Source organism: Felis catus, chromosome X, assembly GCF_018350175.1.
Source record: "Felis catus isolate Fca126 chromosome X, F.catus_Fca126_mat1.0, whole genome shotgun sequence".
Taxonomy (NCBI): Eukaryota; Metazoa; Chordata; class Mammalia; order Carnivora; family Felidae; genus Felis; species Felis catus.
The window spans coordinates 83,729,348-83,801,436 of record NC_058386.1 but is presented as its reverse complement, the minus strand read 5'-3'; the positions used below and the strand labels follow the sequence as shown (position 1 = coordinate 83,801,436).

The 72,089-nt window shown below is 37.8% G+C and overlaps 1 protein-coding gene across 1 annotated transcript; it reads left to right on the top strand.

Annotated features, from left to right (window-relative positions):
* The first annotated feature begins 44,727 nt into the window (after positions 1 to 44,727).
* On the top strand, positions 44,728 to 54,053 carry RAB9B (RAB9B, member RAS oncogene family). Its single transcript, XM_004000747.6, has 3 exons — positions 44,728 to 44,924; positions 49,641 to 49,712; positions 50,833 to 54,053. The coding sequence occupies exon 3, from the start codon at positions 50,875 to 50,877 to the stop codon at positions 51,478 to 51,480; it is 606 nt and encodes a 201-aa protein (XP_004000796.1). The 5' UTR covers positions 44,728 to 44,924; positions 49,641 to 49,712; positions 50,833 to 50,874; the 3' UTR covers positions 51,481 to 54,053.
* Positions 54,054 to 72,089: the final 18,036 nt, after the last annotated feature.

Below are 72,089 nucleotides of genomic sequence, written 5' to 3'. Positions count from 1 at the left end.
TTCATCCTATTTCTCTCTTTATCTTACTAGGAGGTGTTCTGTATTATTTCTCTTACCTGTCTTCCATTTCACAATTCTCTATCCAACTGTGTCTCAACCGTCGTGTACAATTTCTTTAATCTTTTGTTCTAGTGGTTACAATGGTCAACTCTAGCAAACTCATTTAGCACTTTGATAATTAGCTATATATTTCCTATGTTTCATATGTCCTGTAATTTATATAAAAGTGTTAAACCCACTTATGTTTGGCATTTGGTAATAATTCTCTGGAGTTTTCCATTCTGGTCTCTTATTTGATTTTGCTGAGGGAGGCTTGCTTTTGGATGATGTGCATATATGAGAAGACTTTATCTGCAGGAATCTTGCAACAGCCTCCAAAAAGATTAAGCCCCTCCAGCTAAGGACTGGGAATAGAATTTCCCTTGGCATCTCCTTTTCCCAGTAGGAAAAAGTCCAGTTTTCATAAAGTTTGTAGTTATTCAGGCACCACTTCATGCAAAACCAAGTATTAAATGTGTTGGGTCTTATTTGGTCAGCCCCATGTGTCTCTAGGGAAAAACAAATGAACAAACACAAAATGTGGAATGTTCAAATATCCTGGGTTATAACACAAAGTCATGGTCGAGGGAAATCATTTTAGTACTATTATTTTGTACAAGTCTTCCCTTACTTGGTGAAAGTGGCAGGAGGTATGTCCGCTCACAGGTCTGGATTCGTATCCTCATTGTAATGAAAAGCATACAGCTGATCAAACAAAGAAGCAAAGAGCAAGTAAAGTATAATACCAGCTTCTCCCTCAATCTCAGAGGCTGATAGCCCAGTAAGACTCTTACTGATTCAGCCTGAAACACATGACTGCACATTGCGCCAATGGCTCTGAGTCAGCAGCTCCATGTCCCTGTTTGGTGAACTCACAATTGTGTGGGGCCTGTGCTGCTCTGACGGGATACTTCCATTATCCTCATGATGCTGATGTGCAAGTCATGAAGGTTTGAGTTTTCCATAAGAAAAGGTTATAGACTTCAAAGAAGTAGGATCAGATAAATCTGAGCAGCTTAAAATAGTAACTCCTGTTACTAGGGAGCCTTCTATACCTGTTCCTTCTTGAACTCTTTGTTTAGAGACTTCTGTACTGAGCCTGGGTTCTCCCTTCTTTTTTTAAAATGAATTCTACAACAAGGCTAATATTGAATAAGTTTGAATGGGGTACAATTGACTCATTAATAATATTTTCCCAGGGTTGTTGCTTATAACTTGTTACTTAAGCAAGAAAACTGTTTCCCTCAGTCAGCCTTACCATTAACCACATCTGTAGAGAACAAATGCTCACCAGATGCCCTTTTTCCTCAGTTCCCTTCTGAAGTGAACGATAAGATGTACTAACTTCCCCTTTCTGTCTTCAACATCAAAACCCATTTTTCCTCGGTCTACATTGGATTTCATATTGGTCATTCACCCTTTCACTCTATGTGGTGCACTTTCAATGTTGTTTTACTCATGCTCATATGTTATTTGTACCATTGTAAATGCAAAAAAAATTTTTTTTTGATTTTTGTAGATTATCCAGAATGGTCTCTTTCTTTGTATGAGAATGTTTTCACACACAGGGGTGTTTACAGATTATTTTAAATGCACAAATGCCATTCTTAATAGATTGCCCAGATATTGGCGCCTAAAGGTAATCTTAATTAATTTTTTTTCATAACTAATATGTATTTGACATAAAGACTACAATAACTTGAACTTTCTTTTTTTTTTTTAATTTTAAGGTTTATTTATTTTTGAGACAGAGACAGAGCATGAACGGGGGAGGGTCAGAGAGAGGGAGACACAGAATCTGAAACAGGCCCCAGGCTCTGAGCTGTCAGCACAGCGCCCGACACGGGGCTCGAACTCACAGACCGCGAGATCATGACCTGAGCCGAAGTCGGCCGCCCAACCGACTGAGCCAACCAGGCGCCCCAATAACTTGAACTTCCAGTCTCTCATCTGGTTAGTTTTCTTGCCCTTCATTTAATATGAACTACAGTTCATCATATATATATATATATATATATATATATATGAAATTTATTGTCAAATTGGTTTCCATACAACACCCAGTGTTCATCCCAACAGGTGCCCTCTTCAATGCCCATCACCTCCCCTCCCCTCCCTCCCACCCCCCCCTCCATCAACCCTCAGTTTGTTCTCAGTTTTTAAGAGTCTCTTATGCTTTGGCTCTCTCCCACTCTAACCTCTTTTTTTTTCCTTCCCCTCCCCCATGGGTTTCTGTTAAGTTTCTCAGGATCCACATAAGAGTGAAAACATATGGTATCTGTCTTTCTCTGTATGGCTTATTTCACTTAGCATAACACTCTCCAGTTCCATCCACGTTGCTACAAAGGGCTATATTTCATTCTTTCTCATTGCCACGTAGTACTCCATTGTGTATATAAACCACAATTTCTTTATCCATTCATCAGTTGATGGACATTTAGGCTCTTTCGATAATTTGGCTATTGTTGAGAGTGCTGCTATGAACATTGGGGTACAAGTGGCCCTATGCATCAGTACTCCTGTATCCCTTGGGTAAATTCCTAGCAGTGCTATTGCTGGGTAATAGGGTAGGTCTATTTTTAATTTTTTGAGGAACCTCCACACTGTTTTCCAGAGTGGCTGCACCAGTTTGCATTCCCACCAACAGTGCAAGAGGGTTCCCGTGTCTCCACATCCTCACCAGCATCTATAGTCTCCTGATTTGTTCATTTTGGCCACTCTGACTGGCGTGAGGTGATATCTGAATGTGGTTTTGATTTGTATTTCCCTGATGAGGAGCGACGTTGAGCATCTTTTCATGTGCCTGTTGGCCATCCGGATGTCTTCTTTAGAGAAGTGTCTATTCATGTTTTCTGCCCATTTCTTCACTGGGTTATTTGTTTTTCGGGTGTGGAGTTTGGTGAGTTCTTTATAGATTTTGGATATTAGCCCTTTGTCCAATATGTCATTTGCAAATATCTTTTCCCATTCCGTTGGTTGCCTTTTAGTTTTGTTGGTTGTTTCCTTTGCTGTGCAGAAGCTTTTTATCTTCATAAGGTCCCAGTAATTCATTTTTGCTTTTATTTCCGTTGCCTTTGGGGATGTGTTGATTAAGAGATTGCTACGGCTGAGGTCAGAGAGGTCTTTTCCTGCTTTCTCCTCTAGGGTTTTGATGGTTTCCTGTCTCACATTCAGGGTCTTTATCCATTTTGAGTTTGTTTTTGTGAATGGTGTGAGAAAGTGGTCTAGTTTCAACCTTCTGCATGTTGCTGTCCAGTTTTCCCAGCACCATTTGTTAAAGAGACCTTTTTCCACTGGATGTTCTTTCCTGCTTTGTCAAAGATGAGTTGGCCATACGTTTGTGGGTCTAGTTCTGGGGTTTCTATTCTATTGCATTGGTCTATGTGTCTGTTTTTGTGCCAATACCATGCTGTGTTGATGATTACAGCTTTGTAGTAGAGGCTGAAGTCTGGGATTGTGATGCCTCCTGCTTTGGTCTTCTTCTTCAGAATTACTTTGGCTAATCGGGGCCTTTTGTGGTTCCATATGAATTTTAGGATGGCTTGTTCTAGTTTCGAGAAGAATGCTGGTGAGAGTAAGGTAGTTTTTGACCCAGGCTAGGCCTCTTATTTTGGTCTCCTCTCCAACTTTCCCACTTTTCCTTTTTGACAGTTGTCCTTTTCCCCAGGTTACTTTGTCCAGAGGAGGGATCTGGGGTCATAGCCATCGTTGCTTTAATCCACATCCTATCACCCATAAATTACACTAAATCATATTCCTTCAGTGTTAAAAAAACAAACTGATTTTCTTATGCTTGATCCTGAAACACTACAGGAGACTAATATTAATGTGACTTTTGAAACAATAACAACTGATTGAAATATAATTCACATACCACATAATTCAACCTCGGAAAGTGTATAGTTCAGTTGTTTTTAATATATTCCCTGAGTTGTGCAACTACCACTACTATCTCATTTTAGAATATTTTCATCAACCTGAAAAGAAATTATGTACTCATTAGAAGTCACTCCTGATGTCCCCTCTTTGCAGCCAGGTCCCCTGGTGACCACTGATCTACTTTTGTCTCTGTATATTTATCTATTTTAGATATTTCATATAAATGGAATCATTTTGTCTGCCTTCTTTCATTTAGTATAATTTTCCAAGGTACATCCATATTATAGCATGTTTGGTACTTCATTACTTTTTATAGCTGAATATCATTCCATTGTATGAATATAATACATTTTGTTTATCCATTTGCCAATTAATGGGCAATTGGGTTTGTTTCTACCTTTTGGCTATTGTTAATAATGCTGCTATAGATATTTATACACAAATTTATGTGTGGATATATATTTTTTTTATTTCAGCATGGTTAACACAGTGTTACATTAGTTTCAGATGTACAACATAGCAATTCAGTATCTTTATATAAATCTGTTATGCTCACCACAAATGTAGCTAGCATCTGTCACCATACAACATTACTACAATATCATTGGCTGTATTCCCTATGCTATATCTCCTATTCCTGTGACTTATTCATTCCATAAAATGAAGCCTGTATCTTCCACTCCCTTTCACCCATTTTGCCCACCTACTACCCTCTCTCTGGCAACCATCAGTATATTCTCTGTATTTATAGGTCTGAGTCTGCTTTCTGTTTGTTTGTTTATTCATTGCTTTGTTATTTCAATTCCACATATGAGTGAAATCATATGATATTTGTCTTTTTCAGTCTGACATATTTCACTTAGCATAACACCCTCTACGTCTATCCATGTTGTCATAAATGACAAGATCTCATCCTTTTTATGGCGTGTAATATTCTGTTGTGTGTATGTATGTATATGTTATATGAGTGTGTGTACAATATGGTTTTTTCTTGGTGTTGAGCTGTAAAGGTTCTTCATATATTTTGAATATTAACCCCTTATGGGATATATTATTTGCAAATTTCTTCCATTTAGTAGGTTGCCTTTTGCTTTGTTGATGGTTTCCATCACTATTGTATGGACATGTTTTCACTTCTCTTGGCTATATAGCTAGGAATGGAATTCTTGGGTTACATTTTGAGGAGCACCCAAACTCTTTTCCAAAGTAACTGTACCATTTATAATCCTAACAGCAATGTTTAGGGTTCTAATTTCTTCACATCACTGTTAACACTTGTTGTTTTTTTTTCAGCCATCCTGTGGTGAGTAAAGCAGTATCTCATTGTGGTTTTGATTTCATTTTCCTGATGACAAATGAGGTTGAACATGTTTTTATATGCTTATAATCCATTTGTATAATCTTCCTTAGAGAAATGTCTATTCATATTCTTTTTTTTTTAATTAGGTCATTTGTCTTTTTGTTCTTTGTTTGTAAGTGTTCTTTATACACAATTTTTTTATGAGATATATGATTTGCAAGAAATTTTCAACCATTCTTCAAGCTGTCTTTTCATTTCCTTCATGGTATACTTTGAAGCACAAAATTTTAAATTTTGATGAAGTATGTTTAACTACTTTTTATTTTATTGTTTATGCTTTTAGTGTAATAGCTAAGAAGCCATTGTCTAATCTAAACAAAGATAAAGGAGGAGTTAAGATAACAGAGCAGCATGGAGAACCTGAGCTTGTATCATCCCTGAAACACAGCTAGATCAGCACTAAAACATTTTGAACACCTAGGAAATTAATCTGAGGAGTAACACATCAATATGCATAACTTGAGCTACAGAACTCAGCAGGTACACAGTGTGGAGAGGTGAACTGAGGGAGAGAAAGGCCACAGGGGGTAGGGAGTTGTTTTTGTAGGGAGAGGACAGAGAAAGAGAAAGGGGGAGAGTGTAGTGCATGGGGATCGTGCAAGAAAAGTACTCCCCTGAAAGTTGTTGGAGAGAAAGGGAAAGAAAGAGTGAAAACACTTGCAGAGGACTGAACAAGAAATCTGTTCCCAAAGCCATTGACAGGAAGACAGGAGAGGGTTTCGATACCACCAGGATTCCATAAACAATGGAGCACAGAGTCTGCAGTTCTGGAGCTCAGTGCCTGGCGGTGCTCTGGTGAGGAAGCAGGGCAAATCCCCAGGAGCAGGCAGTGGGGTCTAAGGGGTGTGTGTGCCACACGGGAGAAGCAGTTCCCCTGTTTGGAGTGCATCTGGTAGAGGCCATATAGCCTCCTCACAGGCAAAGGTCCCAGTGGACCCCGGAGAGCAGCCACATTTGCTGGTATTGTGACAGACTCCAGAGTGCTGTGAAACCTGGTACCAGCTGTGTGTTTGTGATTTGCCATTAATTTCTGAACCACTGCCACTGTGCAATCACACATTTGTTTTCTGGGGCAAGCTTGCACCCAGCCATTGCTCAGTGAGAGACCCTCCCCAAGACAGTTGATGCAGATCCAAGCCGTGAGAGTCTCTGAAGTATGGGGTTTTGAAACGCAACCCCATCTGAGATAAAACTATGGAGGGAGGTGCCCCCTGAAAGATGGACAGCTTGAACATGGACAGGATAGAGGTGAGGAGTGGACAGAAACCTGAGACAAAAGAGGGGTGCTTGATCACTGGTCGATGAGAGTGGGAAGTTCCTGTGCCAGAGACTAGGGTGCTGGGTGAAGCCATTTCTACCTCTCCCATACACAGGCCACAGTGATCCACTTCAGTAAGCTAGGCAGCGTCACCTAGTGGAGAATGGAGCCATTACACCATACCCTGCCCAGCTGCACCCTGCAAGCACATCCCCTGGAAGACCAGCATAAATCACTCCACCTGCTTAGTGTACAGACTATAGAGGACTTCATAGTTTCAGTTCTAGGGGAAACTGTATGTAACTTCATTTGGGTATCATTCTGTTTGCTGATTCATTTATTTGTTCATTCTCTTTGCTTCTGTTTTTGCTTAAGTTATTTTCTTTTTTCTTTATTTTCTTCCTCTTTCTTGGATACAGAAAAAAGTATTTTTCTTTTCTTTTTTTACTATATTTTTTACTTTTGTAAATTTTTTGTTCACTTTCATTTCCTTTATTTCATTTCATTCCATTTTATTATATAATTTTTAAATTTTTAAATTTTTTCTTACCTTTTTTTCCTTTCTTTCCCTTTTTTCTCTATTCTACCAAGCGTCTTCCAACAAGCATACCAAAACACACTTAGGAACTAGTTTCCTTTATTTGATTTTTTATTTAGTTTTTAGTTTTTGAACTTTTATTTTATTAATTTTTTCTTCCTCCAAAATGACAAAATGAAGGAATTCACCCCAAAATAAAGAATAGAAAGAAATGACAGCCAGGGGCTTAATCAACACAGATATTAGCAAGATGTCTGAACTACAATTTAGAACCAGGATAAGAATATTAGCTGGGGTTGAAAAAGCATAGAATCCCTTTCTGTGGAGATAAAATAAGTAAAATCTAGTCAGGACAAAATTAAAAATGCAATAACCAAGATGCAATCTTGAAAGGATGGCACGATGGCAAGGATGGACAAAGTAAAACACCTAATAGACAATATAGAAGATAAAATTATGGAGAATAATGAAGTGGAAAAAAGAGGGAAACAAAGGCAAAAGATACAAGACTTAGAGAACTCAGTGACCTATTAAGAAGGAATAACATTCGAATAGTAGGAGCCCCAGAAGATGAAGAGAGAGAAAAGGGGCAGAAGGTTTATGTGAGCAAATTATAGCAGAATGTATAAGAAAACAAGACCCATACATATGCTGCCTATAAGACACTCATTTTAGAACTAGAGACACCTGCAGATTGAAAGTAAGGGGATGGAGAACCATTTTTCATACTAATGGTCGTCAAGAGAAAGCTAGAGTAGCAATACTTATTAAATCAAACTAGATTTTAAAATAAGGACAGTAACAAAAGATGAGGAAGGGCATTATATCATAATTAAGGGGCCTATCCACCAAGAAGAGCTAACAATTGTAAATATTTATGCCCCCAACATGAAAGAACACACATATATAAATCAATTGATCACAAAAATAAAGTAACTTATTGATAATAATACCATTATAGTGGGGGACATCAGCACCCCACTTAGAGCAATGAACAGATCATGTAAGCAGAAAATCAACAAGGAAACAATGGCTTTGTTTTGTTTGCTGTTTGCTTGTTTTTAATATGAAATTTATTGTCAAATTGGTTCCCATAAAACACCCAGTGCTCATCCCAACAGGTGCCCTCCTCAATACCCATCACCCACTTTCCCTTCGCTCCCACCCCCCCATCAACCCTCAGTTTCTCTCAGTTTTTAAGAGTCTCTTATGGTTTTCCTCCTTCCCTCTGTAAGTTTTTTTCCCTTCCCCTTCCCCATGGTCATCTGTTAAGTTTCTCAGGATCCACATAAGAGTGAAAACATATGGTATCTGTCTTTCTCTGTATGACTTATTTCACTTAGCATAACACTCTCCAGTTCCATCCACGTTGCTACAAAAGGCCATGTTTCATTCTTTCTCATTGCCAAGTAGTATTCCATTGTGTATATAAACCACAACTTCTTTACCCATTCATCAGTTGATGGACATTTAGTCTCTTTCCGTAATTTGGCTATTGTTGAAAGTGCTGCTCTAAACATTGGGGTACAAGTGCCCCTATGCATCAGCACTCCTGTATCCTTTGGGTAAATTCCTAGCAGTGCTATTGATGGGTCATAGGGTAGATCTATTTTTAATTTTTTGAGGAACCTCCACACTTAAGGAAACAATGGCTTTGAATGACACACTGGACTGGAGGGACTTAGTGGATATATTAGCAGAACATTTCATCTAAAGCAGCAGAATACACATTCTTCTCAAATGCACATGGAAGATTCTCCAGAATAGATCACATACTAGGTCACAAATCAGCCCTTAACAAGTACAAAAAGATTGAGATCATACCTTGCATATTTTCAGACCACAACACTATAAACTTGAAATCAACCACATGAAAAAATTTGGAAAGACAACAAAACTAAGACTAAAGAACGTCTTACTAAAGAATGAGTGGGCTAACCATGAAATTAAAGAGGAAATTAAAAAGTACATGGAAGCCAATGAAAATGAAAACACAACAGTCCAAAACCTCTGGGCTGCAGCAAAGGCTGTCATAAGAAAGAAGTATGTAGCAATCCAGGCCTTCCTACAGCAGGAAGAAAGGTCTCAGATACACAACCAAATCTTACACCTAAAAGAGCTGGAAAAAGAATAGCAAATAAAGCCCAAAAACTAGCATAAGAGAAATAATAAAGATTAGAGTAGAAATCAATATCAAAATTTAAAAAAATCCAGTAGAACAGATCAATGAGCTAGTTCTTTGAAAGAATTAGCAATAATAATAAACCCCTGACCAGACTGATCAGAAAGAAAAAGGGAAGGGCCCAAATAAATAAAATCACAAATGAAAGAGAAGAGATCACAACCAACACCACAGAAATACAAACAATAATAAGAGAATATTATGAGAAATTATATGCCAACAAATTGGGCAATCTGGAAGAAATGGACAAATTCCTAGAAACATACAAATGACCAAAACTGAAATAGGAAGAAATAGAAAATTTATACAGACTCATAACCAATAAAGAAATTAAATCAGTAATCAAAAATCTCCCAACAAACTAGAGTCCAGGGCCAGATGGATTTCCAGAGAATTCTAGCAAACATTTAAAGCAGAGTTAACACCTATTCTTTTGAAACTGTTTCCAAAAACAGAAATGGAAGGAAAACTTCCAAACTCATTCTACGACTCCAGCATTGCCTTGATTCGAAAACCAGACAAAGACCCCACTAGAAAGGGGAACTACAGCCCAATTTCCCTGATGAACATGGATGCAAAAATCCTCAACAAGGTATTAGCCAACCGGATCCAACAATACATTAAAAAAAAATTATTCACCACGACCAAGTGGGATTTATATCATGGATGCAGGGCTGGTTCAATATCCACAAAACAATCAGTGTGATACATCACACTGATAAAAGCAAAGATAAGCAAGCACCACATGATCCTCTCAATAGACGCAGAAAAAGCATTTGACAAAACACAGCACCCTTTCATGATAAAAAAAAAAACACTCAAGAAAGTAGGGATAGAAGGATCATACCTCAAGATCATAAAGATCATAAAGGCCATATACGAAAGACTCACCACTAATATCATCCTCAATGGGGAATAACTGAGAGCTTTCCCCCTAAGGTCAGGAACAAGACATGGATGTCCTCTCACCACTGTTATTCAACATAATATTGGAAGTCTTAGCCTCAGCAATCAGACAACACAAAGAAATAAAAGGCATCCAAATCGGCCAGGAGGAGGTCAAACTTTGACTCTTCACAGATGACATGTTACTCTATATGGAAAACCCAAAAGATTCCACCAAACAACTGCTAGAATTGATACATGAATTCAGCAAAGTCGCAGGATATAAAATCAATATACAGCAATCATATGTGTTTCTACACACCAATAATGAAGCAGCAGAAGGAGACATCAAGGGATGGATCCCATTTACAATTGCACCAAAAACCATAAAATACCTAGGAATAAACCTAATCAAAGAATTTTTTTTCAGTGAAAAATCTATACACTGAAAACTATAGAAAGCTTATGAAAGAAATTTAAGAAGGCACAAAGAAATGGAAAAACATTTCATTCTCATGGATTGGAAGAACAAATATTATTAAAATTTTGATACTACCCAAAGCAATCTACATATTCAATGCAATCCCTATCAAAATAATACCAGCATTCTTCACATAGCTAGAACAAACAAGTATAAAATTTGTATGGAAACAGAAGAGACCCCAAATAGCCAAAGCAATCCTGAAAAAGAAAACTAAAGCTGAGACATCACAATTCCCGACTTCAAGCTGTATTACAAAGCTGTAATCAATAAGACTGTATGGTACTGGCGAAAAAATAGACACATAGATCAATGAAAGAGAATAGAAAACCCAGAAATGGACCCACAAGTGTATGGCCAACTAATCTGACAAAGCAGGAAAGAATACCCAGTGGGAAAAAGTCTTTTCAGTAAATGGTGTTGGGAAAACTGGAGAGCAATATGCCAAAGAATGAACCTGGACCACCTTCTTACAACCATACACAAAAATAAACTCAAAATGGATGAAAGACCTAAACATAAGACAGGAAGCCATCAAAATCCTAGAGGAGAAAATAGGCAACAACCTCTTTGACCTTGGCCACAGCAACTTCTTACTTGACATGCCTCCAGAGGCAAGGGAAACAAAAGCAAAAATGAACTGTTGGTACCTCATTAAGATAAAAAGTTTCTACACAGAGAAGGATACAATCAGCAAAACTAAAAGGCAACTTACAGAATGAGAGAAGATATTTGCAAATGACATATCAGATAAAGGGTTAGTATCCAAAGTCTATAAAGAGCTTATTAAACTCAACACCCAAAAAGACAAATAATCCAGTAAAGAAACGCAGAAGACATGAACAGACACTTTTCCAAAGAAGACATCCAGATGGCTAACAGACACATGAAAAAGTGCTCAACATCACTCATCATCAGGGAGCTACAAATCAAAACCACAATGAGATATCACCTCACACCTGTCAGAATGGCTAAAATTAACAACTCAGGCAATAACAGATGTTGGCAAGGATGCAGAGAAAGAGGAACCCTTTTGCACTGCTGGTGGGAATGTAAACTGGTGCAGCCACTCTGGAAAACAGTATGGTGGTTCCTCAAAAAACTAAAAACAGAACTACCCTATGACCCAGAAATTGCACTACTAGGTATTTATCCAAAGGATACAGGGGTGTTGATTCTAAGGGACACATGCACCCCAATGTTTATAGCAGCATTATCAACAATAGCCAAAGTATGGAAAGAGCCCAAATGTCCATCGAGTTATGAATGGATAAAGAATATGTGGTATATATACAAGAGAATATTACTCGGCAAAAAAAAGAATAAAATCTTGCCATTTACAACAATGTGGATGGAACTAGAGTGTATTATGCTAAGTGAAAAAAAGTCAGCCAGAGAAAGACAAATATCATATGATTTCACTCATATGTGCAATTTATGAAACAAAACAGATGAATATACAGGAAGGAAGTCAAAAGTAATATAAAAACAGAGAGGGAGACAAACCATAAGAGTCTCTTACGTACAGAGAACAAACTGAGGGTTGCTGGCAGGGTGCTGGGTGGGGGATGGGCTAAATGGGTGAGGGGCATTAAGGAGGGCACTTGTTGGGATGAGCACTCGGTGTTACATGTAAGTGATGAATTACTAAATTCTATTCCTGAAATCAGTATTACACTTTATGTTAACTAACTTGTATTTAAATTTTAAAAAATTAAAAATTAATAAAAATCAATCAATAAATATTTTTAAAAATGAAAATATAAAGTAAACAAAGACTGACTTCTGTGTTTTCTTCTAATACTTTTAAATTTTTAGGTCTTATATTGAGGTCTGTGATTCATTTTTAGCTAATTTTTTGTATATATTTTGTGTGAAGAAGAGGGTCCTCAAGTACTGGCTGCAAACCATTTTGCCCTATCTCTCAGTTTCAGGATTTCTTGCTTGTTCCATTCATGCCTCACAGGTTCTTACAGCACACAATAAGCTGCTTCTCACTATGAGCACTAAATCCCTTTCTCACCAGTTGCTTTGTCAAAATGTGGCTCTACCAAAATCTAGTGACCATAGTCTTTTGGGTTTTTTTTTAAAGGAAAAAAGAAAAGCCTCTGACGTCAACTGTTACTATAGTATCTCTCTCCTACTTACAAGAGAAAATGCAGTTAAATGGCTTAATGCTGCCATCTGCTGTCAGGCATAGTTCAGACAACAATTTGGTAGCTCCACAAGTTAGTTGGCAGGGTTAGCAAACTTAAATTACTTCAGTGGTTGGGTAGGCAGTACAAGTGCCTGCAAGATACTCACTAGGAACTATGAAAACTGCTAGCACAAGCCCATAAAAAAATAGGCAGCATCTCCTCACCTCCAGAGAAATATTGCCACAAGGGAACATTATTCTAGTAAGGCCAGATCTTTGTTTTTTTTTTTTTCCCCAAAAGAATCCAGAAATCTAGATATTTAAATGTTAACTCTTCAAATTTTTAACTGACAATTAAAGAAAATGTGTTATGCTGACCAAATAAAACAGGTCTCTAGGACAATATTTTGCAATCTCTTTTTCTCCTGTCACACTCCCAATAACTATTTTATTAAATACAGGAGTCAAAATTAAAAGCAATTTTCACTAATGAAGTTCAAGTGACATTAGTGATGTCCCAACCTTCTCAGACTGCCTGACTTATTTTGCCTACTTTGGAATATGAAGGACTGGTCTTCCTTGAGGACAGAGACCAAGTCTTCTGCATCTTTGTATCCCCATCAGTGAATGCATTGTACTAAATTAAGTAAGTGCTTAATTATAGAATAAACAGGTCTATGTTTTGATCCAGACACCAAACAGCTCTGTGATCTTGGGTGAAGGAAATAGTTTCTCTGAGTGTCAATTTCCTCATCTGTAAAATATGAGTTTTAAGGATCCATTTTTACGAAAGTGATCTTTATATGAATATGACTTAATAGTGATGAAAGACAAGATGAATAAAAGAATATTTAAGTTCTTTAGCAAGAATTTCCTGAGAATAATCTAGGTGAACCACAGCCCAAAGGTCCTTAGATTTATGGGAAACCAATGTCATACTAAAAAGAACTGTAATGGAAATCAGCTACAAAACAATTTGACACAGACTAAAAAGATGGAATGTTTCAACTTTAACATAAATTGGACAAATAAGCCTAAATCCACAACTTAATACTTATGCACTACACAAAACCCTCTACCTAATTAATTTTATGAAATACAAACATTCCCTATATATATATATATATATATATATATTTAATTTTCATTCTAGTATGGTTAACATATGGTGTTATATTATTTTTGGGTGCAAAATATAATGATTCAACACTTCCACACATCACCCAGTGCTTATCACTACACATGCACTTCTTTTGTGTGTGTGTATATGAGTACAGAATTCTACATTTTTTTATTTTTAAAGGTTTTTATTTAAATTCCACTTAGTTAATGTAAAGTCCAATATTTTTTAAAGTTTTTATTTTAATTCTAGTTAGTTAGCATTCAGTGTTATATTAGTTTCAGGTATGCAATATAGTGATTCAACACTTCCATACCTCACCCTATGCTCAACACGTTAAATGCATTCCTTAATACCCATCAGCTATTTAACATATCCCCCAACCACCTCCCCTCTGGTAACCATCAGCTTGCTCTATATAATTAAGACTCTGTTTCTTACCAAAAATAGAGTCTGTTTCTTGATTTGTCTTTTTATCTCTCTCTTATTTTTTCTCCTTTCCTTGTTCATTTTCTTAAATTCCACATATGAGTGAAATCATGTTGTATTTGTCTTTCTCTGACTGATTTACTTCACTTAGCATTATACTCTCTACATCCATCCATGTGGTTGCAAATGGCAAGATTTCCTTATTTTTTAATGACTGACTAATATTCCATCATATATATATGTATATGTATACATATATATATATATATATATATATATATATATACCAATTCATATATCAATGGACACTTAAGCTGCTTCCACAGTTATTGTAGTTAATGCTGCTATAAACATACAGGGGCATGTATCCCTTCGAATTAGTGTTTTTGTATTCTATGTGTGAATACTCAGTTGCAGAATTGCTGGATCATAAAGTAGTTCTATTTTTAACTTTAAAAAATGTTAGTGTTTATTTATTTTTGAGAGACAGAACATGAGTCGGGGAGGGGCAGAGAAAGGGAGACACAGAATCCGAAGCAGGCTCCAGGCTCTGAGCTGTCAGTCCAGAGCCAGACACGGGGCTCAAACTCATGAACCATGAGATCATGACCTGAGCCTAAGTCAGACACTTAATGGACAGAGCCACCTAGACACCTCAGTTCTATTTTTAATTTTTGAGTAATGCACCAGTTTGCATTCCCACCAACAGGGAACAAGCGTTCCTTTTTTTCTCCATATGCTCACCAGCACCTGTTATTTTTTGTGGTTTTGATTTTATTTCTTTTTCTTTTATAACTTAATTTAGTTAACATATAGTGCAATATTGGTTTCAGGAGAATACAGTGATCCATCACTTACATACAACACCCAGTGTTCATCACAACAAGTGCCCTCCCTAAAAGCCATCACCCATCTAGCCCATCTCCCACCCACCTCCCTCCATCAACACTCAGTTTGTTCTCTATCATTGAGTCTCTTGTGGTTTGTTTCCCCCTGTTTTCTTCCCCCCTTTCCCCCATATGTTCATTTATTTCTTAAATTCCACATATGAGTGAAACCATATGGTATTTGTCCTTCTCATATGGTATTTGGTATTTATTTCACTTAGCATAAATTATTATAGCTCCATCCATGTCATGGCAAATGGCAAGTTTCCATTCTTTTTGATGGGTGAGTAATATTCTATTGTGTATATATACCCTGTCTTCTTTATCCATTCATTAGTTCGTGAACATTTGGCCTCTATCTATAGTTTGGCTATTGTTGATAAAGCTGCTATAAACTTTGGGATGTATGTACACCCTTCAAATCTGTATTTTTGTATCCTTTGGGTAAGTACCTAATAGTGCAATTGCTGGATCATAGGGTAGTTCTATTTTCAGTTTTTTGAGGGACCTCCATATTGTCTTCCACAGTGGCTGCACCAGTTTACATTACCCCCAACAGTGCAAGAGGATTCACCTTTCTCTACATCCTTGACAAAACCTGTTGTTTCTTGTGTTTTAGCCATTCTGACAGGTGTGAGCTGATATCTCATTGTAGTTTTGGTTACCATTTCCTGGATGATAGGTATGATGAGAATTTTTTCATGTGTCAGTTGGTCATTTGGATGTCTTCTTTGCAGACTAGTCTGTTAATGTTTTCTTCCCATTTTTAATTGGAATATTTGGGTTTTGGGTGTTGAGTTTTACCAGGTCTTTATATGTTTTGGATAGTAAACCATTATTGGATATGGCATTTTCAAATATCTTCTCCTATTCTGTAGATTTCCTTTTAGTTTTATTGATTCTTTTCTTCACTGTGCAGAGCATTTTATATGGATATAGTCCCAATAGTTTATGTTTGCTTTTGTTTCTATTTCCTCAGGAGACTTATCTCAAAAGAAGTTACTACAACCAATGACAAAGAGGTTACTGCCTGTGTTCTTTTCGTGGATTTTTATGGTTGCAGGGCTCACATTTAGTTGTTTAATCGATTCTGAGTTTATTTTTGTGTATGGTATAAGACAGTGGTCCAGTATCATTCTTTTGCATGCAGCTATCCAGTTTTCCCAACACCATTATTTGAAGAGGCTGTATTTTTGTTATTGGATATGCTTTCCTACTTTGTTGAAGATTAGTTGACCATATGTTTTCAGTCTATTTCTGGGTTTTCTATTCTGTCCCATTCATCTAGGTATCTATTTTTATGCCAGTACAATACTGATTTGTTTACTACAGCTTTGCAATATAACTTAAAGTCTCGAATTGTGATGCCTCCAACTTTGGTTTTCTTTTTTAAAATTGCTTTGACTATTCAGGGTCTTTTCTGATACCATACCAATTTTAGGATTGTTCTAAATCTGTGAAAAATGCTGGTGGTATCTTGATAGGGATTGCATTAAATGTGTGGATTTCTTTGGGTAGTATAGACATTTTAACAATATCTGTTCTTCTAATTCATGTGCATGGAATGTTTTCCCATTTTTTTGTGTCATCTTCAGTTTCTTTCATAAGTGTCCTATAGTTTTCAGAGTACAGATCTTTTATCTCTTTATTTAGTTTTTTTTTTCCTATCATATTATTTTTGGTGCAATTGTGAATAGGATCGTTTCCTTGATTTTTATGTGTGTTGCTTCATTAATGGTATATAGAAATGCAACACATTTCTTTAGATTGATTTTTTTATCTGCAACTTTACTGAATTCGTTTATCAGTTCCAGCAATTTTGGGGCAAAATTTTCAGGTTTTCTACATGGAATATCATGTCATCTGCAAATAGTGAAAGATTGAATTCTTCCTTGCTGATTTGGATGCCTTCTATTTTTGGTGTCTGATTGCTGTGGGTAATGCTTCCAGAACCATGTTAAATAACAGTGGTAAGAGTTCCCCTTGTCTTGTTCCTGACTCTAGACAAAAGCTCTAAGTTTTTCCCCATTGAGGATGATATTACCTGTGGGTTTTTCAGATATGGCCTTTATTAGGTTGAGGCATATTCCCTCTATCCCTATGTTGTGGAGGGCTTTTATCAAGAATGGATGCTGTACTTTGTCAAATGTATTTTCTGCATCTATTGAGAAGATCATATGGTTCTTATCCTTTCTTTTATTAACATGATGTATCACATTGATTGATTTGCAAATATTGAACCACTCTTGCAACCCAGGAATAAATCCCACTTGATTATAGTGAATAATTTTTTAATATACCATTGGATTCAATTTACTAGTATTTTGTTGAGAATTTTTGCATACACGTTCATCAAGGATATTGGTTTGTAGTTCTCTTTCTTAGTGGAGTCTTTGTCAGGTTTTGTAATCAGGGTAATGATGGCCTCATAGAAGGAGTTTTGAAGTTTTCCTTCCATTTCTATTCTTCCGAATAGTTTGAGAAGAATAGGTTTTAACTCTTCTTTAAATGTTTGGTAGAATTCACCTGTGAAGCCATCTGGTCCTGGACTTTTGTTTCCTGGGATATTTTTTATTACTGATACAATTTCTTCGCTGGCTACTGGTCTGTTCAAGTTTTCTATTTGTTCCTGTTTCAGTTTTGATAGTTTATATATTTCTAGGATTTTATCCATTTCTTCCAGATTGCCCAATTTGTTGGCATACATTTTTTCATAATATTCTCTTACAATGGTTTGTATTTCTGTGATGTTCATTGTGGTTTTCCTCTCTCATTCGTGATTTTACTGATTTAGGTCCTTTCTATATTCTTTTTGATAAGTCTGTCTAGGGGGGTATCAATTTTATTAAGTTTTTTACTTTTTTTATATTCTGAGAGAGGGAGAGAGAGAGAAATCTAAACAGGCTCTGAACAGACAGTGCAGAACCCAATGTGGGGCTTGAACTCAAGAACAGTGAGATCATGGCCTGAGCCAAAATCAAGAGTCAGACCCTTAAGACTGAGCCACCCAGGCACCCTTATTAATTTTTTTCAAAGAACCAGCTCCTGGTTCCATTGATCTGTTCTACTTTTTTGTTTCTGTATCATTTATTTCTGCTCTAATTTTATTATTTACCTTCTTCTGCTGACTTTACACTTATTTTGTTGTTCTTTTTCTAGCTTCATTAGGTGTAAGGTTAGGTTACTTATTTGAGATTATTTTTCTTTCTTGATGTAGGCCTGTATTGCTATATACTTCCCTTTTAGCACTGCTTTTACTGCATCCCAAAGGTTTTGGACTGTCATGTTTTCATTATCATTTGTCTCCCTGTATATTTTTATTTCTTCTTTGATTTCCTGGTTGACCCATTTATTGTTTAGTAACATGTTGTTTAACCTCCATGTTTTGTGGTCTTCCCAATGTTTTCATGTGGGTGATTTCAAGTTTCATAACATAACAATCAGAAAAGATTCATGGTATGATCTCAAGCTTTTTCTACTTGTTGAGGCCTGATATGTGACCTAGTATGTGATCTACTCTGGAGAATGTTCCACATGCACTCAAAAAGAATGTGTATGCTGCTGTTTTAGAATGGGATGTTCTGAATATATCTGTTAAGTCTGTCTGGTCCAGTGTGTCATTCAAAGCCACTGTTCCATTGTTAATTTTCTGCTGAGATGATCTGCCCTTTGAGGTAAATGGGGTATTAAAGTCCCCTAATATTATTGTACTATTATCCATGAGTTTATTTATGTTTGTTATTAATTTATGTATTTGTGTGTTTCGAGTTGGGGGCATAAATATTCACAATTGTTAGATCTTCTTGTTGGATGCCCCCTTTATTATGATATAGTGCCCTTCTTCATCTCTTCTTACAGTCTTTGGTTTAAATATAGTTTTTCTTTTTTAATTTTTTAATGTTTATTTTTGAAAGAGAGACAGAGTGTGAGCAGAGGAGGGACAGAGAGAGAGAGAGAGAGAGAGAGAGAGAGAGAATCTAAAGCAGGGTCCAAGCTCTGAGCTGTCAGCACATAGCCCAACACGGGGCTTGAAGCCATGAATCGTGAGATCATGACCTGACCAAAGCTGGATGCTTAACAGACTGAGCCACTCAGGTGCCCCTAAAATCTAGTTTTTCTGGTCTAAGTACGGCTACTCTGTATTTCTTTTGACATCTTTTTGCATGATAAATATTTCTCCATCCCCTCACTTTCAATCTGCAGGTGTCTTTAGGTGTATAATGAGTCTCTTGTAGGCAGCATATAGATGGCTCTTGTTTTTTTTTTTTTTTCTAATCCATTCTGATACCCTATGTCTTTTGATTGGAGCATGTAGTCCATTTACATTCAGAGTGCTTATTGATAGATATGCATTGAGTTCCATTTTATTACTTATTGTGTCATTGTTTCTAGGAATTTTCTGTTCCTTTTTAGTCTGTCAATTTTGGTCTTTCTTGCCCACTCAAAGAGTCCCCTTTAATATTTCTTGCAGGACTTGGTTAGTGGTCACAGACTCTTTTATTTTTCTTTTTTCTGGGAAACTCTTTATCTCTCATTCTATTTTGAATGATAGCCTTGCTAGATAGAGTATTCTTTGGTGAAGACATTTCTTATTCAGCAAGTTGAATATACCATGCCACTCCCTTCTGGTTTGGCATGTTTCTGTGGAGAGATCTAATACTAACCTTATTGGTCTTCCTTCGTAAGTTAGGGACTTCTTTTGTCCTGCTGCTTTTAAGATTTTTTTCTTTATCTCTGTATTTTGCAAATTTAACTATATGTCTTTGTGTTGGCCTGTTTTTGTTGATTTTAATGTGAGTTCAACCAGCCTCTCCCTGTGCCCCTTAGGCAATATTCATATCTCATAGCCTGCTCCGGGATTGTTTGCCTGCCTCCACTCTAGTTGTAAGACAACGTCCTCATTTCTCTATCATAATCAATCCTGGGGACCGTTGAAGTTCCAGTGTTTGAGACCTACTGGTTGCAAAAACTCAAGAAAATAAGCCCGTCTCCTTTTCCCAGCCAATGGCTTTGGGGAAGTGTTCTCTTATGCTTATCCCTGTGCACTTCCACTCTCTCTTGCCTTTCCCTGCAAATAGGGTCGCCTCCCCTCTGCAGCACCCGCAATCCATTTCTCCACCAACCATGTCTCCACACCTCCTACCTTTCTCCAAGGGGCCTCTTCTCTCCCTCTAGTTGTGCAGCTTGTTCTATCAATCCTCAGGTTGATTTCTTGAGTATTCAGAATGATTTGATAGTTATCTAGCTGTGTTTGAGGGACAAGGCAAATCTAGGGTCTTCCTACTGTGCTACCATCTTAGCTGTTTCCACAACACTTCTGTTGATTGATTTTTTTAGAGAAATATTCATTTTCATTTTCCTTGTTTTAGTTTCCTTCCTCCATACTGCTACTTTTGGTCCCTCCTTTCCATTCAAGGAGTCCTCTTTAATATTTCTTGTAGGACTGGTTTAGTGGTCCTGAACTCCTTTAATTTTTGTTTGTCTTGGAAACTCTTTATATCTCCTTCAATTCTGTATGATAGCCTTGCTGGATAGAGTATTCTTGGCTGCAAATTTTTCCCATTAAGCACTTCAAATATATCATGCCAGGGGTACCTGGGTGTCTCAGTTTGTTGAGCATCTGAATCTTGATTTTGGCTCAGGTCATGATCCCAGGGTCGTGGGATTGAGCCCTGCATTGGGCTCCACACAGAGTGTGGAGCCTGCTTGGGATTCTATCTCTCTTCCTCTGCTCTTTTCTCTCTCACTAAAACAAAAAATAAAATATTTTGAAACAAACAAACAGACAAACAAAATATATCATTCCACTCTCTTTCAGCATGGAAAGTTTCTGCTGGAAATCTGCTTGAAGCCTTATGGGATTTCCCTTTTATGTAACTTTTTTGTCTTGCTTCTTTTAAATTAAATTTTTTTCTTCACCACTATATTTGGCCATTTTAATTATAATGTGTCTTGGTGTGACTGCTTTTTTTTTTATTTTGTTGGTGGTTCTCTGTGCCTTTTGGATCTGGATATCTGTTTCTTTCCCCAAATTAGGGAAGTTTTCAGCTAGTATCTCTCCAAATAATTTTCCCCCTTTTCTCTCTCTTTTTCTGGGGCTCCTAAAATATGAATGTTATAATGTTTGATAGAGTCACTGAGTTCCCTAAGTCTATTCTCATTTTGCATAATTCTTTTTTCTCTCTTTTGTTCATCTTGATTACTTTCCATTACTCTGTCTGCTAGGGCATTATTATTTACTCTGCTTCTTTTTGCCTGATGTGCATTTCATCAAGCATGTTTCTTATTTCATTTATTAAGCCCTTTATCTCTGCTATGTTATTCATTATCTCTGTGTTAAGGGTCTCACTCATGTCTTCCACTCTTCTGAAGTTCAGTGAGTACCTTTATGATCATTACTTCAAAGTCTCTATCAGACATGTTACTTATATCAGTTTTGCTTAGATCTCTTGTCATGGCCTTGACTTGTTCATTCATTTGGGATAAATTGTTTGTCAATGTTTCTCTGCTTCTATGTGTTAGGAAAGTCAGTTACTTCTCCTGTTCTAGAAAATAATGGCCACTTGAAGAAGAGGTCCTGGAGTGCCCTGTGGTTTGGTGTCCCCTGTTTCCCAGGACCTGGCACTTCTGAGAGTGTCTCCAATGTGTGCTGCTTGTGCTCTGATGTTATGTCCTGGCCACTTTTTCCTTCATGCCCAGTCATCTGTAGAGGCTCTCTTTGGCTATTGCAGGCAGTATTTTATCCCTGGCCTGAATGTGAAGAATTTTAACTAGGTGTGCTCTGGTCTGCTTGTGATAAGAGACCTGTTGCCACTACTGCTGGAACTGAGACCCTGTAAAACTTCTGGATCAGGGGATGTGGTGTGAGCAGGGGTCTGGGCTGGTCTTTCAGGGGAGGGAGACTGCACTGGGACTGAGGCAAACATAAGTGGGAAGGAAAGTTACACTGGAGCCCAGAGGGTGAAAGGGTTTGGTGTAAGCAAGTTAACTAGTGAGTGTCAGTGCTGTACTGTTTCCCACAAGTGGCCCTCTGCTTATGCTGATATTGGGGGGAGGGAAATAGTCTCTGCCAGTTCCTTTGCTCCTGGAGAGGTCTCTCTGTGAATTCTGCCTCTCTAGGACATGCTCTGAGATGAGCAAATAACTCCCTACGGTGTGCTCCAGGCACTCTTCAGATTGCTGATTCCACAGTATGTCTGTGGGCTGTTTGCTCTGCCATCTCTCTAGGAGCACCCCCAATGCCCTCTGGGCTATCCTTGAGAAAAGCCCACTGACCTTTGAACTTCAGGGTTTAATACTTGCTGGTTGAAAGATCTCAGAATTTGGCCCCTCTCATTTTCCAAGGCAATTGTGGGGTCTCATTTTACTCATGTGCTCCCCTGTGTGATAGTCTGTCTCTCCCCCTTCTCCATGACTGCAGCTCTGTCCCCACTGCAGTGGCCAGGATCCAGACCACATCTCTGCACTTCCTAACTTCTTCGATGTGGCCTCTACCTTTATTTTTGGAGTTGTTCTGCCAGTCTTCAGGTTGATTTCTGGGGTACTAAGGATGATTTGATAGTTATCTAGTTGTATTCATAGGACAAGGCAAGCCTAGTATCCTCCTACTCCACCACTGTCTTCTCCTATATTGATTATAGTAAGTTTTGAAATCATGAAGTGTGAGTCTCTAACTTTATTTTAGTTTTGCAGGAGTGTGACTATTTTGGGTCCCTTGTATTTCCACATCAATTTTTGTATCAGATTGTCATTTTATTCAAAAAAATAGGTGGTTATGATTTTGATAGGGATTGTGTTGATTCTAGAGATTAATTTGGGATCTTTAAACAATGTGGGGGTTAGATGTACTGACCCCCTGATGCAGTGGAAAATTTGTACATAATTTTTCACTTTCCCAAAATTTAGCTATCAATAGCCAACTGTTGACTAGAAGCCTTACTTATAACATAGTCAATTGTATGTTATATATATTATATACTATATTCTCACAATAAAGTGAGCTAAAGAAAAGAATATGTTATTAATAACATCATAAGGAAGAGAAAATACATTTACATTACTGTAATTTATTTACTGGATCAAAATCCACATATAAATGGACCTGCACAGTTCAAACCCTTGTTTTTCAAGGTCAACTATATCTCCTGATTTATGAAAATGGGGTGTCATCCAATTTATTTAGGACTTTAATTTATTTTAATGATGTTTTGTTCTTTACTATGTGTGTCTCAAAGTTTTGTTAAATTTATTTCTAAGTATTTTATTCTTTTTGATGTTATTGTAAATGGAATTGTTTCTTAATTTCTTTTTGGATTGTTCATTGCTAATGTACAGAAATTCAATCTATTTTATATCCTGAAGCTTTGTTGAACTTGACTATTAGTTCTAATAGTTTTTAACAAATTTCTTGGGTTTTTCTATATTTAAGATCATGTCATCTGTGGATAAAAATAATTTTACTTCTTTATTTCCAATTTGGATGCCTTTTATTTCATTTTCTTGCCTATTTGTCCTTGGCTAGAACTTTAAATACAATGTTAAGTAGAAGTGGTGATAGCAGACATTCTTGTCTTATTCCTGATCTTATGTGAAAAGCTTCCTGTCTTTTCCCATTAAGTGTGATGCTATCTGTGGGGGTTTTGTTGATAACCTTTATTAATTTGAGGAATTTCCCTTCTACTTCTAGTTTATTAAATGTTTTTCACCAATGAAATCTGACAATCTGCCTTTGATATGGAGTACCTAAGTCCAGAGGCCAGCAAATTATGGCCTGTAGGCCAATTCTAGCCCAGCCCACTGCCTGGTCTTATAAATGTTACTAGAACAAAGTCAATCTCATTCTTTTATATATTATCTATAGTTGTTTTCATACTGTAATGGCAGAGTTAATTCAAAGTTTCTGCGACCCTCAAAGCCTAAAATATTAGCTATCTTATCCTTTACAGAACAGCACTGACCACTGATTTAGGTAATTTAAATTTTTGTAAATGTTTATTTATTTTTGAGAGGGCAGAGGGGCAGACAGAGAGGGAGACAGAGAATCCCAAGCAGACTCCACACTGACAGCAGAGCCCAACGTGGGTCTCGAACCTGACATTAAATCGAGCCAGACACCCAACCAATTGAGCCACCAGACACCCCTAGGCAATTTAAATTTAATGTCATTATGGAGATGGTTGGTTTTAAATCTTGCTATTTGTATTTGTATTATATTTATTATATCTGTTCTTTCTTCCTTTGTTTCCCCCTCTTTTCTTGTCCTCTTCTGGACTAATTGAATTTTTCTTAGAATTCGTTTCATCTCCACAAATTGACTTATAAACTATTTCTTTGTTTTGTACTTTTTAGTGGCTGTTAAGCACTTCTTATCACAATTTAACTTATCACAGTTTACTTTCAAATAAATTTATACTACTGAACATATAGTGTTAGAATTTATAACAGTATATTTTCTTTTCCCCACTTTTGTCCTTTGTACTATTGTAATATGCTTTACTTATACATATGTTATAAACCCCACAATATAGTTGGGGGCTTTGTTTGCTTTAAAATATACCTTTTTGGTGTCTACATTTTTAAATTCATTTTTAAATTTACATTTGATAAAATTTTCTTTTTCTGGAGTATAGTTCTATGAATTTGGACCAAAAACATAAAGTTGTGTATCTTCCACAAAAATCAAGGTTCAGAACATGACATGGATGCTGTCCTGTCATGCTTGATATTTATAGAAAGGATTTTTTTTGTCATTCTTGTACATCCTAATTGTTTTCTCACCAAATTGGTAGTTGGACAGTGAAATGATTTACACATTTCTTGAGAGCTGGAAGGCAGTGCTGTATAACTGAGAAAACAAATTCTTTATTTTCTAAAGACCTATACGTATCTCCTAAACACAATTCACTAATACATTTGTTCTCATAAGCAAACCAAGGAGAAATCACAGGTTTTTATTCCCAGAATATCTCAGACTAGTTTTTTTTTTCTTTTAAAATGTTTATTTATTTTTGAGAGAGAGAGAGTGTGAGTGGGGGAGGGGGAGAGAGAGAGGGAGACGCGGAATCCAAAGTAGGTTCCAGAATCTGAGCTGTCAGAACTGAGCCCAATGTGAGGCTCAAGCCCACAGCCGTGAGATCATGACCTGAGCTGAAGTCAGATGCCCAACCGAGACACCCAGGTGCCCCTCAGACTAGCTGTTTTCAAATTTTAGTGTGCCTCAGAATCAACTGGAGGGCATGTCAATATGCAGATTTCTGGGTCCCACATAAAATGATTGGTAGGTCTGGAAAAGGAGCAGGGAATTTGCATTTCTAACAAATTTCCAAGAAAGGCTGATGCTTACACATGGTGAAACCACACTTTAAGAATCACGGGCTCATATTATAGCTATTTTTTTTAATCTGCATTCTTTATCCAGCATGCTACTTCCAGTCCCCTCTATTTTGTGGTAGCAGTAAGGAAGTGTGGGAAGGGAAAATAAGTGCGTCTGAAGTAGATTTCAGACTTCTGGCACCAGCAACAGCACTAATACCATATAATGCACATGTTGAAAAAAACAAGTATGTGATATTTTCTATTGTTTAATGTTATTTGTTGTCTGATATTTTGTAAGTAGACAAGAATGACATAGAGAGGGGCACCTGAGTGGCTCAGTCGATTAAGAGTCCAACTTCAGGGGCGCCTGGGTGGCGCAGTCGGTTAAGCGTCCGACTTCAGCCAGGTCACGATCTCGCGGTCCGTGAGTTCGAGCCCCGCGTCGGGCTCTGGGCTGATGGCTCAGAGCCTGGAGCCTGTTTCCGATTCTGTGTCTCCCTCTCTCTCTGCCCCTCCCCCATTCATGCTCTGTCTCTCTCTGTCCCAAAAATAAATAAACGTTGAAAAAAAAATTTAAAAAAAAAATGTCTTATAAAAAAGAGTCCAACTTCAGCTCAGGTCATGATCTCTGTGACTTCAAGCCCCATGTCGGGCTCTGTGCTGACAGTTCAGAGCTGAAAGCCTGCTTAGGATTCTGTGTCTCCCACTCTCTCTGCCCCTTGCCTGCTCACACTCTGTCTCTTGCTCTCTCAAAAATAAACATTTTTTAAAAATTAAAAAAGAATGGCATAGAACCCATAAGTCAGAGTGTTAAAAATTGATAATCATGAAAGATGAATGCATTAAAGGTTACTGCTTATACCCTCTAACTTTAAAATTTTTTTAAAGACTGAGTTTTTCTGTGAGGTAATTAATCTGCAGTACTTTTCACACTACCCAAGTGTCAATGATATTATATTAAATTTCATTTTTATTTTAAAAATGCTTATGTGATCTTTCTCTTTATTGTAGGCTCTAGAAAGGCTTCGAGCAAATGCATTGGAATTCCATAGACAAGATGAAATAATAGCAAGTAGATCATGACATAAACTTTCCCTACAAACTGGAGTAATTATGTAGTTAGAGCTATTTCAAGAGGTGAAGTATTTCATCATTTTATTTTCTCCTTGACTGAAATTTATAGAAAAATAATTCTTTCTATCTGGCTCTGCTTTCGGTCGTGTGGTGGCATGATTTTTTCAGGGGAAGTGATTTTTTTTCAAAAACAGCTTCTGAAAATGTAAAGCAATATACAAACTGTAGTGATCAATACTCTAAAATTTCCTTATGGAAGAATTATAAAACTGTGTAAAGGGATAAGCTTTTTACCCTGTTCAGAATTGAAATACAATGACTAATGAAAGAGATTTCTATTTGTATACTGATTTTCATTTTCCAAAGTGCTTTATGGACATTATCTCATTTAGTTTTTCCCAGAAACATTATGATGATGGCGGGGTAGATAATATTACCTTCATTCTATAGATGAGGAGATTGTAGCAGGGAAGTTAAATTACTTGGCAAAGATCACATACATCCTATAAAATTCAGCCAGTACAAATCCCCAGGCATGCTGACAACTGGTTTCATGTACTTTCCATGATGTCAACTGCCTTCTCCAAATAATAATAGAAACACATTTCACTCATACACTACTCCATTTATATATAACCATGGGTCCCTCAGCACCACTTCCAGTATGTATCTTAATGTTGTCTAGAGATTGCTGTTAATCTATAGTGAAGAATCTACATGAATATTTTCTACTGTAAGAATCAAAAGTTTGAATATTGGGATTATTGTACTGAAAGAAGATAGAAGATATTTTCCTTAATTGGAAATTTAAACTTTGGCTTTTTTCCAGCAAATGGCAATTTTTGTAGTGAATTATAGGCCTGTCCAAACACTTTCCATATAAACAGAGCTTCTTATCCTCTAATACACCTCTATGAATGTCCAAGACATGAGTCTTTCAGTTCTTTTCTGTAATAAATGATGTCATTGGTGTTATTGATATCCTATACATATTGTGACATTTAGATTTTTTAAACTTTTTAAATCAAGATTTTCCTTTTAAAGTAATTTTAAGTTCAAAGAAAAATTGAATGGAAGGTACAGAAATATACCCTCTCCCCCACATATGCATAGCCTCCCCAATTATCAACATTCCCCACCATAGTGGTAAATTTGTTACAACTGATAAACCTACATTAACATATTATAATCATTTAAACTCCATCACTTATGGTTCACTCTTGGAGTTGTCCATTCTATGAGTTTAGACATGTTTATGATGACAGATGTCCATTATTATGATAACATACAGAGTATTTTCACTTCTCAAAAAAGCCCTGGCAACCACTGATCTTTTTACTGTCTCCATAATTTTTCTTTTTTGAGAATGTCATATAGTTGGAATCTCACAGTACGTAGCCTTTCAGATTGGCTTCTTCTACTTAGTAATATGCATTTAAGGTTCCTCCATGTCTTTTCATGACTTGTTAGCTCATTTATTTTTAGCACTGAATAATATCCCATTGTCTGGATGTACTGCAGTTTATTTCTCCATTCACCTACTGAAGGACATCTGGATTGCTTCCAAGTTTTGGGAATTATGAACAAAGCTGCTATAAACATCCATGTGCAGCTTTTTGTGTGGAAATAAGTTTTCCAGTCCTTTGGGTAAATACCAAGAAGTGTGATTGTTGGGCTGTATGGTAAGAGTATGCTTAGTTTTGTAAGAAACTGCCAAACTATTCTCCAATGTGATTGTACCACATAGATTTTAATATAATAAATTGTAACTCATGAGACCAGGTGCTGTCTCTTTTTTTTTTTTTTAACGTTTATTTACTTTTGAGACAGAGAGAGACAGAGAATGAACGGGGGAGGGTCAGAGACAGAGAGGGAGGCACAGAATCTGAAACAGGCTCCAGGCTCTGAGCTGTCAGCACAGAGCCCTACGCGGGGCTCGAACTCACGAACCGCGAGATCATGACCTGAGCCGAAGTCGGTCGCTTAGCCAACTGAGCCACCCAGGCGCCCCAAGGTGCTATCTCTTTTTGCTCACCACCAGAATTCTAGGTTTTAGAGCAGGATCAGGCACAAAGTAGACAATTATATTTGCTAAATAGGTGGATAAATTAATTACCTAAATTATAGAATCAAGAACATGCTCACAAAATTTATAAATGAAGCTAAATTAAGATATGAGACTAATATCTCAAAATACATAGTAAGAATTTTGTTTGACCGTGACAAATGGGAGAAATGGCCAGAAATGAAACAAAGTGAGCATTGATAGGGTAAAATAGGTAATCATTTTCATAAATTATTGTTAATGTTATAAATGTGGTCAAAGCACTATTTGTATTAACTTCACATCTAGCCACCATATTTCTAGAAGAACAATGATGTCATAGACTCTGGGTCTAAAGTTCTCTCTTGTCCAGCAAGAGAACTGATGTAGGATTAAAATATGAGAGATGGCTAATGTCTGGGAAAAGACAAGAGCCCTGCATAAGGGTCCTTGCTCCGTATTTATTAAGATCAGAAGGCTTAAAAACGTGATGGACATGCACAAAGAGACAATGAATCTGTGAACATTAACTCATGGGTATGAAGGAAAGGGGGTTTTGAAGATATGTTAGGGTTTTGGGTCAATATAAGCCAAAATCCTGGTGCCAGGCAGATGGATGTTAACAGCAGACAGGAGGCACTGTGTCTATCTTAGCTAGCCTAGGGGATAAGACAGATAGAGCATGTAACCTCAGGGTTAACAAGGCACCTTTTTTTGTTAATTAGCTCTGCTCTGGGCAACATCACCACACAGGCCTGTAGCCGTATTTACTTTACCTAATTTGGTCCTTCCTTTCTGTGAAAGCAGCTTTCTGCTATAGTACTAAATTGGGGGGGGGGGGTGCATATCTGCCCCAAATACCTAATCTTGTTTACCTCATATACCTTTGTATTGGGGCCTTTGTGGGACGCCTGTGTGGCTCAGTCAGTTGAGCATTGACTTCAACTCAGGTCATGATCTCACATTTGATGAGTTCGAGTCCCGCATCAGGCTGTGTGCTGACAACTCAGGGCCTGGAGCCTGCTTTGGATTCTGTGCCTCCCTCTCTCTCTTCCCCTCCCCCACTCATGTTCTGTCTCTCTCTGTCTCAAAAATAAACATTAATTTTTTTTTTTTTTGCATTGGGGTCTTTGCCCCGCCCTCTCTATCCTGGAGCCTCAGCCTCACCCTCACCCTCTTTATACTGGGGCCTTTGCCCCACCCTCTCTATACTGGGGCCTTTGCCTCGCCCTCTCTATACTTATTTACCTAATCTTATTTACCCAAACTTGGGTGTGAGCATCCTATGGCTTTGTAATTCTTTTTTGCCTTGTTAACCCATCTGTGCAGGCTCAGGGAATTCTTAAACTTATTCCCCACACAATGAAAATGTGGATGTTTGGTGGGGAAGAGAAGAATGAAGAATCTAAAAAACAGGTCCATATGAAGCCTTATTAAAGGAAAAGAAGACTTAAAGGGTGTATGAAAGCAATCTAAATATTCAGAGGTCTATTATGTTGAAGAGGAATTGCATTGACTAGGTCAATGCAATGGTGTGCATACTGCCACAATCCCACTCCCATCCCCACAACAGACATCACAACATGTTTTTCCATTGTGATCTAAGCAGTAAATATCAATTGATCTAAGTTGGCAAATGAGATGAAACTATCATTAGTTAGATAAAATTTTATGCTATATGTAAAATTTAAGAAAACCATTTTTATTTATAAAGCAATAGGAAGATGAAGCATTATCATGTTTAAAATGTCTATGTATTTTTGAGAGTGAGAGAGAGTAAGTAGGCGAAGGGCAGAGAGAGGGAGACAGAGAGTTCCAAGCAGACTCTGCACTGTCAGTGTAGAGCCTGATTCTAGGCTCAAACACATTAACCATGAGATGATGACCTGAGCTAAAATCAAGAGTTGAATATTCAACTCACTGAACTATCCAGGTGCCCCAATGAACTTTTATCTTGACTTTAACATTACAGTCCAGATAAACTGATCCTCTACACCCATGCTGCAGCATAGCTACATGTCACAGCCAAGTGGAGTATCAGCACCATTCACTCTCACAGCACAGCACAGCTACTATCACAGCCAGATTGGGTGCCATCCCACTCAACACAACCTTATCATAGCAGACAAGTGTGCAGGGGATGCTTCTTGGGTACCCAGCTCTGGTGTTTGGAGAGGATTGAGCTTCTGGTCTCCACATAGTGTCTTCTATACAAGACTGCTCCTTTAAGACTGGGAAAGGTAGTTGATTTGCCTAATACATAGAAATCAACACAGAGTCAGGCAAAATGAGACAGAGGAATATATTCCAAATAAAAGAATAAAACATCAGAAAAATAAAATCACACAGAGGTAAGCAATCTGCCTGATAAAGAATATGAAGTAGTGGTCATAAACGTGCTCACCAAACTCAGCAGAGAAATGGATGGGCATAGTGAGATCCTCCACAGAGGTAGAAAATATAAGAAAGTTCCAACAAAAGTTACAGAGCTGAAGAATATAATAATGGAACTGAAAAAAATTCACTAGAGGTGTTCAACAGCAGACTGGATAAAGCTGAAGACTGGATTGGCAAACTAGAAGACAAAGCAATAGAACTTACCCACACAGAGCAGCAAAAAGAAAAAAGAATTTTAAAAGATGGAAACCTAAGAGACCGTTGGGACAACATCAAGCAGAATAATATTTGCATTATAGGTGTCCCAGAAGGAGAATAAAGAGAGAAAGGGCTAGAAAACTTATTTGAATAAATAGCTGCTGAAAAGTTTCCTATTCTGGGGAAGGAAACAAACATACAAGTCCAGGATGCACAGAGTTCCAAATGAGATTAACCCAGAAATCCAAAGATCCACATCAAGACACATTATAATTAAAATGGTAAGTTAAACATAAAAGAGAGTATTTTTATTTTTTTTATTTTTTAACTTTATTTCTTTATTTTGAGAGAGAGAGAGAGAGGGTGAGACAGAATACCAAGCAGGCTCCGTGACATCAGCACAGAGCCTGATGTGGGGTTCAATCCCACAAACCGTGAAATCATGACCCGAGCTGAATTCAAGAGTTGGATGCTTAACCAACTGAGCCACCCAAGCACCTCAAAGAGTGAATCTTTAAAGCATCATGAGAAAAACAGCTTATTACAAACAAGGGAAACCCCATGAGTCTATCAGATTTTTCAGCAGAAACTTTGCAAGCCAGAATTGAATGGTACAACATATTCGAAGTGATGAAAAGAAAAAAAAAAACAACTTCCAATTGAGAACTCTCTCCTTGGTAAGTTATTATTCAGAATTGAATGATAGTTTAAGAATTTTCCAGATAAGCAAAAGCCACTAAACTAGCATTACAAAAAATGTTAATGTGATTTTTCAAAACTGAAAAGAAAGGTCACTAATTACTAACAAGAAAGCATACAAAGTAAATTCTTACTGGAAAGTAAATATATAATAAAAATTATGGATCAATTACTTATAAAGAAAGTATTGAAGGTTAAAAGGCAAAAAGAAAACTTAACTAAAACTATAGTAATTTTTAACAGATTCATAAAACAAAAAATATATAAAAGATGACAACAAAAATGTAAAATGTGGAGGGGGAGAAAAAATGTAAAGTTGTGGTATATGTTCAAAATTAAGTTGCTATCAACTCAAAGACAAATGGAAACAGATATGCAACATACCAAATGTTGTATATCTTTAGAATGCAGCAAAAACAATTCTGAAAGGGAAGATCATAACAATGCAGGCCTACCTCAAGAAACAATAAAAACTTCAAATAGACAATCTAACTTTACAAATAAAGGAACTAGAAAGAGAAGAACAAATGAAACCCAAGGTCAATAGAAGGATGGAAATAATAAAGATATAAGCAGAAATAAATGAAATAGAGACTAAGAAAAAAAAGACAAGATCAATAAAACTAAGAGATGTTTCTTTGAAAAAATTTAGAAAATGACAAACCTTTAGTTTGACTAACAAAGAAAAAGGAGAAGAGTTCTAATAAAAATATAAGAAATGAAAGAAAAGAAGTTACAACTAGCACCACAGAAATAGAAAGGATTATAAAAAGCTAGTATGAACAATTATATGCCAGCAAATTAGACAACCTAGAAGAAATGGATAAAACATTGTGTCTTAGAAAACACAATTTTCCAAGACTAAATAATGAAGAAGTAGAAAATTTGAACAGACCGATTATTAGTAAGGATATTGAACCAGTAATAAAAATCCTCCCAGCAAACAAAAGTTCAGGACCAGATGGTTTCACTGGTGAATTCTACCAAACATTCAAACAAGGTTTAATATCTATTCTTCTCAAACTTTCCCAAAAAGTTGAAGAGGCTGGAACACTTCCAAATTCATTTTATGAAGCCAGCATTAGCCTGATACCCAAACCAGACAAGGACACCACAAAAGAAGATAATTACAGGCCAATATTCCTGATGAACACAGATGCAAAAATCCTCAATAAAATATTAGCAAACTGAATTCAACAATCCATTAAAAGGATCACACACAATGATCAAGTGGAATTTATTTCAGGGAGGCAAGGATGATTCAACATCTGCAAATCAATTAACATGATTTTCCAAATTAACAAAAATAAAGGATAAAAAGCATATGATTATTTCAATTGATGAAGAAAAAGCATTTGACAAAATTCAACATCCATTTGATAAAAACTCTCAACAATGTGGATTTAGAGGGAATATAATTCAACATAGTAAAGGCTATACATGACAAACCCACAGCTAACATCATAGTCAGTGTTGAAAAGCTGAAAGATTTTCCTCTATGATCAGGACCAAGACAAGGGGGCCCACTTTCACCACTTGTATTTAACATAGTATTGCTCCAGCCACAGCAATAATAATAAAAGGTATAGAGTTCATAAGGGAAAAAAATAAAACTGTCGCTATTTGCAGATGACAAGATACTATATATAGAAAACCCAAAAGACTACCAAAAACTGTTAGAGCTAATAAATGAATTCAGTAAAGTAGCCAGATACAAAATTAACATTAAAAAATCTGTGGCTTTTCTATATACTAATAACAAACTATCAGAAAAAGAAATTAAAAAATAATCTGATTTATAATTACATCAAACAAAATACAATAAAATAAAATACCTAGGTATAAATTTAACCAAGGAGGTAAAAAGGTTGTAAAACTGTGTAAATTCTGTGAAAACTATAGGACACTGAAGAAAGAAACTGAAGAACACACAAATAAATGGAAAGATACTCTGTGCTCATGGATTGGAAAACTTAATATTGTTAAAATGTCCATATGACACAAAGCAGCCTACAGATTCAATAAAATCCCTGCCAAGATTCAAATGGCACTTTTCACAGAATTGGAACAAGCAATTCTAAAAATTATGTGGAACAATAAAAAATCCTGAATAGCCAAAGCATTCTTGAGAAAGAAGGACAAAGGTAGAGGTATTACACTCCCTGATTTCAAGTTATACTACAACGCTCTAGTAATCAAAGCAGTATGGTATTGGCATAAAAACAGACACACTGATCAATGAAATAGAATAAACAGCCCAGAGGGGCGCCTGGGTGGCGCAGTCGGTTAAGCGTCCGACTTAAGCCAGGTCACGATCTCGCTGTCCGTGAGTTCGAGCCCCGCGTCAGGCTCTGGGCTGATGGCTCAGAGCCTGGAGCCTGTTTCCGATTCTATGTCTCCCTCTCTCTCTGCCCCTCCCCCGTTCATGCTCTGTCTCTCTCTGTCCCAAAAATAAATAAACGTTGAAAAAAAAAAGAATAAACAGCCCAGAAATAAGCCCACAGATATATGAACAATTCATTCATGACAAAAGAACCAAGAACATAAAGTGAAAAAAGGACAGTCTCTTCAGTAAATGATGCTAGGAAAACTGGACAACCACTTGCAAAAGAAAGAAAGTAGACCATCTTATAATATACACAAAACTTAACTCAAAATGGATTAAAGATGTGAATGTAAGACCTGAAACCATAAAATTCCTAGAAGAAAACATAAGTGGTAAGCTCCTTGACATTGGTCTTAGTGATATTTTTTTTGGATCTGACTCCAACTCACAGGAAACAAAAGGAAAAATAAACAAATGGGATTACATCAAATTAAAATGCTTCTGCCCAGAAGAAAAAATCATAAAAATGAGAAGACAACCTACTGAATGGGAAAAGATCTTTGCTAATTATATATCTGAAAAGGGATTACTATCCAAAATATATAACGAATTCATATAACACAACAATAACAACAAAACCCAATTTAAAAATGGGCAGAGTATTTGAGTAGATATTTTTCCAAATAAGACATACAGATAGCCAACAGACACATGCAAAGATGTCCAACACAACTAATTATTAGGGAAATGCAAATCAAAACTATAATGAGATATCACTTCTCACCTGTTATAATGGCTAATATAAAAAAGACAAGAGGAGCAACTGGGTGACTCAGTGGGTTAAGCATCTGACTCTTAATCTTGGCTCAGGTCATGACCTAAGGGTTTGTGGGTTCAAGCCCTACATTGGGCCCTCTGCTGACAGAGCAGAGCCTGCTTGGGATCCTGTCTCCTTCTCTCTCTGCCCCTCCCCCACTTGCTCTCTAAATAAATAAATAAACATTTAAAAAAGTTATTAAAAATAAAATAAAAACAAAAGAAATAAGAGGTGGAGAGAATGTGGAGAAAAGGAAACTTGTATACACTGTTGGTAGGAATGTAAATTGGTACAGCCACTATGGCAAACAGTATGGAGATTCCTCAAAATATTAAGAATAGAACTGCCATATGATCTAGCTATTCCACTTCTTGGTATTTATCCAAAGAACACAAAAATGCTGATTCAAAAATATATATGTACCTTTATGTCCATTGTAGCATTATTTACAATAGCCAAGAAATGGAAACAACTTAAATGTCCACTGATTGATGAATAGATGAAAATGTGGTAGATGATTAGATAGATAGATGATAGATAGATATACATATATACAATACTACTCAGCATTAAAAAGAAATCTTGTCATTTGCGACAACATGGATGAACCTTAAAGGTATTATGCTAAGTGAAATAGCTCAGATAGAAATGATAAATATCGTATTTCACTCATGTGGAATCTTAAAAAAAAAAAAACTGAAGAAAACAAAAACAAACTCATGGATACAGAGAACAAATTCGTGGTTCCCAGAGGGGAAGGGAAATGGGGGTGGGTGAAATGGGTGAAAGGGGTTGATTGTATAGTGATGGATGGTAACTAGATTTTTTAGTAGTGATCACTCTGTAGTGCATATAGATGTCAAATCATAATGTTGTACACCTGAAACATATAATTTTATATACTAATTTTACCTCAAAAAATGTGGCTAGGATGGACCGCACTTTATTTTTTTTATCTCTATTATAACTGAATCATTAAAACAGCTATGAGTTGAGAAAAAAGATAAAACTAACCTCTTATAGACTTAGAACACAATGCTTTATTTTCGAAAAGTTGAATAAGCTTACTTTGGATATTTTACATTAGCCAACGCAATTTTCAAAATGTTAATTTTTCATGCAAACCATCATATTATGACTTAAACACTCATCTCAATTTATAAGACAACATACCTGTAATGGTCTCAAAACAAAAAGAGTAAAATATTGACTCTTTAGCCTTAGAAAATTCTTATTTTTCAAAGAGAAATTGTTAGTATCTTAGTGAACAATGACTTCTTGTACAAAGATGCTGAGCATAGTATTTGCTTTGATTTTTTTTTTCTATTAACCTGCATTCGTGCTAACAAGCAATGTATTTTAAGAAGCTACTCACCATCCTCAAAATAAAAATTATATTTCTTATATTTTTTTCCTTAAGAGATACTTCTACAAAACTTACAAAAACTCTGAGGAAAAACTAGTACCAAAATAGTAGGAGTTAGAAGTTGCATATTTCATCATTTCACAAGGAAAAACTTTCTAGCAAAGTAAACTAAATAATGGAATGAGCTGCTTGTGAAGTCATTATTCAGAGGCTGAATCGCCACAGGTCGGGGAGTTATAGAAGGGATTCCGGCAATAGGTGAGAGGCTAGAAAAAGGTTTATTCCTAAATGCTTATACAAGGGCCAGATTATTAGAATTCCCCAGATAACTTGTTAAAAACATACATTCCTGGATCCCACTGCAGAGATTTCAATGCCAGGGACTTGGAATCCATACTTTTGATAAATCCTCTAAGTGATTTTGATGGCAGTTGGTTTGGGTTTCAAAGGATTAGGTCATTTTTAATATCCCTGCCAAGACCAACAGTCTATATACTGAATTCTGAAGACATCAGGAAAAGATGGATTTTCTTCTATTAAAGGGGGAATTCAGGGGCGTCTGGGTGGCTCAGTCCATTAAACGACTGACTTTTGATTTCGACTCAGGTCATGGTCTCAGGGTTTGTGATATTGAGCCCCACATCAAACTCTACACTGAAAGTATGGAGCCTGCTTGAGATTCTCTCTCTTCCTCTCTCTCTGCCTCTCTCTCTCTCTCTCTCTCTCTCTCTGTCTCTCTCTCTCTGAAAATAAATAATAATAAATTAAAAAGGGTAGGACTTCAAAAGGTAGAAAGACTGTGATAAACAGGCAAGATGTAAGATATTATCCTTAGTTTTTCAGATTCCAGAAACCTCAAAGGAGACAAATACATGTTAATCAAACTCATGATAGCCATATGTCAATTTATCCACTTATAATGGATAAGTTGTAAATTTACAAAATATCCCTATGGATTTTAGGGTCAGCTTATAAGTTTCTACAAAGAAGCTACCTGGGATTCTAGTAGATATTGCACTGAATATGTAGATCAATTTGGAGAGTATTGCCATCTTAATAATATTAAGTTTTTTGATCCACAAACATGGGATACATTTCCAATTACTTACATCTTCTTTAATTTCTTTCAAAAGTTTGTTGTTTTTAAGACTACAAGTTTTGTACTTCCTTTTACAAATTTACTCCCAAATATTTTATTCTCTTTGAAGCTATTATAATTCAATTTTTTCTTACTTCCACTTTCAGATTTTCTCTTTCAATCTATTTGTTGAAGAAACCATGCTGATTTCTGTAGAGTTCTTTTCCCCAACATCCCCAGTCTAAAGTCAAGTCTAGATATTCTTTTCTTATGTCCTTGTGATGTTATTTAACATCATTGTCCTTATAAGTTCCTAAAAATTCATGGTTACATTTAGAGGCTTTATAAGATTCAAATTCTATTTTTTTTTTGGCAAAAATATTTCATAGGTGCTGCCTTGTTTTTCTATTAGGAGTCATATGATATTTGGTTATTACTCTTTTTATAATACTAGCCGACCTTAGTGATCATTGCCTAGATCCATTAATTCGTTAACCATTGTAAAATTCTATCATTCTTTCTTTAAATTTTTTTAATGTTTATTTATTTTTGAAGGAAAAAGAGAGCGTGAGCGGGGGAGAGGCAGAGAGAAAGGGAGACACAGGATCCAAAGCAGGCTCCAGGCTCTGAGCAGTTAGCACAGAGCCCGATGCGGGGCTCAAACTCACAAGCTGTGAGATCGTGACCTGACCCGAAGTCGGTCACCCAGCCAACTGAGCTACCCAGGCGCCCCTCTATCATTCTTCCTTAATTTATTAGTTGGAAATCTTCTAGCAATAGCAAAACAACATTTTCCTCATGAACTATTTGGTTACACAGAGAAAGAATGTGTATATAAAAAGGTAGGTTAAGTGTTTAGTTCATTATTTTATTTACCAGTTTCAAAATAATAAGCTAGTTTCCTAGCTTTCTCCAAGTTGATCAGTTACATTTTAAGTATCTTTATGAACTCGTATACTTAAACATATTTGATATATTTCAATCCATTGTAGTTATTTTCCTTACAGATGCTCACATTGCTTCATATTTGATCAGTGAGAGTCTTTTTAATTTGGCTCCCAAGTCCTTTTAAAAAAAATTAATGCTTATTTTTGAGAGAGAGAGAGAGAGAGAGAGAGAGAGAGAGAGAGAGAGAGAGAGTTAGTTGGCAAGGAGTAAAGAGAGAGGGAGACACAGAATCCGAAACAGGCTCCAAGCTCGGAGCTGTCAGCACAGAGCCCGACAGGCTCGAGCTCACCAACTGTGAGATCAGAACCTGAGCCAAAGTTGGATGCTTAACAGACTGAGCCACCCAGGCACCTCATTCCAAGTCCTTTTTGACTCAACTCTAATAGTGTTCCTCTATAGGTAAAAACCCAATTGCAAGCCCAGGTTGTTACCTGTACTTCTGATCAATTAGCTATAAATCAGAGCTTCCCATGACTTCCTCCCCCTTGGATTCTATTAATCACTTGAGCAGCTCACAGAACTCAGGGAAATGCTTGCTTACATTTACCAGTTTATTAAAGAGTATGTTAAAGGATGCAGATGAACAGCCAGATGAAGAGATTCATATGGAGGGTCCATATGAAGGAGGGTCCCAGAGATTCAATCTCTGGGAGGGTCCTCAGGGGAGGAACTTCTATCCCTGTAGAATTGGGGTGTATCACCTTCTCAGTACCTCGATGTGTTTACCAACCTGGATGCTCTCCAAGTCCCATACTTTTGAGATTTTTATGGAGGCTTCCTCACCTAAACAGAATCAATTTTTAACTCCATTTCCAGACCCTCTCCCCTCACCAAAGAAGTGGGGGGCAGGGCTGAAAACTCCAAGTTTCTAATTATGGCTTGGTATTTCTGGTGACCAGGCCCCATCCCATCCAGGAGCCATCCAAGAACTCACCCAGAGTCACCCCATTAGAACAAAAGACAGTTCTATCACCCAACAAATTCTGAGGGATTTAGGAGCCTTGTGTCAAGAACTGGGGTTGAAGACCAAATATGAGAAAAAAAGATGCTCCCAATGCTCTTATCAATTAGGAATTTGCATGGATTTTAGGGGCTCTGTGCCAGGAACCAGAGCCAGAAACCAATATACATATTATTTATTATCTCACCATTCCTTAGCTTCTTGGCTATCTGGTGTGGCAAAAAATTCCAGGTTCATCTTGGATACTTCTTGCCATAGACCCAGAATCAGCCAGTTCTCTAAGAAACCTTGGTTCCTTTCACTGGGGAATGGTATTTAGAATCTTAATATGGGTACTAGAGGTGCTCTTTGACACTAGTTTTTCATTGTTTCTGAATGTTTTTCAGTGAAAAGAGCTTCAAAATACATTTTTTTAAATTAATAAAACTAAATTCATACTGAGGATTTTAATAATTGGATGTTTTTCAGAGATCTGTCCTTCAGGCTGTGGAAAAACTTGCAAAGTATCCCCATTCCACAAGGTTATCCCCAGTCAAGTGATAAAAAAAAAATACTGTGTCACCAGAACCAGTAACATGCTTTGGACAATGATTGGTAAATATTGACAAATTCTTATCGTCCAATTTCCTTTTTACATATCTGTGGCTACTATATTTTCTGAATAAAACATCAGATGGTGCCACAAGTATTACTGTAAATATGGGGACAAAAGAACAAAATATTCAAGATCAGAACTATCTGTAAAATATGAAAAGTACAGTTGCTATACAAATACTCTGGGTCAAGGATGGCAAACACATTGCTTCATCCATGGTAGTCATTACTAACTATTCACTCTTTCCTACTGAGCTAGATGCACCTTGGAATCCTCCGCAGCACAATTCTCCAAAAAGCCACTACAAACCAACCTAAGTGGCCAACCAAGATGACATGTATTGCCATCCATGTTTAAGGCAAACCAATTTCCTGCTATCACATTACAATGTTGTAAAATTGATTAAGGCACCAGTTGCCAAATTGGGTTCTGAAGTATATTAGTCCTGTTAAGGTGTTCCATAAATACAAGGAATCTGGAATCTGTATCACATATATTTGGAAAATGTTGGATTTTTAAAAAATGGTTTCTTTAATGCAAAATTCCAAGAGCCTTTAATGTTCTAATATGCACTGTTATTCTCCAGGAAGGGAAATAGTATGCAGTGTTTATTAATTTATTTGGACCCTTCATGGACTCTTTTTTTCATATGCATCTGTGAACAATGAACAGGGTTTTTCTTTTACATTAATCACATTCCAATTGTGTCTTCTTTAAGCCCCGGTCAATGTATTTAAAACTGAATCAAGATTGGGGGCTTTTGGAGATAATAAATTCCATACATTGAATGCTGATTTTTGTATGTGTGTGTCACTCTACAAAAGTAACCCTTTCTCCAGTATCTGAGGACAATCCTGGTTTAGCTTCCTATATACTGACCACACTATGATTCTATTTTTGGTAGAAAAGTGATGTGTGTGTGTGTGTGTGTGTGTGTGTGTAACTGTGTCACAAAGATAGGATTAAATTATTTCATTATGCATGGAAGCATTAGTTATGGAGGGCATGGTTTCACCGACCTCAATGATGGGTTATTTGGAATAGTCCAGTCTGAGAGCCACAAAACCACCTAATGCAGTTACTTTGACACTTTAAGCTTCCCACTTTGTGTTGTTTCCTCATTAAGTAATGGTAGTCGCATAGCTTCTATTTATTTTATTTTATTTTTTATTTTTTTAAATTTACATCCAAATTAGTTAGCATATAGTGCAACAATGATTTCAGGAGTAGATTCCTTAATCCCCCTTACCCATTTAGCCCATCCCCCCTCCCACAATCCCTCCAATAACCCTCAGTTTGTTCTCCATATTTATGAGTTTCTTCTGTTTTGTCCCCCTCCCTGTTTTTATATTACTTTTGTTTCCCTTCCCTTATGTTCATCTGTTTTGTCTCTTAAAGTCCTCATATGAGTGAAATCATATGATTTTTGTCTTTCTCTGACTAATTTCACTTAGCATAATACCCTCCAGTTCCATCCATGTAGTTGGAAATGGCAAGATTTCATTTTCTGATTGCCGAGTAATACTCCTATATATATATATATATATATATATATATATATATATATACCACATCTTCTTTATCCATTCATCCATCGATGGACATTTGGGCTCTTTCCATACTTTGACTATTGTTGATAGTGCTGCTATAAACATGGGGGTGCATGTGTTCCTTTTAAACAGCACACCTGTATCCCGTGGATAAATGCCTAGTGGTGCAATTGCTGGGTTGTAGGGTAGTTCTATTTTTAGTTTTTTGCATTGATTCTATTCTACGTGAATGGTAGTTGCTTTTCAAATGAGCTCTAAATATTCTTTTAATATAGGATTTGTAGTTAGGAGTCTTTGGACTAACATAGGTTTTCACTTACTACCAGGGATTCCCACATTCTGCAAATATGTAATGCCTTCAGCAGTATGAGCTACAGAACTGAGTGCCCAGGACTAGAAATTAAAAATTCCTTAAAACTTGAAGGTAAGTTTGGAGGATTCTCAGAGATTATTAAACTGTTGGAAAATAGCACCTATGAGAAAAGGAAAAAAGAGTCTAAATTCACTCAAGATGAGAGACTCTAATATGAAGAACTGTTATTTTGAGCAGTTCACAAAACAATTCATTGGAGTGCAGAAAGAAAACATTGAGACATCAGCATATTTTTCTTTTCATTCTTTTTAAATTTCTTTGTTGGCTTATTTTTTTATTTTAGAGAGTGAGAGAGATTGCACAGGAGAGGGGCAGAGGGAGAGAGGGAGAGAGAGAGAGAGAGAGGGAGGGAAAGCGAGAGAGAGGAGATCCTATGCAGGCTCCATGCATGGAGCCTGACACAGGGACTGATCCCACAACCTTGGGATTATGACCTGAGCTGAACTCAAGTGTCAGATGCTCAACCAACTGAGCCACCCAGGCCACACTCTATGTTGGAGTATCTTTAATGTATATGCATTATAATGTATATGCATTATAATACATATATAATATAATGTATAAAGCATATATGCACAGTAGTCAATGTATATAATCTATTAATACATATACATATATTGGGGCCATGCTCAAAAGATTTTTCAATGAAAAGGAAGAAGTAAAATTTTTTTATTTTCCATAAACAACATGACTATTTTATGTAGTAAAAACTACAGACAGAATCTACAACAACAAAAAAAGCTATAAGAACTAATAAGTTAGGAAAGCTGCAGGATGAAGGTCAACATACAAAAATCAATTGTATGTCTACATATGTAGAATATGACACTGTACAGCCACATTGGAAAATAATAAACATTTGGAATTAAAAATAAAATACTGGGGCGCCTGGGTGGCTCAGTCGGTTAAGCATCCGACTTCGGCTCAGGTCATGATCTCACGGTCCGTGAGTTCGAGCCCTGCGTCAGGCTCTGTGCTGACAGCTCAGAGCCTGGAGCCTGCTTCAGATTCTGTGTCTCCCTCTCTCTCTGACCCTCCCCCGTTCATGCTCTGTCTCTCTCTGTCTCAAAAATAAATAAACATTGAAAAAAATTAAAAGAAAATACCACTTATAATAGCATTCCAAAGCATAAACTCTTAGGGATAAATTTTTTAAATGTGCATAACATCTGTTCAATGAATATTATAAAGCATTGCTGAAACAAACTAAGGAGTACCTAAATAAATGGAAAGGCTTCATGTACATGGATCAGGACATTTAATATTTGTTAAATGTCAATCCTCCCCGAAATGAGCTATATATTTGGTACAATAAAAATACCACCAGTTTATTTTTTAGCAGCTGACAAGGTGATTCTAAAGTCTATTCTCACAAATAGCTAAATCAATTGTGATAAAAAGAAAAACCAACTTGGATTGCACACAATGCCTGAAGAATTTTTTTTATTACAGATAGGAATGTGTGAGTAAAAAATTGATTTGGAGGATTAAGTACATCTCTTTATCAGAAGTGTGTTTTAGGGTGTTTGTGGGGGGCAGGACTAGTTTATTCAATTAGATCCATTCATTTTGTTTTCAAATAACAATAATTGTTGATGATATAACATTAATCCATATTAAACAAATATTTTTCAAGCATGTCCTGTGTAATAAACATTGACCTAGGCTCTGAGATATGATGGTAAGTCTAAACAAACACAATCCTTGACATTACGGTAAAATATAGTTTAGTGGAGGAAGGCAGTTGTCAATCAAATAACCATACATTTAAATATCTCATCATAAATGGATACTATTAGGAAAGGAAAGTACAGCATACTACAGGAGGCCACAAGAAAATAAATCGGGACACTTTCTCTATTCTGAAGATATTGAGAAAGTTTACCCTGAGGAAGTGACATTTAAGCTGGTGCCTGTGGGATTGATTGAGTTGTTGATTTGTGAAGAGATAGACAATGGCCCAAATGGAGGGAGAGCATGTGTGAGAGCCCTGAGGGGGCATATGGTGAGTGACCGGCAGTGCCACACAGGTACAGATCCTTATACATCAGGGAAGCTTCTGAGATGGATCTGCCTGACAGAGAGTTAGAGTGCAGGCTAATTGACCTCAGGAGCTCCATCCTCTTTTGGTTTCAAGGGAAACAATCACAAACTAGTTGTAGGTACCAGAGGACCACAGAAGATAAGAAGGGACTGGCTGGGTGGCTAGGCACAACTGGAACATTGTGTTCTACCCCAGCATTTCCACAAACCTCGGGTAGTACTCTCTGTATGGCCATCTAGAAAGGTAACTGTTAAAGATAAAGGACAATGTGTCTTCTATGCCTGAACTACCAATATGAACCTTTCCCTTTGGATTGCCAAGAGAATTTCATGAGCAGTGCTCAGCTAGAGGGCCTAGTAATGCGTTGTGATCACGTATTTCCCTGCATTATTTGAAACCAGAGGATGTTATGTGCTATCTTCTGCAGAAGTAGAAGGTATGGAGGAAAGGTAAATGAGGTAAGTTGAAGGGTAATTGCAGGAAATGTGGCGTGGCCCCAGGCTGCAGAGGAGCTGAGTGGGAGAGCAATATTTGACGGTCCATTGTCATTGTGCCTACTAATCGGCGAGGGGAGGAGGAGAGGGCAAGGGAGGCCAGGGCTTGACCATAAACATGAGAGAAAAACGAGCGAGCCAAGGAGCCCTCCCAACCTGCGATGGCGGAAGGCGGCTATGCTGGGTCTCCAGCTCCGAGAAAGGGGCACGAGGAGGCGGCGCGGGCCCCGCCCCCTCCCCTGGCGGGCGCGGGCGCGAGACGCTGCGCGGCGGCAGTGCCGGGCGCGAGCGGCAGCTGTCAGGCCACCGAGGTCTGAGCTGCTCTTGCTGACCCAGCGAGGAGGAGGCAGCAGGAACGGTGACCGTGTCGCTGAGGAGTCGGACTGCCGGCACGCAAAGCTGACCTGCCTGGCACCCGCGGCCTCTTCCCGTCTCTCTCCCATTGTATTGGGTAAGATGCCGGTGCGTGGGCAGGGAGAGGGGCTAGCGGCCGCAGACGCCAGAGGCCGGGAGGTAGGGGGACTGTGGGAAGAGGGAGAAAGGGAGGTCTGGGTGATCTCCGGGGGCATTTGCACCTTGGGAAAGAGGCCTAGGCGCTGCAGGGGTCGGAGTTGTGGGGGGAGGTGACGGTGGAGCGGGGCGTTGCTGAGTAATTTGGAGAGGCTGCCAAAGCCCGGCAGATAGACGCAGGGCTCCGTGGGGAGCGGGTGTGGCTCAGTGCGCATGCGCCACAGCCGCGCGTTCTGAGAGATGGGGGTGAGGTGAGACGACGTGGATCCGAGGTATTTGGAACTGTGCGTAACATCTCACTTTCTAGATTCCCAATGCTAACAGTGACCCTGTTGTAGAGATGACCGCATTCCTGGTCTCCTAAGGAAGCTTCTTTTCTCTGTACCCTGCTCACTTAATGTCACCCAAACATCACCTACCTGTCTCCCGGCAGTCTACTTGGGAATAAGTGGCCTCGGAACAGTGCCAAATTGCTACCTAGTGTGCCTTCGGGCTCATAGCCCTAGAGCTGTCATTGTGAGGAGTGAAAAGTTAGAGGTGAAATTCCACACTGAAACCTTCTGATGGCATATAGGACATAAATATGGACATAAATGTGGGAATAGCGTTTCAGTGGCATGACAGCTGTGACATTTGGACTCAGAGTAGGGATGCAGCCGATAACTTGTTCGCTCTACACGATGAATCCAGTGTGTCAGAGGGCTTCCCCACTACAGAACCCACCGCACCCCCACCAACAAGCATCAGGTTGTACTGGAAACAATCTATATACCATTTAAGGTAGAGGGTCTCAAAGATGCAATCATTTCTTATTTGTATTGATTTTTACATAAGTTAAAGCCTTTCCAATTCTCCAGTGCTTAATTTTCAAATATTGTGCCAGGAATCAACAGTGAGTTGAGTAGCCCAACCAGTGTGTCACCACAAGATGGGCTTTCCCTATAGCTTTAACCATGGCTCCTCCCTTGTGCAGATTGTCACCAGGGCCACTCTCATGCACTGCCTAGCTCTCCCCTGATGCTCTTTCTCCACCTCCAGCCCTGCAGTACCACATCCCTCTCAACACTTGCTCCCAAACAATCTGCACTATGGATTTGAGCATCATTCCACACATGGCAACTGAACTGACATAGCCAATTTGTTTTTTCATTTCTCTTCTCTCCATCATCATACTAAAATGTACTATTTTCAAAAGTTCAGCCTCTTTCTCGTCATTGTACTGCCTCCTTCTGCACCTCTCCCCAACCCCAAGCATTCCCAACTAAATACAATAATTTAATAAGCTGTGTGGATGTGGTTTCAAGTGTGTTGAAGAACAGAAAAAAAACTAGGAAGTATCAGTTGCGTGAATTTCTAATTTACCTTATTGTCTGGGACTTAGACCTTAAGTGGGGGAAAAAGTGAGTATACTATTCTTAGAAAATTCTTGTTAAATGTGGGAAGTGGGATAAGAAAGGGGAATTGCATTTCTAGGATGTTTGAATTGTTTACAGGCAGATCTGTCTCTGAAGAGGACCAAATTCATATTAAACATTTGAGTCAAAATCCTCACCTGATATGGGACCCGTACAGAATGCATATGGGATCAGACTTTCCTGTTAAATATACTTAGGGTTATCAAAGAATTTCACTGCCTACTTACTGCTATCTTCTTTTAAGGTTTGACTTAAATTTGGCATATTCTGGGAGAGGAAAAATTTTGGTTTGCTTTTATACTGTGCTAGATCTTTCTGAGTACGTACTAAAGGATATCACACTTAGTTTCAAATGATGATGATGATGGGGATGCTAGCATCCAATGAAAACATGTGAAGACAGTTATACTGCTCTTGTATTTGGTAGGGATGAAGAAATTTATATATTTGTTTAAAAATGTAGGGGGACAGGGAGGGAAACTGGAGCATTTCCACTGGCTTTCAACAGGTGAAATTCCTGTTAAGTTCCATCTAGAAAGTGATCCAGATAAGTCTCTTTAGTCACAAATAAATAATAGTATTTGGACATATTACAGAACTGCAGATCTCTTGTTCCTTGGCATCAATTCAGAGGCATTAGTTTTGGGCACCCACCTAATTAGTATTGATTATCCATGTGAAGGACCCTGGTGCTTGCTGCATGCTGGAGGGGCTTCAAAGACATATGCAAAAAAAGGGACTTACCTTCCAGGAATTTAAATTTGGTTGTGTAGGAAAGACATACTTAGGGAGAAAAGGGTATTTGACAAAATAAGGCAGTATAATAATATCATTTCAACTATAAACCATGAGATCTGAAGCTTATATGTTAATTTGTAAACCAAAGACAGGGAGAGAAGAGCCAGGAAGGTTTCATAACATATTAGAGCAAGGTAGATGTGGGCCAAAATGAGGATGTTAGCAGAGGACTTAAAAAGGATATTCCAAGGAAAAGTCCACAGGATTTAGTGACTAAAGGCAAGAAGACATGTATTCACTTCTACCTTCAGCAAACAAATGGGAGTTGGAGGAAGTAGAGGAGAGTGGAGGGTTACCTTTGTAAGGTCACAGAACACAATAAGCACTCAAATGTTCTCTCAAGCATCAGTAGCAATATTAGACCAGAAGACCCTTAAGGTCCCTCCAATGCTGAGATTCTGTTGGTATATGCAGATGCTCAAAATTTTGGGGGAACAAGGCCTTCTCAGATATTGAAGAAAGAGAAAAAGAAGAATTGTTATCCTCCTACTGGCTGATCTTTTCTGAGAAGGGTTAATAGTGACTCACAAGGCCCCCAACAGTGAATGAAAGGAGGTGGAAGAGCAAAAGAAACAAAAATCTCAAACCAAAAATTTCAGTAAATGCTTACAAATCTTTGCAGACTTCATAAGTTATTCATTTCCCCCATAATCCTGTGAGTTAAGTAGGGCAGTTATTGTCAAGTGTATATTTATATAGGAAGTTATTGAAACACAGCAAAATTAAATAACCTGCTCAAGTTCATAAAATAAATGTAGAGATGAAGACTCTTGTATCCTGTAGTGCACTTGACACTGAACTACATTGCTTTTCCTCCCTTTTCCCTGGTATAGACCCTATGTACCTGGAAGTTATATGTGTAAATGACCAAAAGGGAATGCACAAGCAATTGCAGCATTATCTCAGATAGTTCTTAATACTTCATCATTATTCCTGGAGCTGAGTGTTTGGTTTCCACAATACTCAGTCCTTGACCCATCATTTGAGTTTATCCACAGCTGGGAAAATAGAGTTAGTGAGTTTAATGATGTGAACACCTGTTTGCTAAGAACTTGAGGAAGCTCTTTTGGCACTGACCCTTAATACTATCAGTACTATTACCCAAGTTTGTACTTCCTCTGTTCCTTTTTTAAGTGAGCATCCTGTAAAATTATCCTATGGACCAGTATAAAAACTAAACAAGTGTGATAATGCTTGTTTCATCTCCATTTAAAGAAATATTTGTTACTTGAGCTAGTTCTGAAGACAGAAGTTTGAAGGCAGGAAAAAAGAGGACAAAAATTAGTAATTGTAGAAAACTTTAAAGTTTTTTAGAGTAGACATAAACCAAGAAGGAGGATAAAACCTATCAATTTAGAAGGCATTATTTAAATTCATAATTACTGACTTAGGACTCTAATGAATCCCTTATTATATGATTTATCTATACTTTAAAAAATAGCATGAGATTATCAAGCAATAGAGATTTCTTAAAATCTTCTTTATTCCTCAGTAAGAAAGAACACTAAAAAAATCTAAGAACTGTTTTTTCTCTTTAGACCAGCACTCTTGATACTGCTTAGATAACACTCTTGCCATAATTAACTATTATGTTAAATGAAGTTGTGTTTGAATATAATAAAGCCAGCTAAATACTAAAACCTGTGTTCAAGACAGATGATCAAAATTAATAAGTAAAATAATTAGCCAAGAGAATATATTATAAACAGGGAATCCCCAAACATAATTATTTCTTCTCTGATCTTCTGGAATCAATTGCATAGACAGCCTTGAGGCAGATTGTTGAATGCATTAATAACTTTCTTGGAGATGTGAACATTGGTAGATATAAAGGGAAGGAATTTCATCTCTGACTTAGAATTTCAACACAACTTAGACTCCTCTGTGCTTTCCCTTTCCTGAATATCATCTATTGTGAATATCATCTTCTTTCTTTACCTTTACTTTCAATGAAGAGTTCAATGGAGAGACAATATAAAACTTTTAAAATCACATTAAGTACACTTGGGTTTTTTTTAAGTTTGTTTATTTTTGAGAGAGAGACAGAGAGAGAGCAAGCAGGGGAGGGGCTGAGAGAGAAGGAGAGAGAGAATCCCAAGTGGACCCCGCACTGTCAGCACAGAGCCTAACACAAGACTCAAACCCACGAACCCTGAGATCATGACCTGAGCCAAAATCAAGAGCTGGATGCTCAACCGACTGAGCCACCCAGGTGCCCCTAACGTACACTTGTTAGGACAAATTAAAGTTTTTGCAATAATGTTATTTTGTCCATGTGAAATATTTGTAGCATGTTAAACTCTTAAGTATATTTGTCAAAAGCATCCTCTGTAGGTAAGTTGAGATTGCTCTGTTTTTTTCCTGACTTGAGTATATTTATATAGAGCCTTAACTTTGTTTTATTATAGATTTTTTAAAATAATCCTTCCCAATCTGTTTTCTAGAACCCTGAGAAGAAAGAACAAAACAAGAACAAGGAAAAGAAAAGACTAAAATTGTGACAAAGACCCAACTGGGTAGGTATATATATTTTTTCGTTTGATCTCTTAAAAATGAATATTTATAAAAAATATACAATTATTATACATGCACCAACATAATAGTAAGGACTACTGGGCTTTTTAAAATTACATTTCAAATGTGTGCACCTCCAGAAGTTCTTTTGCATGTGCTCTTTTGATTAGTATTTAGTTTTCATCTCTTTGGGTCTCTTGCATAAATAACACCCAATTAACATCATCATTGTTGTGTTCCCACACTAGACCTAGTGTGAAAGTACTTAACAAAATCTAGTACAGGTTAATTGTTCAGTAAAATTTGATCTTTTTATGTTACGATGCATTCTAGATATCCCATGTACAGACATGTTGCTGAGGTAACAAGAAGGGTACTGTATAATTATTAGCAATTTAAAGTTTACAGTATATTTTCATTGGTACTATTATGGTATTAGAACCTACATACAAAAATTAATAAGCTATTCAAGATTTTCTTCCTAAATGATAGCCGCTATAATGATACCAGCCAACAATCAAGAAAAGATTATGGAAGATCCTTTACTTGTGAGGGTATCTGTATCAATGCAAGTATAATAAGGCAAATTCCTGAAGAAACTTGACCTCTATCTCTCCTCCAAGGTCTAATTGTATCCCCAAACTCTACTGACGGAATTAAAATTTCAGCTTATGCAGCTTTCTCTCCTCAATAATTCTTGGGTCCATCATGAACAGGCTTCAAACTCCAAATCAATTTCATACTGTTTGCCTCTTGTTTGGACCTGTCCAAACTGGAAGCTAATAATATGGTTACACATTTGAGTGATATTCCTGTTCTGTGCTCTCTCCCCTAGAATAGGGTCAGAACTGAACCAAATTATAGCACCATCTGCTAGTCCATTTACCCATGGCATTCAGCCATTTTCCTGGCACAGGCAAAAGACCTCAGAAAAACAAGACCTTTTTTCCCTTGTATGCAAAAAGAATTTTATTCCTTCTGTTGTACTATATAATATAGTTAGTGAGCATGAATCAAGAGAAGTTAAATTATTAGGTTATATAATTCACAAAATTTTACTATAAAGTTGATTTCAGTTCCAGGTTTAAATGTTTTACCTCCTACTTTTTCTTTTATTTTCAGGTTCTCTTGGTTATAAACTCCTCCCCATCTGGTGCTGCAACAATGAGTGGGAAATCCTTGCTCTTAAAGGTTATTCTCTTGGGTGATGGTGGAGTTGGGAAAAGCTCACTTATGAACCGTTATGTAACCAATAAATTTGACTCCCAGGCTTTTCACACCATAGGGGTAGAGTTCTTAAATCGAGATCTGGAGGTAGATGGACGTTTTGTAACTCTCCAGATCTGGGACACTGCAGGGCAGGAGCGTTTCAAGAGCCTTAGGACACCCTTCTACAGGGGAGCAGACTGCTGCCTCTTGACCTTCAGTGTGGATGACCGGCAGAGCTTTGAGAACCTTGGTAACTGGCAGAAAGAATTCATCTACTATGCTGATGTGAAAGACCCTGAGCACTTCCCCTTTGTAGTTCTGGGTAACAAGGTAGACAAAGAGGATAGGCAAGTGACTACTGAGGAGGCACAAACCTGGTGCATGGAGAATGGGGATTACCCTTATCTAGAAACAAGTGCCAAAGATGATACTAATGTGACAGTAGCCTTTGAAGAAGCTGTCAGGCAGGTGTTGGCTGTAGAGGAACAGCTGGAACATTGCATGTTAGGTCACACTATTGACTTGAACAGTGGCTCCAAAGCAGGATCTTCATGCTGTTAAAAGTAGGAAGCCTTTTAAAAGTGTGCCCCAAATTGTTCAGTCAATAGTGTCAGAATAACTGTGCCCCTCTAAGAGTGCACACACACGTAAAAGGTAGAAGGTTGTGGATGTATGTCAGAGCCTTTCAAATTGAGGTTGTAGAGTGATTAAAAAAAAAAAAAAAGCTTTGTCAAGCCAAGTGTATTTTTTGTGATTTCTTCTGTTTCCTTCTTGTGTGTATCAGGGCATTTCAGAAAGCTTTGGTCCTGAGAGATTTAAATATTTTTCAAATTGCAGTTTAAACTTAGAACCCAATAGCATGAAGGAGTTAAGGAGCTACAGCTGTCCCTTAAAGTGTTCCATTAATCAGCTAACAAATGTCACCATGAACTCTTGGCAAGCAGTTTCTGACATTTCTGCCAAAGGAAAAAGAATAAGACTCTTGAGCTGTGTTACAATGAAAAAATAATAATGCAAACAAGGATGTCCTAAGCTTCAATTATAAAAAGGTTGTAATAATTCGTATTGTAAGAGTATAATGATGTACACTGCCTTGTTTAAGTCCTTATATGTGATTTGTTACCATGTGGGCTTTTCAAAAAGTATCTCAATAAGAGATACACTGATGTCAGTGTAACTTGATTATACTCTTTGTGTTTGAAGTAACATGGTACTAGTGAATGGATTATGCTTAAATATACCCACCACTCTTGCAAATAAATGGTTGGTCTGCTTTTACTTCATAAGTCTCCTTTTGCTGCATAGGGATGTTGCTTCTCTGACAACCTCTTATCAATTTAGCAATGTTGCTTAATATATGACTTTGGATGCAGTACTGTCTGCTGATAATTTTGATGGTCCTTTGATCCACCATGCTCTGTTCTCAGAGAAACCTTCAGAAAAGAGTGGGGAGTGGATGGGTAATGACCTTTTCTCACAAGGTTCCTTAATTCAAATACTGATTGTAGAAGGAACTAATATCTTGTATGTTTCACTGTATGTTCAGCTTGACAAACTAGGATGTTGAAAGTAACAAGAGAGCCGACTTTAACCCAGTGGTGGAATGAATTTCTCACAGAGTTGTCCCACAGTGGAATGGACTGCCTTAATAGTGAACTCCCTTCCAATGAAAATATTCAAGAAGATACTAGATGACCATCTGTTAAAATACCATAAAAATATTTTCTGTACTGGCTAGATGTTTGGTTTAAGGTTCCTTCCAGCTCTAAATACTGTATTATAGATATGCAGTCTAGTTCTTGTTGTCTTGCAGTCTAAGATCTGTTTGTCCTGCAGAGTTTTTAATCTGTACTTTTAAAACATCTATGATAAAAATAGTGACCCAAGGTAGTAAGGGACAGTTAGAAATGACCCCCCAAAAGACATGTAGGCTGGGGAGGAAGCAGAAGCTTTTACAGGAATACAACCTAGAACTCTCCATTGTCACCGCATATGGAATCAGCCTTACACATGGGACCTTATGTACTTTAAGAGCTCTGGGAATTTTGGACTACACAGACAAGTGGAAGATGGTATTTCAACCCAGTCATATTCAATATTTCTAATTTAAATATAGTCGTGACCCCTTTGTCCAAGTAATTTTGAGACCAGAAGTCCAAAGCAGAACCGGGACCCCACAGCTCTTAAGTAATGGTCCCTATCCTGCCTATGCCTACAGCCAGCCACACTGATTTCCAAGTTCTATGATTGTTTTGCTACAATTATGTTAGGGTGAAAATCTGTACATCAGAACTGTTAAATGCTAATTGTTTTTAAGTGCATGAGACCTGGGGCCTTCTCTTTCTACTTGCACTTTGCTTATAATAGTTTCTATTTGTAGATCTCAGGCTTATGTAAAGACCTTCATCCACTCACAAAAGTACTTGTCACTATTAGAATGGCATGTGGTCATTTAAGTAAAAAAAAAAAAAATTATGTGGGTATTCTATTCATAGACCTCCTGTCTAACCAAGGCAAGTGTTAATTTTATTGACAGGTCATCTGAAGCCCCTTTCCTCTTAGCCATACCAATTTTCTTCTGCCAAATCACTACACAATATCTTAATAAAAGCAGTTAACACTAAGTGATAAAAACAGTGGCATTTTTGGTGAGTAACACTCAGTGGGGTGCTGACATACAGTTTGGGTAAAATTATCAAACACCAAAGGCTGAAATCTCTGAGTACCAGGAACTGTGCATATAGGCTTAGAAATTGTGTACACTAGAATATGCAGTGCTGTATTTTCAGAACGTTTTTTAAAATTAACACTGGATTTTTTGAATATTTCTAATTGGAACTATACTTTTTTCAATAGTCCATTAAAACATCATACAGAAAAATTTTTAGTTTATTGTCATGTATTAGGCTAACATTCAGGGGGCCTCAGATTCCATATGTCTTCAAGTGGATTGATGAATTTCAGGTTAATTTGTGCCTGCCTTAGCCATCTCTATTTTACCTTGAGGTATTCCACAATCCTCTCCTCGTAGGTGCTGTTAAAACCTCAAAATTGTGTATCAGAAATTTTGTTTCAACTGTAAAAAAAATTATCTGTGTTAAAGCGAATAAAAAACGCCTTTTGAATAACCAGTATACAGTATTTGTGCTTTCCTCCCCCTGCTTTCTCTTTTTGAGAAACTGGTTGGCATGACAGACAGTACCTGTCAATCAAATCACTCTCTGAGACTGCACTACATGTGGCCTCTGGATCATTTTTTCACCAAGGTACTCCAAGCAGCCACGTGGGCTCGAACTCAGGGACTGAGAGATTATGACCTGAGCTGAAGTCGGAGGCTTAACGGATTGAGCCACCTAGGCGCCCCTATTTTATGCCACTTTTTAATGCATGAAGAGCATTGAAACTGGAAATTGGATCTTGACTCTCCACTTTATCTCTTCTTTATAATTTAAAGCAAATGTTAAAAAACATCACAAAATATAGACAGAATATACATATTCCCTTTATTTTCTTGGCTGATAATGCTGTCCAGATCTTAGGAAAACACAAAAATATAGGTGAGACAAATCAGAAAACAAATGATAATTTTGTTAAATAACTCTGTTCTCTTGCTTCTCACATATTGGACTTTGAAGATACTTGCATTAGCATCAAATGACTTGAAATATCCATAGTGGTGACTTTTATTTTTTTAAATTTTTTTTTCAACGTTTATTTATTTTTGGGACAGAGAGAGACAGAGCATGAACGGGGGAGGGGCAGGGAGAGAGGGAGACACAGAATCGGAAACAGGCTCCAGGCTCTGAGCCATCAGCCCAGAGCCTGACGCGGGGCTCGAACTCACGGAGCGCGAGATCGTGACCTGGTTGACGTCTGACGCTTAACCGACTGCGCCACCCAGGCGCCCCAATAGTGGTGACTTAAATTATGGACACACATCTCTCAAGAGCACATAAGTTTATTACATTGATTCCATCTGTCACAGATTTAGGCTTCTCCTCCCCTTCCTCTATTTTTGCCTATAAGAACTTTGGGCAATTGAAATCACAGGGGAAATTTTTTTTTTTTTTTTTTTTTTTTTTTGGCTACATGTACTGTTTCATCTCTGAGAATAATCATTTAACAAATTATCAGACCATGCTTCAAATACAGCACCTACAATCCTGATTAGGCTATAATAATGCAGCCTTTAGACTATAGAAGATCATAGATTTATAAGCCTCTTTAAAAGGATTTGCTCATTCAAAACTGATATTTTGAAAGCAAAATAGTAGCTTTCTGTCTTTGCTGTTTTTCTTCCTAATTCATAACCCAGTGGGAAATCTCCATCTCTGGATGTCTTAACAAAGAGTATAGATCCTCATTTTTTGGAAATAGTTTGGCTATGATCCTTCCAGGAAGTGGAGGGTGTGGGATAGATGGGTTTCTCTTCAGTTTCACAATTTAATTTAAAAATTTAAAAAACTGCTGGAAAATCAAGGCAGTGTTTTGAGTAAGGTCAGGATGGGAGTTGGGGCAGGGATCTTTACTTTCATTTGAACTACCTGAAGTAGTTGTAACTACAACTTTTTTTTTAATTTTTTTTTTATACATCAGCGATCCAGATAAGCATTTCACTTTTTTTCTCTCCTTGCTATGGAGATGTAAGATTCATTACAGTGGAGTGCTTTTCTTACCCTTGATTTAAGGGCAGGTAAACTGTGATACACCTTTTGATAAAATGTTAATATATTTTTTTCAAAACTGGTCGTTTTTCTCCCGTGGCTTTATCAAAGTATAATTGATGAATAAAAATTATATATATTCAAGGTGCTCAACTTGATGATTTGATATACATATACACTGTAAAATCATCACCACAATCAAGCTAATTAACATAACCATCACCTCCTGAGGGTTTTTGTTTTTTTTTTGCTTTTAAATTTTTTCAAGTTGCCATCACCAATGAAGCCCTCATTCTTTACTCTTTTCTCTTTAAGAGAAGGAAGGGATAATGATAGAAGTTAGGTATCTTTCAAGAATGAAAGAAGTTACTTTTTTAAATGTTTATTTTGAGTGAGAGTACCGGGAGCACACACGTGGGAGAGGGGCAGAGAGAGGGGGAGGGAGAGAATCCCAAGCAGGCTTTGTGCTATTAGTGCAGAGACCAGCATGGGCGCGATCTCACAAAATTTGAGATCATGACCTGAGCTGAAATCAAAAGGAGGATGCTTAACCGACCGAGCCACCCAGGTGCCCCAAGAATTAAAGAAATTATTAAATGTCCCTTTATTGATATGTTTCCAAAAATGAGCAAGGATCTGAGTCTTAATTTTCTGGTGGAGGTGGTGATGTTTGTGTGAGGTGTTTTTGAGGAGGTTAAGGGTTACTAAAGTGCTTTCCCAGTGAGAATAAGCATCTTCACAGCTCAAGATGTAAAGAAATTGTCATTTTTAGTCATGGAGGAACTGCTGCAGTGAACTATGTGTCTTTATAAATTGTTTTGGTCTTCTCTAAAGCAATACAAAGAATTTTGATTCAGCCATATTTAAGTGCTTTTAAAAATTTGTTTAAATGTTTTTATTTATTTTTGAGACAGAGAGAGACAGAGCATGAGCAGGGGAGGGGCAGAGAGAGAGGGAGACACAGTGTCTGAAGCAGGCTCCAGGCTCTGAGCTGTCAGCACAGAGCCCGATGCAGGGCTGGAACTCACAGAGTGTGAGATCATGACCTGAGCCAAGGACACTCAACCGACTGAGCCACCGAGGCGACCCGTTTAAGTGCTTTTTTAAATGGTGAGTTTTGTGAGTGCAACTATGTGTATTTTTGAGTAATCTCTCAATTCCTTTCATGCTTTATTAATTATGGGTAAATGTGTAATGAGTGTAACTCTAGCACCCCTGAATTTTATTCAGACAAACCAAGCTGTGCATCTTCTACTTAACTGATTGATAAAAAGAGATTGAGAAATACTGCTATAGTGAAAGAAATACCTCTTAATTCAGCATTAGCTGTATTGATTAGAATAAAAATACAAATCATGCCTTCTTGTGGTGCATTCATTAGGAAATAAGCGATAGGTTTATCTCTTCTTTCTCCTCTTTTATTGTTCCTGGCAGTCTTAAAAACAGCATATCAAGTCTGCTGATAGATGAACAAGTATTGGTATAAACTTTGAATCATCTCTTGTTCCATTTGTTCCCAACGAGAAAACAGTGTCACCAGTAAGCACTTTAAAACCTTGTCTTTAGTTTTTTTTTTTTTCTGATTATAAAAGTTATATACATCCATGGTACAATAAATAAATAAATAAAACAAATCAAACTAAGGAACAAAAGAAACAGAAAAGCAAGACAAAGAAAATAAAAGTTATCTGTACTTCTAATACTCTGAGATAACCAGATTTTAATTATGTATTTATGTATTTATTTATTTATTTATTTATTTATTTATTTTTAAGTTTATTTATTTGAGAGAGAGAGAGTGTATGTGCAAGCAGAGAGGCAGAGAGCAAGGGAGAGAATCTCAAGCAGGCTCCGAGTTATTAGCCCTGAGCCTGACACAGGGCTCGAGCTCAAGAGTTATGAGATCATGACCTGAGCCGAAATCAAGTCAGACGCTTAACCGACTGAGCCACCCAGGAGCCCTATTAATATATTTATATATTAAATAAAATTGATATAATACTACACACACTGATTATAATCTTTCATTATATATATACTGAACTTTCCTCTAAGTTTTCCTGTATTCTTCTAGGAACTGTGTTTAGTTTTTGCTAAGTTTTAAAGTTTATTTATTTAGAGAGACAGAGAGAGTGAGCAGGAGAGGGGCAGAGAGAGGGAGGGAGAAAGAATCCCAAGCAAGCTTCACACCATCAGCACAAAATCTGATGCGGGTCCTGAACTCACCAACTGTGAGATCATGACCTGAGCCAAAACCAATGTGTTTTTTTTTTAAGTTTATTTATTTAGAGAGACAGAGAGATAGGAACTGTATTTAATGCTTGCATAATATTCTATCGAAGGATTTTCCGTGATATATGTACTCAAACACTTATTGCTAGGCATTTAGATTGTTTCCCAACTCTCTCCTTTTATGAAGCAGCAGTGAATGTCCCTAATATTAATCTTAATTCACATCTTTCTTTTTTATAATTTTTAAAATAATTTTTAAAATTTATTTTAGAGAGAAAGAGTTCAGGCATGAGCTGGAGAGAGGATCAGAGGGGGAGAGAGAGAGGGACAGAGAGACAGAGAGAGAGAGAGAGAGAGAGAGAGAGAATACTAAGCAGGCTCCATGGCCAGCATGGAGCCCAATGCAGGGCTCCATCTCATGACCTTGGGATCATGACCTGAGCCGAAATCAAGAGCCAGAGGCTCAACCGACTGAGCCACTCAGGCGCCCCTCTCTTTGTTTTCTATAAGTAAAATTTCTGAGTCAAAGATTGTGAATATTTATATGGCTTTTAATATATATTGGCAAATTACCCTCTAGAAAGTTGTCCCAAATTACATAAATACCAGTAGAATAAGAGGAGGCCTATTTTCCTAAACACTCCATCACTCGTGGAGTATTATCTTCCTTTCAAACCACGTTTACTCAATTTGATGGATTAAAAGTGGTCTCATGTTTTGATTTGCATATTCTTCATCCTTTGAGTGTAAATAGTTGTCATGTATTGACCATTTTTATTTTTTCTTGAATGAATAGCTCATTCTGGTCCTTAGCCACTTGGGTGGAGAACATTCATTTTTGTTTCTTACTGATTTCTAGAAACTTTTTTTTATATATTATAGGTATTAACCTTTGATCTTATCCATACTGATGGTTTTCTGCAATCCTCTCCCATATGTCTTACCTTTTAATTTTGTTTGTAGTATTTTTAAATACTTATTCTTGAGAGAGAGAGCGAGAGAGAGAGAGCAGAGGCAGAGAGAGAGGGAGACACAGATTTCGAAGAAGTCTCCAGTCTCCCAGCTGTCAGCACAGAGCCAGACACGGGGCTCGAACTCACAGACTGAGAGATCATGCCTGAGCCAAAGTCAGACTTTTAACCGACTAAGCCACCCAGGTGCCCCTTGTTTACAGTATTTTAAAAAACACTGACAGATTATTGAAAAGGTAATTTTCTAATGAAATAGAAAAATAGGGTGGGTAGGGGAGAGAAAAATGTCTACTTGATCTGTCCTTTGTTCCTGAACGCATGAGACTACTTATTTTTATTTTGAAAGGTTATGAGTCTAAGCTTTTGTCACCATGATGAAAAAGAAGGCAGAAAGCAGAACATTCATCCAGTCTTTTTATCTGCATGATGCCCAATGTTTGATTTGGGTTTATTGTTGTTATTTTAATAAGCCAACTATTCTGAGATCTTGTATAAATACAGTGATACACCTCATCTTTCACCCACAAGAGGGCAATAAAGACCGCATAGTGTTCTGCCATAGACTAAGAAGAGGACAGACTGAAAGAGCTGAAGGGATGCCTAAAAAATATCCATGTAGTCCACCTCTTCCTTACTCTACAGGCTGGAATACTGAATTCTGGAGGTGTGAAATGACTTGTTCCAAGGCACAGAGCTGGCACGTCAAAGAGTTGAGTCCTATGCATTTTCTGGTTTACCATACTGTGATTTATCATATTGTGAGTTATTCAAATTGACACAAACTATAAACCCATATAGCTGATCCCAATTTAAAATGATTCGACTTATGATTTTTCGACCTTACAATGGTGCAAAAGAGATACACATTCAGTAGAAACCATACTGTGAATTTTGACATTTATTTATTTTTGAGGGATAGAGAGAGATAGAGCACATGCAGGGGAGGAGCAGAGAGAGAGGGAGACACAGAACCCAAAGCAGGCTCCAGGCTCCGAGCTGCCAGCACAGAGCCCGACGCGGGGCTCGAACTCACAAACTGCAAAATCATGACCTGAGCCTAAGTCGGATGCTCAACCAACTGAGCCACTCAGGTGCCCTCATACTTTGAATTTTGAATTTTGATCTTTCCCCCAGCTAGCAATATGTAGTGGATAATCTCATAAGCTGGGCAGTGGCAATGACCCAGGACTTCCAGTCAGCTACAAGATCATGAGGGTGAACAACCCATATGCTGACAATCATTCTGTACCCTACAACCATTCTGTTTTTCACTTTCATTACTGTATTCAATAAATGACATGACATAGTTGACACTTTATTTTACAATATACTTTGTTAGATGATTTTGTCCAACTGTAGGCTAGTGTAAGTGTTCTGAGCATGTTTAAGGTAGGCTAGGCTAAGCTGTCATGTTCCATAGAGTAGGTATATTAAATGCATTTTCTTCTTATGATATTTTCAACTTATGATAGGTTTATCGGGACATAACCCCACTGTAAGTGAGAAAGAGCTGTACCTTTTTTTCTGATTTAAAAACTTTTTTGTCTTTTGAATAAAAGTCACATAACAACATTAAGCATTTTAAAGTGTACAACTTAGTGGCATTTAGTTGTGAATATATACGTTTTAATCTGGATTCAAATCCCCGTCCTGCCTCTAAGTAGGTGTGTTACCTTAGGCTAGTTACATAACCTAACTGAGTTTCAGTTTCTTCAGAGGTGTAGGAAGAAAATGTCTTCCTTAACAGGTTTTTGTGAGGATTACCAGAAATAATATTCACAAGTGCCTTTAATGTTCTTGGTGCAGAGTAGATAAGAAATTCTTTCTTTTCTTTAAGATATTAATCCATTGCTCTCCATCAGGTATTAGTGTACTTATTTCATATTAAGAATAAAAACAGATTCCAGGGGTGCCTGGGTGACTCAGTCAGTTAAGCATCCAACTTTGGCTCAGGTCAAGATCTCGCGGTTTGTGAGTTCGAGCCCCTTATCGGGTTCTGTGCTGACAGCTCAGAGCCTGGAGCCTGCTTCGGATTCTGTGTCTCCTCCTCTCTCTGCCCCTCCCATGCTCATGTTCTCTCTCTGTCTCTCAATAATAAATGAATGTTAAAAAAAAAGGAATAAAAACAGATTCCAGAGGAGACTTTTCCCATTCCATGACTATTACTGCATTATTTATGTTGAATTTTAAATGCGCTCAGAGTTTAAAACTAATTAAAAAGAACTTCACAACTCAGGTTCTTGTGACATAGTTGGCAAAGATCGCAGTATTTAATAGATGCAAAGGCCCCCTTTAAAACAAACAAAAGTCTTTGAGGAATTTTGAAAAATAGAAGATGATTCTAGTGAGGCACAGAAAGCATGATGATGTGTGTGCTACTTTAGGTCAAATTTTAGAACTAACTAATGTAAGGTAATCCAATCCCCCCCTTTTTTTTATAAATAATAAAACTGAGGACCACAGAAGTTAAAGAAATTCCTCGCGTGACAGATCAGGCCTTGGAACATCCATATCCTACTTCTCCAGTGCTGTTTTCAGCACACTTCACTGTCTGGGACCAGGATTTATTTTTTTCATTTCCCCCCAGCTTTATCCAGATATAACTGACATAACATTGTGTCAGTTTAGGTAAGGTAACATAAGTAAACATAAACATGTTTATACCTTACCTTTAGGTAAGGTAAACATAAGTTTAAGGTATACAATGTGATGACTTGATACATGTGTATGTTGCAAAGGGCTTAGTACAGTAAGGTTCACCTCATGTAATTACCATTTTGTTGTTGCTGCTATTGTTATGGTGAGAACATTAAAGCTGTACCCTCTTAGCAACTTTTAAGTATAAAATACAGCACTGTTAACTATAGTCATCATGCTGTACAATAGATCCCTGGCACTTATTCATCTTATGTTGTTTGAGAGATGCAGAAGAAAGGGGGATGGGGAAGAAATGAAAACAGAGGGGCAAAGAAAGGAAAAAGTTCTAAGCAAAGCAGAGTTTAGGCTTTAAACAGTGGAAGGAGAAGAAGCAAACAGTGGCAAGCAACTTTTGCCTGGAGAAATTTTTTTAGAGTCAGTCATTCCCTTATTATTCCTCCCAAGGAAGTAACCCTAGGAAGTACTGAGAAGGTATGCCTCCCCAATAGCCTTCAACTTATTGAATAAACAAAATCTACTGAAAATCCTTGAAATCAGGAGCTGTTAGTTGTTGTTAGCATCCAAGTCTTTAAAAAGTCTTACTAAAAATTACTCACATGACTAAAATCTAAGTGGCCCTAATAAAAAGAACAAGACAAGAGATATCTGACAAAGATGTTTAAAATTCTGTTCTTCAGTCCCATAGTCTCCTTGTTCCTTTTATGTGAAAAGAAAAAAGAAAAATAGTTACTGGCAATCAATTGTGAAAATTATTGTTTAATTTTATAGCAGTTGCTAGCTTTTTTTTAGCTAAATCTCAGCCAAATGAGCTTTCTGATCTGTAGTGTTATTCTTTAGATTGCCATGGCTCTTTCTCCCAGTGAAATTTTTTAAAATAGATCTGGAGAGTTATTGTCTCTCTACATGATACACTTTTAATTGTTTTTTTTTCTAGAATCCTCCTTTAGTTACAGTGGTAAAAGCTAATTTATCTAAAATTCTGGCAGATTTTTCTTAACTGGCACTTGCACATTTCAATATTATAATGAGAATTAATGTTTATAATGATAATCCATAGACATTGTAAGAGACTAAATTACTTACTGGATCACAAAAGAAAAAAATAAGGGATATTAATTTTTAGTCCATTCTATAGTATAGAAAAAAAGGTATTCCATGTATGATGTATATAGTTACTATGTGGGAAATAAAGGCAAAAGAAAAACTTTCCTTATAACTTATACATCCTTGAGACAGGCAGACTGACCTTCCTCTGGGACCTCAGCTGCCTCGATGTTGACACTTTGCTAAGGGCAAAAGACAATCTTGGCTTAACATTATCCTGACCCCCAGGACCCTGTAAGTCTACTTTAACATATAAAAATTCCATTGGAAACTTCCTTTATGTCTACTCCCCAATATATATGTTAGCAATCATCCTCCAAGCATATGGCCTACTGATATATATCTGAAGGGTCTCATAACTAAGGTTTGCTAGACAGTGAAAAATGATTTTTTCCTAACAACAGCTAGGCCCTTCAAGGTCCTGGAAACCTTGCTTCCAAAATTCCTTAGAGACTTATGCTATCCCTAACCTCCAAATTTAAAAGTATATAATCAGTCATCCAAAACAACCCCAGTGCAGCTCTTCCTGCCCATGGGTCCTGTTCGTGCACTGTAATAAAACCACCTTTTTTTGCACAAAAAACAGCTCAAAAATTCTTCCTTGACCATAGGCTCCGAACCAGGATATTTCCACATCATTTGTGGTGTTCATGATAACATAAACCCAATACTCTACTTCCCTGGAATGGGGAGTTCATTTTTTTTCCATTTCCCCTTTACGTTAATTTTCCCCCACAGGATCTAATTTCAAGAATGGTAGGTTATTTCTTCCAAATTCCACTGTATGTTTGAGTACTTTCACCAAACGCCTACCAAGTGATCATAGAATCAACCTGGAATACTGTAGGTGACAGGGAACTTTTATAATGCAGATGACTACATCTTTAAAAAGATGGCACACATTTCCTTACATGGAATCAAAATCTGACTTCTTATGAGTTCCATTGACTGATCCTAGGGACATTCAAAACAAGTGTTTCACATGACATAGATCTTCCAAAATTTGAAGACAGCTCTATCTCTCATAGATATAATTTTCATGACTTGAAATCTACCAGGCCTCAGTGAAATACAACATGCTTAAACCCATCATCGTCATAGTAGTAAATAAATGTTTGTCCAGTGTCTACCCTGCACCAAACACTATTTGAAGTATGAGGCTGAAAAAGGATAAATGGGAAGCAGCAGGAGCACAAGTTGAGGTAGAAGCAAAAGCACAAAGAACCATTTAATTTCTGCTAAATAAAGTGGATGTATTTTGAAAGTAATAGGCAAAAAGAGAATGGGTTTAAGCAAAGAGGTGGAATGCTCAGGTTTGTGTTATGATATGATTACTCCAGTGATGTGCATGATGGGTTCTGTTGGACTAAGGTTGAGCAACCTAGAAGCAAGTGACCAATGACTGTAACCATAGACTTGCCAGTTATGCAAGGCATTTGACTTTAACCTGCCAACATTTTCCAGGAATGCTCTACAGACCAGCAGACTACCTATGGCAGAACCACCTGGGGATCTTGTTAAAAACACAAATTCTTGGACCTCACTCTTCCTGCTAAATCCAGGTCTCGGGGCAGGGGGGTGGTGCAGACCAGGCATCTATATTTTACTGAGTTTTCTAGCCAGCTGTGATGTACATGGTCTTAGGGTTGGTGTTGAAAAGATTCAACAGCAGCAGTCAGAGTCTGTTTGACAAGTGAAAGCCAACAAGCCTGATTCTCTGAAAGCCTGACTCCTCCAAGGCAAAGGGCTTGGAAATGCCCTGGGCCCAAGGCAGGGACACACCTCAGCCCTCCTGCACACATCTTCCCTGCACTGTTTGCCTGGCTGGTGCCTTCTCTGTCTCAGGGTCAAGCCTACACACTACCTCCTCAAGAGTCCTTTCCTGGCCTAATACTTGATTGTGTGGGCATGCACAACATCCTGATCTTTATTTTCTTCTGTTTATTACAAGTTGTAATCTCACATCCATGTGTGTGGTTCTTCATAAATTCTCTCTGCCCTCCTCACTAGACTTTAAGCTCCATGAAGTCCAGGCCTGTGCCTATTTTTCTCATTGCTGAGCACCCACAGCACCTAGTGCAGGGCCAAGCACAGGAAAATGGCAGCTACATACTTTGGAATGAATGCATGAATGAATAAATGAAGGCACGGATGAGGAGGCAGTGGTGACAGCCCCACCCTGGAGGACAATGCCGAGTAGCAATCCGCTGTGGGGCCAGTCCTAGCTTCTCTGTTGGCAAGGTTGCTTGCGATACCATTAATGGGGTTGAAAGGTGGCAAAACAGGGCCTGGTCCCCCTTCCTCCTAAGTTCCAGCCTCTTGGAAGAATCCTAGGTCACTCTGAAAATGTAAAGCAAACAGAGAAGTCAAGGCAGCCAAGTCTGAGGCAACAGGCCAGGGCAAGTGCCACATTTCCAGCTACTTGGCTGGGTACCTGGAGGCCAGGGAACTTGCTGCCCTCTTTCCCTGGTCCTGGCCTGCCCAGCCCCCTGGCTCCCGGAGGGTAGGTACTGAAGGGAAGCAGAATTTGCCACCCCAAAACATGCCCTTTGGCACAAGGATTATTTTAGGCCGATTATTTTTAAGAAACAGCACACAGGTAAGAGACATTGACATTTACAAGGGAAATCTCCATTTGTAGAGGTGTCTCCCTCTCTGTGCCAGGAAGGAAAAGATGGCTAAATCTCAGAAACTCTTATCGCTGGGGAAGGCAACAACCTCAATCTGCATAGCAACCTTGTCCTTGCTTACTGTGCTTTGCTTGGTAACCTCCCAAAACTGAATCCACTCCACCCCCAACATCTTCCTTTGTCTTTAGCTGAAGATGATATTTGAGGTGGTGGCTTGTGGCATTTGGGGGAGTTACTCAGTTTTCCTGGGTCTGTCCCATGGATGTTGTTCCTGTTTTACAGATGAGGAGACTGAGGCTTTGTCGGGCTAAACAGGTTTTCACAGCCATGCACCTCGGAAGAGGCAGAGTTGGGGTGTGAACCCGGGAAGGCTGTCTCCAGAGCCCACGCTCTGTATCACTAAACTATATATGTTTCCTCATTTGTACAAGTGAAGATTCAGCCAGAGAAGCCAAGCCATGTGCCTGGAGTCACATAGCCAGATAGTGCCAGAGCTGGAACCAGAAATGAGGTCTCCTCTTCTCCACTCTGGATCTCTTTCCCACATGGCCCCATCTCTCTAGGTACAATAGGGATAACTTGACCTACTTTACCCAGCCAAGCAGAGTTCAACAGCCTAGACAGAGGCTGAGTTCTCCTCAATCCCATGACTGGATTTTCTTTGACCCCTCAGCACTGCAACGTTCTAAGGCTGGGAAGCATGGTGGAATCAAACCTCTGTTTGTCCAAAGCTTCTGAGAAGGATAACAGCAGATGTACACTGTTGTTACCCTGCAGTGAAGAGCCTGCATGTGTCCCATCACCCTCAGGGACTCCCTGTCACAGGCTCTATAGAGAAAGCTCCCACCCTTGTCACTGTACCTCTTCTTCTGCTTGGCTCTCTTTCTGGCTAGCTGTGGGAGCTGGGGCCAGGCAGGTCACTCCCACCCAGGGCTTTTAATGAGAGGTTTTGTCATGCCCAGGCAGCAAAGATGAATAATTTAGTAAAGGAAGCCCAGGAAATTTTGTTTTTTCAGAAATGAGTCCCTTGACAGTTGGAGAGGCAGAAAGGACTGCATCTTATTATGGGTGTAATGGGGGTGGGATGACAGTGTACAGGAGAAGAAGAGGAAGGCTACACATGAGTTCTTAATAGTGTAGGTTTTCAGTAAAACGTTTTAAACAGAACAGTTATGGTAGATCAGAATTGATTTTTTAAGGATTCCTGACTCTAGTGAGTAGGGTGGATTGGATTGGGGGATAGGATAGAGAGGCAGGGAAAGCAGAGAGGAGGCTATTGCAGTCATTCCTATTTCAATTCTAGTGAGAGGGGGTAGAATAGAATGGACAGGATTAGATGTGGGTCATAAGGAAGAGTCTAGTATGATTCTTTGGTTTCTGAGCAATGACTTCAGAGCAATCTTTAATTTGTTAGTTTCTCCCTTGAAATGTGTTATTTTAGCTGTGTTTGCAGAACCACAGCAGTCTTCCTGCCAGCGTGGGATTTAGTGACAGCTATATCCTGGTGCAGAGCTGGAAGGTGGGGCAAGCTTTGGGCCACAGAGAGCACCTCCCAGCTTCCAACTATTCCTCCCCCAATAACTTCATTGCTGTGTGATTTTTTTGAGGTAATCAACACCTACTAATTCAACCTGAAGTTACATTACCTTTCTTTGCAGCCACTACCAAAGCTTCTTCCCTTTCTCCTTCCCTTCCTCCCTTCTTTCCTTTATTTCTCCCTTCCTCACATATTTTTGAGGCACTGGGCTAGGCATGAGGAAGTCATTATCAATCATACCTCCTCGGTGGTTTCTTCACTGTTATTGCTCAGCTTTGTACTCCTATCTTGTACTAGTGCGATTCACTGGAGGAGATGGAGATAGGAAGATATTACTGTATTCAATGGATAACACTTAATGCTGTGTGAGTACACTTAACCCTAATAAATTGCATCTTCTTAGAGCCAGCACATGGTCACAATTTGTTAACATGGTTTCTTATCCTAATTCTGGCAGCCACTGTATTTGCTATCACTTTCAACCCTTGTCATACACAGATTTAATATACCTTTCTTTACCTTACTTGTTGATTAAAAATTTGTTGTGCTGAAGGACAGAGCTTTTCAGTTTGACCTAAAACCACTAATTAGAACTTTCAGGATGCAATCATTCAACTTATTATAAGCCCACCTAACTATATCATCAAATAATCAGTATTTTTTCCATCTTATCTGCGAGACTACCATGGAGATATTTAGTTAAATCTCTTCCTGAGGTCTGGATACATTCTCTTATAACTTTGGCATAGATCGGAGATAAGCAACCTTCAAATATCTATCCCATATGTTCATTTAACAACAGAGCCCCCAAATATGTGATGCAAAAAAAGGGGCAGAATTGAAGGAAGAAATAAACAATTCAACAGTAATCATTACAGACTTCAATATCCAACTTTCCATAATAGAACAACTAGACAGATGATCTAGGAGGAAATAGAAAACTTGAAAAATATCATAGACCAAATAGACCTAAAGGGCATCCATAGAAAACTTCACTGCAAAACAACAGAATATCTGTTATTCTCCAGTGCACAAGGAACATTCTCCAGGTTAGATCATATGTTGCACTATAACACAACACTAAGTAAAATACAAAGGATTGAAATTATATAAGGAATGTCCTCTGACCACAGTAGAATGGAGTTACAAATCAACAACAGCGGCACCTGGGGGGCTCAGTCTGTTGAGCATCAACTCTTGATTTCTGCTCAGGTCATGATCTCACTGTTAGTGGATTCAAGTCCCCATTCTGAAAGCCCAGAACCTGCTTGGGATTCTCTCTCTCTCCCTCTCTCTCTCTGCCCCTCCCGCACTCATGCGTGTGTTCTCTCTCTCTCTCTCTCAAAATAAATAAATAAACATTTTTTAAAATAAATCAACAGGGGCACCTGGGTGGCTCAGTTGGTTAACCAAACAACCGACTCTTGATTTAAGTCATGATCTCATGGTTTATGAGATTGTGCCCCTTTTTGGGCTCTATGCTGACAGCATGGGAGCTGGCTTGGAATTATTTCTCCCCCTCTCTCTCTGCTCCTCCACTGCTTGCCTCACACGTGCTCTCTCTCTAAGTAAATAAATAAACATTTAAAAAAAAAACAAATCAACAACAGAAGGAAATTTGGGGAATTTACAAATATGTGGAAATTAAACAACACTCACCTAAATAATAAATGTATAAAAGGAGAAATCACACAAAAATTTCAAAATACTTTGACATGAATGAAAATTAAAGTACAACATGCCTAAACTTAGAGGATGCAATGAAAGCAGTGCTTAGAAGGAAATTATAGCTGTAAACACCAATATTAAAGAAGAAAGATCTCAAATAAATAATCTAACCTTTCACTTTGAGAAACTGGAAAAGAGTAAACTAAACCCTAACCAAGCAGAAAGAAGGAAATAGCAAAGCTTAGAGTAGAAATAGATGAAATAGAGAATAAGAAAACAATAAAGAAAATTAATGAAACTAAAAATCGTTCCTTTGAAAGATCAACAAAGCTGACAAAACTTTAGCTAGAATCAACTAAGAAAAAAGAGAGAAGACTCAATTTATTAAAATTAAGAATGAAAGATCATCCTACAGGAATAAAAATTAGAAAGAAGGGGCAGTGACTATGAAGAAGTGTAGGTAAATAACTTAGATATTCCCTCCCAAAACAAAGATACTTCCTTCCATAAGGACATGTTCCCACCATCCCTGTTTAAGCCCCAGGAAATGCACTTCTATCTTAGAACAACCACTTTGTCCCAGCTTGCAGCTACCCAGGGTTCAGGAACTCAGAGCATCTCACTAGGCAATCAAGAATTATTTTTTTTTTATTTTGAGAAGGACATTTACAAGATTCTTTCAGTCAACTTTAATCTCAGGGAAGAGTTAGCAAAAACAATAGTGGTCTGGCTCAACAGCAAGCACTGAAAAACCATCTGAGGGAGGGTCGTATGAAAGACAAACTTCCCCAACTTCCCAGTTTTTTGTTTTTCTTGACTGCCTCTGGATTGATTAATTTCAGAGAAACTGAAGAGGGTCCAAAGGAAGAACCATCAAAATGATTAATAAAAGCAAGCTACTGAATGGTGTTAGGAGCTTCTAGTGAAGGACAATAAAAGGGGATGGAGAGGGGGAGGCCCTGAAAGCTGAAGTCAAAGCAGCCATCAGAGACTGCAGAGCTGCGGGGAGCTATGGGAGGAAAGGGCAAGCAGCCTGGGCCCAGCTCCCCACTAGCCATCGCCCAGCATTGGACCAGGCACTCTGGAGATCGACAGGCACATAAGGCTTGGTCTGTGCCCACAAAGATAGGGAGAAAGGGCTATATCCACAAAGGGACAAATCACAGTCCAAGCCAAGAATACATGTGCTGTGAAGAAGCATTCATATGTGCCAAATGACTAGAGCAGAGATAAGTGCTCAGCATTCCTAGGAGGATGGGAACCTTCACAGGCAATGGGGCTGAAGCCTAGGGGGAAGGACAGGATTGGCTAAGCAGAGAGGAGGGAGAGCCACACAGGCCCAGGAGAACTGCAAGACCAAAATGCAGAAGGTGGGATAGGAGCAAGGAAGAGTGAAAATCCATACCTGGTGAAGGGTGCAGTTCTCAGAACAGACTAGCGGGAAATGGACACTAGCAAAGGCATTTACAGTTTATGCTATGGGGTGAAGGCAGCCACTGAAGGCGTCTGAACAGGACAATGTCATAGTGCCAACCATGCTTTGGCAAGATGGATCTGTCTAGGCACAGTGGATTGGAGGCTAACACTGAGCCTTTTTTTTTTCTCCAAAATCTGAGCTCTTTATTTTTTTTTATTTTTTATATGAAATTTATTATCAAATTGGTTTCCATACAATGCCTAGTGCTCATCCCAACAGGTGCCCTCCTCAATGCCCATCACCCACTTTCCCGTCCCCCAACCCCCCATCAACCCTCAGTTTATTCTCAGTATTTAAGAGTCTCTTATGGTTTGCCTCCTTCCCTCTCTGTAACTTATTTTCCCCCTTTCCTCCCCCCTGTTCTTCTGTTGAGTTTCTCAGGATCCACACATGAGTGAAAACATATGGTATCTGTCTTTCTCTGCCTGACTTATTTCACTCTCCAGTTCCATCCACATTGCCACAAAAGGCCATATTTCATTCTTTCTCATTGCCAAGTAATATTCCATTGTATATATAAACCACAACTTCTTTATCCATTCATCAGTTGATGGACATTTAGGCTGTTTCCATAATTTGGCTATTAACACTAAGCCTCTAAGAAACCTTTTGAAGGGGCTTCTGGGTGGCTCAGTTGGTTAAGCATCTGACTCTTGGTTTCAGCACATGTGACAATCCTAAGGTTTGTGAGATGGAGCCCCGTGTCAGGCTCTGCGCTGACATTGTGGAGCCTGCTTGGGATTCATCCTCTCTCTCTCTCTCAAAATAAATAAATAAACATTAAAAAAAAAGAAACCTCTTGCAGCTACAGCCACAGAAAATGTGTTCAAGCTCTGACAGGGGCCAGGCCTCAGTTGACAAAGCCAGCTGGAATCCAAGATTTTCTCCAAAAGATGCAGTCTGGGTTCCACACCCTGAGACCACAGCCTTAGAAAGAGAGAAAGAAAGAAAGAAAGAAAGAAAGAAAGAAAGAAAGAAAGAGAAAGGAAAGGGAAAGAAAGGAAAAGAAAAGAAAAAAAAAGAAAATAAAGATTGATTTTAGATGTAATGGGCACATTCCTAGAAAGGCATACACTACTGAAACTGACTCTAGAAGAAATAGAAAATAATAGGTAAAGAGATTAAATTAGTAACCAAAAAGCTTCCCACAGAGAAAAGCCCAGAACCAGATGGCTTTATTAATTAATTCCACAAAACTTTTAAAAAGGATTAACATCAATTCTTTGCAAGTTCTTCAAAAAAATAAAGGAACAGGAAACACTTTGCAATTCATTGTATAAGGCCAGTATTACTATCCTGATACCAAAGTCAGATAAAGACATCATGAGAAAAGAAAATACAGACTAATAATCGTTATAAATATATATGTAAATATTCTCAACAAAATACTAGCAAACTGAGTGAGGCAATATATATAAAAGATTATACACCTTGACCAGGTGGGATTTATCCCAGGAATATAGGGCTGAACATGTGAAAATCAATTAGTGCAATTCACTATATTAATAGAATAAAGGGAAAAAACACATGATCATCTTAGTAGATGACAAAATTGAACACCCTTTCATGATAAAAAAAAAAACTCTCAACAAACTAGGAATACAATGGGACTTCCTCAACTTGGTAAAGGGCATCTATGAAAAACCTAATCTAACTTCACACATAATGGGGAAAGACTGAATGCTTTCTCCTTAGATCAGAAACAAGATAAGATATGAACTTTCTCCACTTTTATTCATTATTGTAATGGAAGTTCTAACCAGGACAATTAGGCAAGAACAAGAAACAAAAGTATCCACATTGGAAATAAAGAATTAAGATTATCTCTATTCTCAGATGACATAATACTATACATTTAAAAATTTAAGGAAAAACCCCAAATTATTAGAGCTAATAAACAAGTTCAACAAATTTGCAGGCTACGAGATCAACACACAGAAACCAGTTTTATTTCTATACACTAGCAATGAAAAATCCAAAAAGAAAATTAAGAAGATAATTCCATTTATAATAGCATCAAGAAGAATAAATTACTTGGAAACAAATTTAACAAAAAAGTGCAAGACTTGTGCATTGAAAGCTACAAAACCTCAATGAAAGAAATTAAAGACCTAAATAAATGGAAAGACATCCTATGTTCATGAATTGGAAGGCTTAATATTGTTAAAATGATACTCTTGAAATTATCCCACAAAATCAACACAATCCCTAGCAAAATTCCATCTAGAA

Bases quoted from the DNA above. Each gene is read 5' to 3' on its own strand.
- RAB9B (XM_004000747.6), top strand. From the start codon at position 50,875: ATGAGTGGGAAATCCTTGCTCTTAAAGGTTATTCTCTTGGGTGATGGT.